The 72089-nt window shown below is 38.2% G+C and overlaps 2 protein-coding genes across 5 annotated transcripts in view; both read left to right on the plus strand.

Annotated features, from left to right (window-relative positions):
- The window catches only part of LOC132532195 (desmocollin-1-like), a 22297-nt gene extending 12859 nt beyond the window's left edge, over positions 1-9438 (plus strand). Inside the window, 6 exon segments of the mRNA XM_060170504.1 lie at positions 755-941; positions 944-1018; positions 1676-1813; positions 6990-7111; positions 7836-8090; positions 9192-9438. Of these exon segments, the coding sequence (XP_060026487.1) occupies positions 755-941; positions 944-1018; positions 1676-1813; positions 6990-7111; positions 7836-8090; positions 9192-9389 (975 nt within the window). The 3' untranslated portion in view covers positions 9390-9438.
- Positions 9439-27219: 17781 nt separating this feature from the next.
- On the plus strand, positions 27220-58086 carry LOC132503874 (desmocollin-2-like). Of its 4 annotated transcripts, XM_060120729.1 has the most exons (17): positions 27220-27516; positions 33962-34046; positions 34930-35129; positions 36241-36360; positions 37646-37801; positions 39054-39198; positions 40188-40354; positions 44492-44626; positions 44878-45063; positions 46487-46737; positions 46866-47008; positions 51714-51941; positions 54248-54481; positions 54858-54982; positions 56228-56515; positions 57073-57118; positions 57203-57336. In XM_060120729.1, the coding sequence occupies exons 1-16, from the start codon at positions 27448-27450 to the stop codon at positions 57106-57108; spliced, it is 2568 nt and encodes an 855-aa protein (XP_059976712.1). In that variant the 5' UTR covers positions 27220-27447; the 3' UTR covers positions 57109-57118; positions 57203-57336. The 4 variants fall into 4 exon arrangements, with proteins under 4 accessions (XP_059976712.1, XP_059976711.1, XP_059976709.1 ...); XM_060120728.1 differs by lacking the exon at positions 57073-57118 and having other exon boundaries at positions 27229-27516; positions 57203-58086; XM_060120726.1 differs by lacking the exon at positions 57073-57118 and having other exon boundaries at positions 27277-27516; positions 56228-56510; positions 57203-57369.
- The last annotated feature ends 14003 nt before the right edge of the window (positions 58087-72089 follow it).

Below are 72089 nucleotides of genomic sequence, written 5' to 3' on the forward strand. Positions count from 1 at the left end.
TTGTAAAGGCAAGGTGAGGGAGGGGCATCCCAGAGTATGTGATCAGCTCCTGCACAATTCTCTGATTGGTTGATGGTGAGGTAATAGGGTGGTGTCATAGGGGTTAACATTATCAGTCCTTAGGCCTGTGGGCTATGAGCTCATGGTCATCAAGTAGTTAACATCTTCCATTTGGTGGGGGCTTTTCACATCTTTAAAACAACTCAGGAAGTGTACATCAGATACTATTATCTAGGTACTACAGAAAGGAGCTAAAGCAGAGTATATGGGGGAGAATTCTGCCCTGGGAAGGCCCCATAGGGTCCTGCTTGGTTACAGTCTATCTAATTATTTTATATACTTAGCTTAGAGGGACTTTTGCTAATTTAGTTATCACTGTTATCCCATTTGATAATAATAAAATAATGAGAAATAGTCCATTTGAATTTATTTAAACACTTATTCTGTATTTCTATTAGTATTTAAACTTGTAATAAAAAAAAAAATGAAAGCAGGACCTTTCCAAAGGAAAGTGAGAAGAAAAATTTGTTGAATCTTAAAAATCAACAATTTTGCATTTGATAGTGTTTGTCACTATAGGAAGCTAATTATTCGTCGTTAATACATTAGCAACAACTTTTGGTAACATTTTATACATAAAAATGATTTTCCCTTTCGTGCTAAAACTTGGAATCATAGTTATGTCTTCTATATATATGTGTATATATATATATATATATATATATAGACTCATTTTGGTATGTTTATCGAACAGTCATTGAACTATGAAGTACATCGCCAAATGGTTTTGCAAATTGGTGTACTTAACGAAGCACAATTCTCTAAAGCAGCAAACTCACAAACTCCTACTATGTGCATTACAACTGTCACTGTTAAAGTTAAAGACCATGATGAGGGCCCCAAATGCCAACCACCAGTAAAAGTTATTAAGAGTAAAGATGGCCTCCCGTGGGCACAACACTCCTTGGATACGAAGCGGTGGATCCGGACAGCAGCACTGCTGAGGGCTTAAGGTAATGTATTTTCAAAATTTCCTTCTTTTTATTTGTGATGATAATTGATTTCAAATTTGGGAACATTCTATGTATTATTAGGATGACAGATTTTGAGATTATGTCCACTCTTTGGTTTGAGCATTTACATTTGATTTCTAAAAACTATGTATAAGAAGGTAAGCCATAAAAAGAAACGAAATTGAGCTATTTGTAATGAGGTGGATAGACCTAGAGTCTGTCATACAGAATGAAGTAAGTCAGAAAGAGAGAGACAAATACCGTATGCTAACACATATATATGGAATTTAAGAAAAAGAAAAATGTCATGAAGAACCTAGGGGTAAGACAGGAATAAAGACACAGACCTACTAGAGAATGGACTTGAGGATACAGGGAGGGGGAAGGGTGAGCTGTGACAAAGCGCAAGAGAGGCATGGACATATATACACTACCAAACATAAGGTAGATAGCTAGTGGGAAGCAGCCGCATAGCACAGGGATATCAGCTCAGTGCTTTGTGACCGCCTGGAGAGGTGGGATAGGGAGGGTGGGAGGGAGGAAGATGCAAGAGGGAAGAGATATGGGAACATATGTATATGTATAACTGATTCACTTTGTTATAAAGCAGAAACTAACACACCATTGTAAAGCAATTATACCCCAATAAAGATGTAAAAAAGAAAAAAACAGAGATGAAGATAACTGGTTTGAAATTAATGAATACACTGGTGACTTGAAAACTGTAAAAGTTCTAGATAGAAAATCAACATTTGTAAAAGACAACCAATACAATGTTTCCGTGATTGCAATGGATGCAGGTGAGTGCAATTTTCTAGAAATAAAATATAAATATAGGACATATTTTAGGAAATCTTGGAGCTAAATTTAAATTTGTTTGTTTCCAGATCAAAATTTAATGCAAAAAATGTTTGCATTATGATTGATTAATTGCTTGGAAAACACCCAGTTTAGGTCCCAGTGCATCACTAATGCAAAACTAGGAGGTGGTGAATGGGCCAAGTCCCAGTTTCGAGGTTCATATTATTTGACTTCTTCCATGGACCTAGTGGCATCATCAAGGATCCCTATTTTTCTCAGGAGTACGGATTTAGATTATTCTGATTTGAACTTGCTGGAGGGATTCAGCCCACCTTCAACAGTTGGATTCAGATAGATTTGTTCTGAGTCTCTCTTACTGGGGAATAAAACATTTATCCTATTTCCTAAATAAATGGTCAAACAATGATTTTTAACGTCTTTTGCTGAGGTTTGCAATCATTCTCCAAGGTTAATTCTAGAACCTGTTTTGTGAAGAAATGTCCTTCAAATGTCCTAATGTAGAGATCTCAAAACTCTTTTGAATATATCCTCCAAGCAGTAAATCATTTTTGAATATGAACCTTTGCAGTGTATGCCCTGTCAGTTGGCTTCTCTTTTTGTAATGCAAGTGCCTGACTTAAGCTTTGATTGATATCTCAAATAAACACATTGCTAACCACAGAACTAGATGAAAAGCCAGGCTGACCCCTACCCCATCTCCCCAGGCTCCTTTGTTTTAGAGATCTTGGTTGATTTCAGTAACTCACCATTTGGGCTGCTGGTTTTATCTCTCCCTGTGCTTTAAATTCCTGCTCTTGTGTTTTAAATTAAGAGTTAGCCTGTGAAACACAAGGCCCCAGCCTCCACCTCAATAAAAGAAGAATCCCAGGTGTCACTCCCCTTGCCCCACCCCGTCCATTCCCCACAAATTTACAATTGCTCTGTGGCCCCAAGTGTGCCATGTAATTTCCAGGACTTGTAAGTAATAAACCTTTTTTTTTTTTTTCAATGTTTCCTGATCATTATTACTTAGGGCATCTTGCAATCATAAGAGGAACCATAAGGGTCAGTTCAGCTACAACCTTGGTTATTGATAGGCTGAGACCAGTCCATAACCACTCCCATATATTTACTAGTGTGTTTATTTATATACATATACTGCTATGCTAATGTATATATCATAAAAATAGATATTAAAAGAAGATGATAAAAAATATAAATAGAAGTTACAATATGGCATTCCACCACACCAATTACACACTCACTCATTTGGGGTAAATTTCCATTGATGATAAAGGTGAATGAACTTGGGCTTTTATGACAGAGCCTATGTTCTTGACTATCTGCTTAATCCAAGATGGTTTCCATTATTTTTATGGTTAGCATATTTTTATACACTAGATGTTCAAAACAAACAAGTTGGAACAGCAATGTTGTGGTCTTTTTCTATAGAATCACTGAATTTCTTTAGAAGGAATGGGCGAGTGTATGAACAAACACATATCAAATCTCACGGAAATAAACAAAAGTTGAAAGTAAGTCATGAAATGTTTCATGTTTATTCATTTTGCCCCTTGATATTTTGATAATAAGATAAAGACAGATGTTTTCTCATATATTATACCCATACTTTTTTCTATAGCTTTACACTAAAAGTCACATCTATGAAAAAAATAGATTCTCTGATGAGAGACAAAGGTTAAGCTAATGAAGATACTGCTGCTTATGTTTTATAGAGGAAGGGCAAGCCAGTTTATCTACATGTGTCCCATTCAGGCTTTTTCCTTACTTCCTCTCTCAGCCTTGGTCTATTCCTGTTACCCTGGGATGGAAATGGTCTGTTGCACATCATAATTAGTGAGATGACCAAGCAGTTTGAAAGAACTATGCCCATAAGCCAAAAATTTTTAGGTTTCAAAACCTGAAAGAAAACCTCAATTTGAATATTATTACTTAATCATGTGCATATGATCTTCCTTTCCTCTTGATAATTCTCACACAATCTTTTAATGTAATTCTTTCAGTATAAGTAGGAAAAAAAATCTACTAAAGAATGGGGAAAACATTAACTGAGAAATATAGTTAACATTGCCACTCCTTTATAATCCTGGTGATTTGCTGCTTCTGTATAAGCAAAAGTGAAATCTGAATGGTTCAGGAACACAATTATGATGTCAAACAAGGATTTATATTTACTCACTTATTCCACAAATGTTGATTGTCTTTTAAGTTCCAAGTACTAGGCCATGAAAATTAGGATTCATAAGACAAGGTCAAATTTTCACACAATATCAGTTGAGGGATTATTATGTTCTCATAACAGATTCCCTGGTATGAAAATTTTCCCCATCAAAGAATGTATGCATATCATGAGAAGTGGAAATCAGTTAAAGAGTTGCCCACCCAGATTAAAGGATAAAGCGAGGAAACTTCACGGAAATGCAGAAGCTTGGTGATAGAAAATGAAGTACTTTTTGGAGAGAAGGAAAATATGGAAAACAGAGATATAAGAAATTAACTTGGTCTTTTGGTGACAAAAGAATGTCTTTAAATACAGTGATCATAGCACAAAGAAATGAAATGTCAAATCTAAACTTTGTGAGTCTATGTCCCAGGCCCATGGATAACCTGGATGTGCTCAAGAAGTAAAGATAAGGGTGCTATAAATGTTAATGGAAGACCATATGGTGTCATAAAGGATTTTGTTTATTTGAACTTTAATCCATTTAATATATGCTTCCAAGGGCCAAATATATAAGTAAGTACTTATATTTCCAAATGAATGTTTAGTCTTGATACTCATAAATATTTTATGATGATGATCTAGGTATTCCAGCTTTCTTAGAATCCAGTTTATTTCCTTGTATTTTTTGTGTCAATTTTTTTGTCAGTAAGGCTGGTTTCCCTGCTTTCACTCTAGAAAGCACCGTTTTATACACCTTCCACCTAGAATTAGACTGCCCCTCCTGTTTGAAATTCAGGTCCCTTTGCTTCTTCAAATGAATGGCAGCGATATCTTCTGTGGTAGCTCTCACTAGTCTTTGTTCAGTCTTCACACGGGCGTTCTCTAGTTGGCAGTGAGTGGGAGCTACTCTTTGCTGTGGTGCACGAGCTTCTCATCGCGGGGGCTTCTTTTGTTGCAGAGCACGGGCTCTAGGTGTGCGGGCTTCAGTAGTTGCGGCATGCAGGCTCAGTACTTGTGGCGCACGGGCCTAGCTGCTCCGCCGCATATGGGATCCTCCCAGACCAGGGCTCGAATCCATGTCCCCTGCACTGGCAGGCGGACTCTTAACCACTGCACCACCAGGGAAGTCCCTGTTCAGTTCTTCTATGAACACCTTTTATGCCCTCCTTCCCTGGGAATAATATCGTAATTATCACAGGTGATGTGTCTTCTCTATAAAAGGGTGCTCTCATTGTTTCTCGTGTACGTTCTTTTCCTCTAGCTAGACTCTGAACTCATTTTCATACAAGGACCCTTATCATTGCTAAATATCTTTTCTACCAAGCATCTGGCCGAGATCTTGGCATGTTTGCTTCATGTACGTACTGATATTTGTCATTCCTCTGTTGTTTGAGAGCCCTGTGAATCTCCAGGTCCAGGTTGTGAATTTCACTACCAAGAGCTTTGCAAGTTCAGGTGCATAATAGGCACCTGGAACAATTAGTTTTCATGTATTATAGAAACTTGAGTTCAAAAGTTTACAAATGCTTTGTTATATTCGGCTGTAAGAAGAATTTTCTTAAAATAAATATTTCAGGGTTGTCATGTGGAAGAGGTAAACATTTTGTGTATAGTCCAAAATAACCCATGAAAAAATTGGAAATGATTAGGAGGTGTATTATAGCTTGATAAGAAAGAACCTGAAAACTTTCTAGTGGTTAATTAAAGAGTTCTGTACATGGAGTGGGCTGATTCATAACAGTGAACTTCCAGTTCCTGGAAACTTAAATAATGGGGAACTCTGGCATTTCAGAGTCCCTATTGTTGACAAGTAAGTTTAGATTTTAGTTAACCCAAGATGTACTTTCTAGCTCCAAGATTATGACATTCCTTACTCACCTATACTTGGTATTTGCTTATGTGCTTAATTTAAAATAAGGTTTAGAAGTAGACAAACATACACACTCAATTACCTTTTCACAATCTTCAACTATTATCAGTAACTACTTATATCAGTAGCAACTATTATCAGTAACTACTTAGTCTCTCAACCAGTCACTTTCATGTAGTGAATGCACAAAAAGAGTTAGTGAAAAGAGTAGCTTCAAAATTTACTTAGATGTTTATGCTCAACGTTATTAATGTATATTAATGAAGTGATTTAGCATACATCTTAATAAGGCTCCAACGTGGGGGAAATGGTCATATGGTGAGCCACTGAGGAAAAGGATGCAAAGAATGCTAAGATTTTGCATTCTGCAAACTGGTTTTTGGAGATGCAAAAGTGATGGAAATCATTACCCAGGCTTCTCCCCTTCCTTCCTCCTTCCCTCTCTTCCTCTCTCTCTTCTTTCCTGTGTTTGCTCCTTTTCCCTTCCTTCCCCCCTTCTTTCTATTTTTAACAATCTATTTGACTACATACAGCCTATTTGCATTTACAAACTTTTCCCATAGTCTTTACTTTGTCTGTGTTCATTGATTTGTGTTTCAGGTTAAACTGGATATTCCTCTTAGCACTTGATGTACACTTTCAAAGCCAGACACTGATTTTACATAATTGCCTTTCCTGTTTGATTTATGACTAATGTTCTTTGTTTTGTGATTCTAAGATCTTTGAGTTGTTCTGTGTGGATTTTAAATACAAATAATACTAGCTTAAATTCCAATCAAATGAAGTTACTATTTCAGTGTGAGGAAATAAGGAAAGCATTTAATTCTGAACCTGGGAAGAGAGCTATTAATAAACTATGTTCACTTCATCTTTCTTCCTTTTTATTGATTTGTATCTTATTTAGCCTAATAACATAACCTCACTAAGACAGAGCTGGTCTGTATGCTAATACATTTGTTAATATTCTGTTTAAAATTTTATGACCCAAAGAGATCTCAATTTAGGAACAGATTTTTAAAAGTTCTCTGAAGAAACTTTAAAATAAATCAAATGATTCAAATGATTTAATATATACTAGCATGAAAAAATGCTATTTTACTTATATATTTTTATTTTTTAGGTATTTTGTTTACATATATCTGTGTTACTGCTAAGAGTACAGTAAAGAAATGTTTTCCAGAAGATGTAGCCAAGCAAAACTTAATTGTATCAAATACTGAAGCACCCGGAGAAGAAGTGATGGTAAATCAGATTTCACTTTGGTTTGTATGGTGGTTCAATGACGACAGTTGATCATTATGTAAAATAGTAATAATAATAACAGCTAACGCTTACTGAGCACTTATTATGCCAAGCAGAGCTCCAAGTGCCCTGCATGTATTAATTCACTTAAACTTCATAATTCTATATGTATTAGTTTCCTAGGGCTGCAATAACAAAGTGCCGCAAACTGAGTAACTTAAACAATTGAAACTTATTGTCTCACAGTTCTGAAGGCTAGAAATTAAGAGATCAAGGTATTCACAGAACCATCTCCCTCTGAAGGTGCTAGGATTCTGTTCCAGTCCTCTCTCCTAGCTTCTGATAGTTCCTTGGCTTGTGACAGCATAAATCAAGTCTTCATATGGCATTCTGTATGTGTGTGTGTCTGTGTCCAACTTTTCCCTTTTGGATTAGGGACCCACCTTAATTGAGTATGACCTTATCTTAATTTAACTAGTTACATCTATAATGACCCTATCTTCAAATAAGACCACATTCTAGGCACTGAGGGTTAGGACTTCAACATATGAATTTTGTTGGGGGGAAGGGATACAATTTAACCTATAACACCTATGATACGGGTACTATTATTATCCTGATTTCATGCATGGGGAACAGAGAGGCACAGCAGGTAAGTGATTTGCCCATGGTGGGAAATAAATGAAAGAAAATTGTTAGTTTCAATTTGATTTATTCATTTTAGGAAGCAAATATTAGACTCCCCACACAGAAATCCAACATCTGTGACACAAGAATGTCTGTTAGCACACTTGGTGGCCAGGGAGTCAAAACACATCAAAGTTTTGGGGTGGTCAAAGGCTGCTACACTCTGGACCCCATCAAAGGAGGCAGACATCAGACCTTGGAATCTGTCAAGGGTGTAGGACAAGGAGTGACGAACACCAGCAGATACACATACAATGAATGACACAGCTTCGCCCAACCTCGGCTTGGCGAAGTAAGTGCCAGTGTCTTCAAGTTCATATTACATGAAAGTAAACACTACTTATAAATCAGGATTTCCCCAAAGGTTTCCTCCTCATACATCTGGAGCTCATCACCTTTTCATGTTGAATTATCATAGAGATAGATGGATGATAGGTCCAAACCCAAAGAGAAAAACGATCTTGTAAAGTTCAATGTTTAAAATAAGGTTTACAAAACTTGATCTAGGAGTGGCATATGTAGGCATTTTATACTTTAGGACGTGGAAAAAAACTGATAGCTTCTTCCCTAAAAGTTGCCAGGAAAATCACCTAGAATGAAATATTTGTTATGGAGTACTGTGCAGATCACAAATTATAAATATTTTTAGTATGTTGAATCCTCCATGTGGTTATGAAATCCTATCGCCATCAACCAGATAGATTGTTAAGCTTTTATGAGGGGTTTTAGCTCCTTGTTTTATGCTCAGATCAATCAACATAGACTAATATTAGCCAGTTAATGTACTATATTATTAGAGGTATATAATAGTGTATAAACATAAGAATCATAGCTTATTTTGGTTTCCCCCAAATATGTGAAAAAGTTGCAGAGATACATTTCAGTTATACAATCTCATGTTTAAATGGGAAATTGTAAACTAGTTATGTGATGTATGTGGAGCTTTTGTTTTTGTCAATGTCTTCAGTAGGAGCATTTATATATTTGCTATGTTTTAATAATGAATATAATACAGACCAATCATGTGCTTTTTTTTTTTTTTTTTTTTTTTTGGCGGTACGTGGGCCTCTCACTGTTGTGGCCTCTCCTGTTGCGGAGCACAGGCTCTGGACGTGCAGGCTCAGCGGCCATGGCTCATGGGCCCAGCCGCTCCGCAGCATGTGGGATCTTCCCGGACCGGGGCACGAACCCGTGTCCCCTGCATCAGCAGGCGGACTCTCAACCACTGCGCCACCAGGGAAGCCCCCACATGCATTTTTTATATGTAGGAATCCATTAGAGGACACACTCTGATTAAAAATTAAACAGTAAAAGGTAAATCAAAGACATTATTTTTATGCTAATATGTTTAGGTGTTTTTTTAAAAATAATAAAATGTGCTTTTTCAAAACAGAAGGTGTATCTGTGAGGAAAAGACAAGGAGCATAAACATTCTGAAGACTACGTTCACTCCTATAACTATGAAAGAAAAGAGTCTGTGGCTGGCTCCGTTGGCTGCTACAGGGATCCGCAGGAAGAAGAGGGGTTTGAGTTTCTAGATCATCTGGAACCCAAATTTAGGACCCTAGCAAAGACACGTGTAAAGAAATAAGTGTGCCTTTTAATAGAGTAACATCTACGATGCATATGTAGGAGTTTATTGAATGTAAAATGACAGCAGCATCTGCTAAACTGTTTGTTTATTGGAGGTAAACTTCCAGTCATATAGATAAGGATACTATAAATACAAAGCTTCCTCTAATTCTCCTTGTCTGAGATAACTTCCATGTTCTCCAGAAATAAATGTTTCATTTGTTAATTTCCATTTATATGCATTTACATATTGCCCTTTCTAGGACTGTACTATGTGCTGTCTTGCACCTTCTATTTGAAAACTTACGTTACTTGGTATGCTCTGGAAGAGTATATGGGGAGCTAGTGAAAAGTACATTTTTATTTTAGATGAAAATTAAATATTTTCTTCACCGTCTTGGGGACAATTATGCTTTTAGAAGTATTGTCTTTGGTGCAAGAGAATTGCTTCCTCTATCTGCATGGCTCTGTGCTGAAGGATTTTTTAAACATTCTTTGATACAGTCTCCAACTGGTGAATAAGGCTCATCTCCCACTATATTTTTCACCCTCCGGAGGTGCTCCCAGCTCGATCCTGAGATCTCTGTCCATGTGGATGCATCATCAGGTTCCTACAGGTTCTAGAATTGTTGGAAAGACATGGACCAGAACAAGCTCACAGCAATTTGAGCCTCTGAGATTTTTTTTGAAGGATCACGTGAGAGGATTTCCATGAAAGAATTGCAGCCTTGATGCCCGTGGGTTGATTGAAACCCATAAATTTGTTTTGTTTGCCCACCATGATGTATTATTACTTTTTAAAAATATAAATACCTTGGCAAGGACATGCTCTCTCTAGTGTGACACGCGCCCACCATCTTCAAGCATTTGGGGAACTAGCCCAGCAGGAATTAGGCTTACAACCCTGATACACAGTGCTTAACCCTTTGAGTATGCTAAAGATTGAATGACTATCCTACCCGGAGCTTAATATTCAGGCTGCGTTGGTAATCACTTTCCGAAAATGTTAAATCAGAAGAAGTGTCTGGCATATATATGTTAAAAAATTGAAATCTATTAATGCAATTCTTACCAAACATTTTTTGAATGGTGGTGGATTAAAAAAATGAGAACATGAGTTAATAAACTATTTTGAATATATAACATTTTAATAGGACATTATATTTTATTAATTTAGAAAGAAACCATATGTTTAAATAATATTTTAATAGTGTTTTGTGCCAAACTCTATAGATTTATAAACATTAACTGTATATATCACAAGGATATTTCTCGTTCAGACAAAAATAATTTTTTTAATCTATTAGCTAGTTAACCTTTGAAACAAATGAGTATCTGATTTTCTTAAATTTTGTGATTAGTCTCCTTACTGTTAGTCACAGTTTCTAAGTAAAGGGGTTTCTTGATATGAAGTTGGATATTAGAGCAGAAAAAAAAAGTTTTAATAAGTAAGGTTATATTTTAAAAGGTGTCCATTTTTATAGCCATTGTCAGTAAAATAATTTTGGAGAGTAATGCAATTTCTGGATATCTGTTATTTGATGTACATGTTACTCTGACAATGATACCAGTTTTGAAATTTTAAAATATAATATTAAAATTTTGGAAATATATAATAATGTGTTAAGTTATATTCTTGAATGTAGATGCAGTATGTTTGCTAAGCAATTAAAACTCACTAGTCAAACATTAACTTACATGTTTATGTCTTCATATTTCTTAAATTTAAGAATAAAAGAAAATTTGTATCTGAACATAAAATACAATTAAAGGTCAAAGGCTGATTTCTCAATCAGCAAGAGAAGACACTCTAAAACTATAATCAAAATTATTAGAAGGGCTTCCCTGGTGGCGCAGTGGTTGAGAGTCTGCCTGCCGATGCAGGGTACGCGGGTTCGTGTCCCAGTCCGGGAGGATCCCGCATCCCGCGGAGCGACTGGGCCCGTGAGCCATGGCTGCTGAGCCTGCACGTTTGGAGCCTGTGCTCCACAGCGGGAGAGGCCACAGCAGTGAGAGGCCCGCGTACCGCAAAAAAAAAAAAAAAAAATTATTAGAAAGTGTAGGAAATGAATTTGTATTAAGCAGTTTCGACTATTTTAAATTTTTTTCAAAATATCATTAAAATTTATCTCACAGAGCAACTATGATGCCTTTGGGTTTATTTAGGAAATTCAAAGTCATTCTTTATTTACACTCAAAATTAAATGTTAATTGTATGATTGATGAAATTTATGAAACTCTGCTGAACTGTTTACAAATTTAGTTTGTTAATGGAACATTGTATTTGATGGATTATTTCATGTAAGTTAATTGTCTGTTAATTAATTGTCAGTAAGTTAATCATTCTGAATTGTTTTCAAGAATTAAATCTATAGCTAGGGAAAATGTACAGTTAAACTTTCCTATCTTGATCAAGATCTCAAACTATTTCATGTGAAAAAATTCCATGGAAACACCAAGACAGATGAAAATTGATATAATTGTTGTAAATGAGCTTTGTTAAATACTTCCTTAACTTTGCTGAGCTTTTAATTCCTCCTAGGTTTATTAAAAATATTTTGTAAAATTTTTTTTTTTTTTCTTTTTGCGTTGCGCGGGCCTCTCACTGTTGTGGCCTCTCCCGTTGCGGAGCACAGGCTCCGGACACGCAGGCTCAGCGGCCATGGCTCACGGGCCTAGCCTAGCTGCTCCGCGGCATGTGGGATCCTCCCGGACCAGGGCACGAATCCGTGTCCCCTGCATCGGCAGGCAGACTCTCAACCACTGCGCCACCAGGAAAGCCCTATTTTGTAAAATTTGATATCTATGCATATGTTTACTCGTAGAAAATGGAATATGCTATGTTATTTGGAAAATGTTCACAATAGATGTTCTAGAGTTGAGGATTTTTATTATCATAGAGGAAAAGCTAACTCCATTTTGGTGTGCGTTAGTTATATAAGTCCTGTGCTAGTTGAAAATCCTCAATTAGATTAGGGCAATGAAACAAATTATGTATATTGCTACATGTTTCTGGTCTCTTTTATCTGCTTTTCTAATAAATGTGAAGGAACATTGCATTTGACCAGAAACTGCCTTTGTCTTTCTACATAGTTAGGTTAAAGAAAAGAGTACTACGTATAGCAGGAGAAAGCACTACTAAGAATGGATAAAGCAACTACACGCCAATAAAAATTAAAAAAAAAAAAAAAAAAGAATGGATAGATCCTTGTATACTTTGTAAGGCCCAGTAAATTTAAGCGAGCATAGTTTTAAAAAACTCTTTGAAAGGATAGTGTTGCATAAAAAATAAAAACCACACTTGATCTCAAATCCTTGCCACTACCAATAAAATAATAACCACTTTCAAATATATAGATAGAATAATTGTGTAAGAAATGTTATGTGCAAAGTATATTTATTATATGCATTTCATGTGGATAGATCAAATTATTTTAAAATCTTTACTTAAAGTTTTTTGATTGATAGGAATAAAATGTCCTTTATAAAATCAATCTACGGAGTTAGACGTTGTTTTACTAACTTTACTAACTTTACTAACTTTAGAGAAAAAAACAATTAAAAATAAGTGTGACCTTCCTCCATATTTGGTCTGAGTGAGATACATAAGATTTCAAATTTTTAAAAATTTAGTTGTCAGAGTGCAACAATGAATACCTGTAATTGTGGAGTGTTTTTAATTGTCCATGTTTAGGGACCATTAAATGCTATAACATGGAATTATTATTAAAAGGAAATTTCAAGGCTTCCTTTGAGATACCTGAATTTTTACCTAGAATTCATACCAAAAATTCACATAGAATTATTTTCTGCCACGTATAGTTCAAGAAAAACTAAAAGGAACCCTCTAATCCAAAGTGGAAATGAAAGAATTTTCTTATTTTGACTTTGTCTCTCTTAAAATATGTAGAAAGCTTGGAATTAAGAGTGGATGACATTTATATGGTTCATTTACATAAAATTTAAAATCCAACTTCACAAAGACCTTTCGTCCATAGTAGGCGTTCTGTAAGAGAGCTAGGTTACTATTCTACATCCACCGTATTTCTCACCTTTTTGAGATCCATAATGAAATTCTAAATCAGTGGTTCTTGAAGTGTGATTCCTGGACCAGAAGCATCAGCATCACCTGGGAATGTGCCAGAAAGGCTAATTCTTGGGTCTTTTCTCAGACCCCTCTGTGGGGGAGGCCTTGCAGGTGTTCCCAGTGTACAAGTTCACCTCTGTACTAGGTCTTTGCTACTCAGTGCTGTTCATAACACCTGACAGCAGGTGAAGAAAGTGGATTCAGGCCCCACCCCAGACCTAGTGAATCAGAATCTGCACTTCAACAAGCTGTCCCAGGAGATCCCTTTGTACATGAAATTTGACAAGCACTGTATAGATGATCCCTTGGTTAGAACCTGCAAAAACTAATAGATGAACAACACAATTAGCCAATTAGAGTGAGTACGCTGGTAGTCTCAGGCAGCAGGTCTACGGCTGCCAAATGGTAAGGAAATTTGTCCCGGCTCACCTGGTGACCCCAATTCAAGGCCACATCTCTTCTGTCCACCCACACAGCAGAATCTCCCACCCTACTCTGTGTTCTTCTGTACCTGAATAACTGTAACTGACTCTCTGTATACTTTGTACCCTATGGTTGCATATATTGGAGGGTATACAGTGGCACATAGGGTAACCAAATTTAGGTACATGGCATACTCACTGCCACTTAGTGAATATATTTTGCCAACCCATAATTGAGGGAAAAAAATCACATTTTGACATTATTTTTGGTCAGGGTCTATCCAACAAATTTACTAAATTATGTTTAAAAACCAACCTGAATAACCTGGATAGTTTAAGCAACGCACTCGCAGTATCCTGAGATCATTTTGGCAAATAGATGACTTGATGTATTCTTTTCTTACTGAGCCAGTTCATCACCATGTATGTTTTTAAGCTTTTATTTTTCTGGGTGTAGCTGACTTTGAATATCATAGGTGTGGCTAGGAAGCTGTCAGAACCAGTTGTGTTTTACTGAGTAACCATATTCTGTCACGATTATTTCTTTTCATTTCAGACTGGGAAATCAGGCAGAAGGAAATGAAGACAAATTTTCAGTTATTTTAATCTTAATATTTTAATCTAATATTTATGTGTCATTAATATTAAATAGATAACAAATAATTATTAAAATCAAATATGAATTTGGTATTGATATTTTAATATTAAATATACTTGAAGTTAAATATCAAGGGGACACTTGCCACTGACAAACACATGTCCCTTGATATTTTGTGACAGTTGTGACAGAGACTTCTGGTTGTTTACCAACTATCCCCTAACCTAACTCTTTCTTAGAGATGGACCTTGATTTCATTCAGAATGGCTATGGGCCTCACTAAGAGACCAGTATTTCCCAATCCCTTGAACTAAGTGTGACGTGTCCTAGATTGTGGTCAATGAGAAGCAAGTGAATTGCTGTGTATGAAATTTCTGAGTAGGTGTTTTAAAGGAGCTGATTCAGCTGGAAGATGTTTTTAGGTTTTTTTGTTTGTTTTTATTTTGTTTTATTTTGTTTTTTGCATCTCTCAATTGAATTTCATGACTTCTAGAACACAGATGTGATGGCTGGTGCTCAAGCAGCCATATTATGATGCTTCAGATTGGAATCCATCAGCCATTTGTTGAGAATGGTGGAGCATCAAGATAGAAGGAGCCTAAATCACTTGTGACTTTGTGGAGCCTCCAAACCTGCCCTGGTCTTCCTGCCTCTGGACCTGTCCACTTGAGTGACTAAACCTTTCTGTGTTTAAGCAATGAAATTTTAGATTTTCTGTTAAATGTAGCTAGTCTAATCTGATATAGGGAGAGAACAGAGACTGGATGGAAATAATTGTTTTACTTAAGTCATGATTCAATCAACTTAATCTGCCTTGGGAACTCATTTTTTTTTTTGGCTAAGATTTCAAAAATGGTTGTTCTTGAAGATACTTCTGTGTCCTCTAAACAGTCTCAAGGCAAAATGAAGTATTAATTATTTAATGGAAGTCAAAAAGGTGTACCTTTTCTTCACTTGAAAATACTCTTTTCTGTTCTCCCTGAAGTCAGAAGCCTGACTTTGTCAGAAGGCATGGGTCTAGGAGTGAGGCAGTCTGGACTTTACTATTAACCTGTTGTATGATCTTTAACAAGTCATTGAAGCTCATTTACTTCAATCCCCTCAACTATAAAAAGGATTTTATTTGTTGGTTTTATAAGCCAAACTGACGTTCTTCAATGCAGCGATTATGTTTCAGTCATCACTGTGCTCTCCCTTACACCTGTGCTTGACAAGAGTTTTTGTTTGTTTGTTTGTTTTGTGTGTGTCAATAGTATATATATATACATGGCACTTAGTATTTAATTGATGCATTAAATTAAAAACTTCAGTGAAAACATCTTCCCTAATTTTAAAACACACCTTTTAAGATTTAGCATACTATTTCCACTGCTTCAGTCTCTGTCCCTATAAATTGTGTGATCAAATGGATGTGTTCCCTTAAGTCTGAGGGATTCAATGTTTGGTTGCATTCTAATAGCTTGAGGCATGATCTCATTTTTCAGTTAATTAATATATAGGTAAATAAAAGCAAATACAATTTATTTTCCTATAAATTAATCCAACAAATTACATCACAGTCTAAAATATTTCTTATGCCAATTCAACTAGACTTCAAAATGAGTAAAGGTGATTTTAACAAACACAGGAAGTTGAGGAGGTTTCAGCAGGTGACAAGACAATTTTATGGTTTTGCTGTATGACAAATGGTGATTCCACATGCCTATTAACTTAGTTGGAATTCTGCTCTTCCACATTAGAGGCTATATAAAAAGGTATTTTAAAAATGATCTCAGGACTTGTATTAGACTACTTGGTAACAGAAATAAAGTGGCTCATTTATTTATTTAGACATCATGAACCACCTGATCCTGCCTGCTCAGGGCACATTGTCGCCCAGTAGCCAAAGTCAGAACCCTGGGCATCACCCTTGACTCTTCCGCCTCTGCCCTCCCCCATCCAACATCCCACATAGAACTACAACCAGTTCTCTCTACCTCTTAATTATCTCTTAATGTAATCAATTTCTTGTAAAGAATCAATTTCTTATAAAGTAGTTTAAATAGGCAAAAGTTCATTTTCACTAATGTAAAACAAGTTCAGAGTCTTGGACTTACAGGGGCTTCTTTATTTTTTTTAATTTTTTATTTTTTTCGGTACGTGGGCCTTTCACTGCCGTGGCCTCTCCCGTTGCAGAGCACAGGCTCCGGATGCGCAGGCTCAGTGGCCATGGCTCACGGGCCCAGCCACTCCGCGGCATGTGGGATCCTCCCAGACCGGGACATGAACCCATGTCCCCTGCATCGGCAGGCGGACTCTCAACCACTGTGCCACCAGGGAAGCCCTACAGGGGCTTCTTAATATCATCAATGTCCCAGGAGCCTTCACTTTTTCTGCTCAACCATCCTTTGTACAAATTGCTTCACAATCACAAGATGGCTCATGCAACTCCAGCTATCACGTCTGAGTCTGAGGCAGAAAAAAAAAGGAAGGAGGAAGACTTTCTTTTTAGGGAGCGTTTCCAGAAGCCCCCTCCAACAACTCCTGCCTACATATCCTTGGGAGAACTTAGTCACTTGTCCATCCCTAGCTGCAAGAGAGAATGAGAAATGTGGTTTATCAGCTGAACAAAATCAGGGCACTGTAACTAAGGAAGACGTTTAATAATGATAGGAGGTAATCTGGGGGCAAATATGCAGGAGAAATATTGTTTCTTATTCTTAACCAGTGTTTCCTGCCCCAGGTCAGTAAGATTCTTAGCAAAATATTTATTCCTTATATAATGATTTGCAGGGCAGGAATAGAGATGCAGACATAGAGAACAGACATGTGGACGGGGGGGGGGAGGGCAGGTAGAAGGGGAGGTTGGGATGAATTGGGAGATTAGGATTGACATATATACACTACCATGTGTAAAATAAATAGCCAGTGGGAACCTGCTGTATCGCACAGGGAGTCAGCTCAGTGCTCTGTGATGACATAGATGGGTGAGATGGGGGTGGGAGGGAGGCCTAAGAGGGAAGAGATATATGTGTACATATAGCTGATTCACTTCGCTGTACAGCAGAAACTAACACAACATTCTAAAGCAACTACACTCCAATAAAAAAAAATAGTTAGTGGACTATGTAGTAGTTTGAGTGGCTCACACTCTTTCACATGCCAAGTTTTACAAAATACTGCAGAGCTAAAGCTTATTTTAAAAGTGACATAAATAAAACCTCAGTTTTTTTCAGAGATTTAAACCTGATTACTTCCTTAAACCATATGTAGTCTGCAAATTTTGGGGGGTTTGGAGGGAGGAGAGGAGAAGATTTTACAGTTGAAAAAATTATAAATAAACTGCTATATTAAAAATCAGGATATTTCACCCCAAATGCAAATTTGTGACTTTGCTTGAAAAATTGGCGGGTCTGGCAACACGGAGTCCATATTCCCAAAGACCACCAATTGCTTGGAAGTGACAAGTGACTTTCCCAGGGTCTCTGCCAGTGCCAGAGCCCTAGGAGGCTTGCCATTTATGTCTCAGATAAGAAGGCTGTCAATTGCCATTTGTCATGACACTTGTACCATTGTTTTCTGAAGGTAGATGTAGGAAGGAAAAGAGATGTATTTTTTGTGCTCTTATCTTCACAAAAGCAGAATAATAAAAAGGGCTGCTCTTTTCAACCAACCTAACTTATTTATTTTGATTACTTTCCTGGACCCTGCAGGTGTTAAAGGCTATGACTACTTACACTACATGAATTTTCAATATAAAATGGATTATGTTGCCATTTGGTGTACAATATAATTTGTTTCTTCATTATGTTCATTGTTTTCTCTCCCCTCCCCACATCTGAGTGTAAGCTCCATGAGGGCAGAGATCTTTGTGCTTAAAACAGTGCCTGGAACATGGAGGAAACTCAGTAAATGCTTGTTGAAGACATTTACTGAGCACCTACTATGTGCAAGCATTACAGGATACTATCACAAATGTTATCTCATTGAAAATATTAATAACATACTTCCAAGTTTAGGTGTTTATTATTCCTTTTCCCAGAAAGAAAACTGAGGCTGGGAGAGGTTAGGTGACTTAAACAAGATCAGACTGCTAGGTTTTCATAGGGCAAGGATTTAAAGGTAAGGCTGACCAGTGATTACCCCCTGAACATTTCTCCTGAAATGGTCTTCTCAGGTCCATACTACAATGGAAAGTGTTTTTAGCTTATCAATCCTAAAAGAAAAAATACTTCCTATGAATCTGTGTTAAATATTTTACATACATCCTTCTACAATGTAAATTTCAATCTTCAGCTGGTACATTTCTGTGGGAAGGTGGAAGACACACAGTCTTCCTCACATTAGAGCCATTCTCTCCACAGCAGAATCAATGGGTGAAACAGATAGATGGCTTTCATTTGGAGTTGCCCTAACTATTCATATCCTGATAATGATCAAGTTTGCGTCTTCAGATTGGATGTCTCTTTTGAATTCCACATCCATATTGCTTACTAATTATTCCAGCCTGATGACTCACAGAAATCTCAAACTCAGTACCTTCAAAAGCAAATTATTTAACTCCTGCGCAAACTAGCGCTTTCTTGCTGTTCCTACCTTTGTTACTAACAATACTGTACACTCTTTGTCCAAACATAAATCAAGCCCAGAATTCTGCAATTATTTGAGTATATAAAGAATAGAAGGTTAATGCACTCCAGAGGAGACAGATTTATAAATGAAATAATTACAACACTTTGGTCAGATAACCAATTACAGAGGCAGATATGAAAGCTGCAGAAGACTCAAAGTGCTTCCCCTCCATGGGGAAGTAGGGAAGGCTCCCTGAGCAAAGCAGAAGACATTCTAGATGGAGTGGAAGTAAGGCTTCCCAGGCCAAACAAAGCCAAAACAACCAACCAAAAGCAAAACGAAATAAGCAAAAAACAAGATCTACTAAAGTTCCAAACACCACAAATTTAAAACCACTCTTAGGGAGGTTGGATTGGAGGGGTTGTAGAGCTGGAAGACCAGTGAAGGTGGTCCAGATGAGAGATGAGGGATTAAACACAGCAATGAAGCTGGAGACTGATGTGATGTGAAGGTTTATTTTATTTATGTGGCGATGGTTGTTGCTGTTGAGGAGTAGAAAGTGAGAAGTAGGAAAAAGGTACTTTTAAATTTTCGGGAAACAGCAGCAAACTGTATAAAGGGCACTCAGAATGTTAGCCATGGGACGAAAGCATTTTTAAGAAAGTTACTAGGTATTAAGAATACCCCCTGAAAAGGCTAGCATCAGGGAGAAGGCAATTTCCACTTCACCCTCTTGAGTTCTTGTGCCAGACTAATAACAAAATTGACACATGGGGCTTCCCTGGTGGCGCAGTGGTTGAGAGTCCGCCTGCCAATGCAGGGGACGCGGGTTCGTGCCCCGGTCCGGGAGGATCCCACATGCCGTGGAGTGGCTGGGCCCGTGAGCCATGGCCGCTGAGCCTGCGCGTCCGGAGCCTGTGCTCCGCAACGGGAGAGGCCACAACAGTGAGAGGCCCGCGTACAGCAAAAAAAAAAAAAAAAAAAAAAAAAATGACACATGACAGATTAACAGGAGAAAGAGAAACATATTTCAATTTGTATGCACAAAAGTGTCATAGAAATGGACCTAAGCAGTGGCCAAAGCAGGCAGCTTTTATACTTTTTAGGCAAAGAAACAATAAATTTGTGAGGAATTGACAGGACAAAGAAACTTCGGTTTTGGGTGCTTAATGAGTAAAGAAACTAAACAGAATTTGGGCTTGGGTGGTAAATTAAGAAGTAGCAAGGTTGGTTTATACAGGATCTCAGCCCGAATTCCCTGTCTCTGGAGATAGGGGTGTCCTTCTACCTCCAGATGCAGGAGGGCACCTTTCACAGGAGATTTATTTCCTGCTTTCAGGGAGACAGAAAGGAGGGTTAGAGTGTCCCTCTCGCATTGGCCAGTTCTTCAATAACTTTAACTCAAAATAATCACTACGCCATGGTGGCATATTTGGGAATGGCCTGCCTTGAGCCTCAACACTGGAAAAGGTTTGAAGTACTTGAACAGGTTTTCTTTATTTTGGACTGTGTTTCCTAGAAAGCCCACTCTGCTGGGACTGGACCCGGGGCTAGCGTAGGCTAAGAACACGAACATGGTAGCTGGCCAGGTAAATGTTTGGGGAATGACTGGATTTGTTTTTGTTTTCAGTTTTATTGAGGTATTATTGACAAAACTGGTGTGCATAAAGTGTACAATGTGATGATTTAATATCTGTATATTTTATGACATGATTATTAGAATTAAGTTAATTGACACATCCGTCAACTCATATACTTAAGTAGGCTTGCACCCTTTGACCAGATTTCCCTATTTCCCTACCTCCCAGGCCCCCTGGTAACCACATTTTAATCTTCATCAAGATATCTATATAGATCTATAGCTCTATGTATCTATCATCTATCTATCTCTATATCTATATTTTTTAGCTGGCTTCCCCAAATCGAATAGATGAAAAAATTACCCACATTTAAATAAATTACTATTACTTTCCTTGCTATTATTTTCTTTGGAGTGAGTTACATAGAATTGTCTCTATGAACTGCAATTACATTTCCATGTCTGTAATTAAAAATCAATGTTGTAATTAGGAATTTGTTTTGTTTATATACACTTGGGGAAGATAGAGATGGATTAAATGATGACATAGGAGAGAAGGAACAGAATTGCTAGAGCAATGTTCTCAAGGAGGTGGGAGGAGATGGGAATTAATGCCCAAGTGTACAAGCTGACCTTAGCCATGAACAGAGGCAGTTCTTCTACAGTATAGAAGAAAAGCCCATATATAATAAATATGGCACAGATGCAGACAGGTGGGTAGGTGTGGGGAAGCTTGTAGTATTCCTTGATATTTTGTATGTGAAATTGAAAGCTATTTTGTATGTGAAATTGAAAGCTATTTTGTATGTGAAATTGAAAGCTAAGTCAGTAAAGGAAACTAAGGATAAAGGAGGGTGTTTGGGAGGTTTGAGTAGCAGTTGGGAGGGTAGAGAGTTAGATTTAATCAGGGAGTCACTTTGACAAGGAAGCATCAGCTTCCTAATTTTTGTCAGTCCAACAGGTGTAAAGGATATTTTATGATTTTAAAATGCACTTCTCTGGTTTCTTAAAATATGCATTGTAGGCTTTGGGATTCCTTTATTGTAAAATGCCTGGTCACACCCTTTGCCCATTTTTTTCTATTGTGGTTCCTGTCATGTGTAAGAATTCTTTGCACATTCTAGATATTATTCCCTTGTCTGTTTTAGTCATAACTAATGTATTCTCCTAATCTATCACCTATTATCTTTATTCATGGTGTCCTTTGTTGAATAGAAAGCCTGAATTTTAATGTAATCAAATGTATCTTTTAAAATTTTCTTTATGGTATATGCTTTTTGGGCATTATTTTAAAAATCTTTCTCTACCCCGGGTCATATAGATGTTCTATATTGTCTTCCATTAACTTATATCTTTGTCACCACAGGAAGTTTATCCCATCTGGAGTCCACTCTGTACATGATGGTAAGTAGGGAATCGGTTCTGTTTTTCTCTAGTAAAGAATCAGTTTTCCTAACGACACCACTAAATAATTTCTTCTTTTTTCAGTGGTGTGTGCTGTCCACACTTTTATCATATATTAAGTTCCTATTTCTGCACTGGTCTCTTTCTGAATTTTAAAACTCTTTAGCCTATTTGTCTGTTCTTGTGCAAAAACCGTACTAGAAATTCTTGGTAGGCCCAGCTCACATTTTAACAAATATACTAATACATGTCCATTATGTTTGAGACCAGATTAGGAACACTCACCCTGCTAAATTTGACTCAAGACATCATTTTAGCAGGCCAAAAAACATTAAAATTAGAAAAACAAAGAATTACTTACCAAAAAAACCTCCCAGGAGTCATTCATTCATTTATTCATTTACTCACTCATTCAACAATTATTTATTAGGCATCTACGATGTGCCAGGATTCATGCTGGTTAGTGCCAGGGATACAGGGAGAACCAAAAAAGGTCAAGTGCAGTCATGAAAATGTATGGTCTTTGGTGAAAAACAAATATTAATCAAATAATTACTCAAATTTAACATTGTAATTGTGACAAGTGCTCTAAAGAACAGGTAGTTGGTTTTTTTTTTTGTTTTTTTGCAGTACGCGGGCCTCTCACTGTTGTGGCTTCTCCCGTTGCAGAGCACAGGCTCCAGACGCACAGGCTCAGCAGCCATGGCTCACGGGCCTAGCCGCTCTGCGGCATGTGGGTTCTTCCCGGACCGGTGCACGAACCCGTGTCCCCTGCATGGGCAGGCGGACTCTCAACCACTGCGCCACCAGGGAAGCCCCAGGCAGTTTTTTAATGAGGAAGATTTGACCTGATCAGAGAGGGATTTGACCTGGTGGGAGAGAAAATAAAAGTTGCTATTTATTGGCTGGGCCAGGCCAGAGACAGAAGAAAGTTCCAGGTAAGGGAAGAGCATATACAAAACACCCATGGTAGAAGGAGCCTCTCGAGTACAGATCTGAAAAAGTGCAAATGTGTCTGTGTGTGGCAATATTTAGAAGTCAGGTCGAGCAGAGGAATCCAGGCGAGGAGAATGCACAGACCCAGCCAGCAAGGGAAGGAGAAAGCAGGAAAAACAGGAGACGTGACTGTCAAAGAAGCCAAGAGCAAATATGTTCTAAGTGAAGTGATCTCACAAAACAGTGAGTTTCCTGTCCCTAGGTCCGTTTCAGAATTGAACACATGAATTTTAGTTGGTGATTTTTCATCCTTATAGAACACTCTTTATATATCATTTTGCACTTAACTTGAGATTAGTCTTTTCTTTCACAAAAGAGTCCGCATGAGGTGAATAGCAGGTGGAGAGTACTTGTTCAGCCCAATTGTACTTCCTTAGGCGTTTCCTTCCAGCACATGCCCTTTCTGTTTTGCTCACCACAGCATTCCCAGGGCTGAGAAAGTGCCTGAGACATAGTTGGTACTGAATAAATACTTGTCAAACTAGTTAGTTAGTAAAGCAAATAATTGAAAATTCTGTGGTTTTAAGGATATATTTGCTCACAGCACTCCAGAGTGGCACATGTCAATGGCATTCTATTAAAGGCAAGAGCAGACACGGTCATGTTCAACACAACTGCCTCAGAATTCATTCATTGGCTTGTTTTTTAATTGAGGGTCTTTTAAGTGAAAGTACTTCGATAAGAACGGACTGATTGTTTATTTCACACTCTACCCCTTATTTATTTCAAAAATATATTTTGAAAGGTAATGGAAGTTGAATTTGATTAGTACACTCTTTTATTGAGGATAATTTTGAAGAGAACTTCAAAGAAATATGGCAGCATTAAAAAATAAATATTTTATTTATCGAACAAGGCAGCACTTAAAAAGCTTTTCTCCCATCATATAAGAATTCTGATGGTCCTTGCCCTAAGAAGCTCACAGTGTAAAATGAGAAATAGAAAAAGTGAACAGAATTTCTATTCAGTATGTTAACTGCAATACTAGGAATGCATGCCAAGAGGGCTATGGGAATACAGGGTAGACATTCAATAAATGTTTGTTAAATGTTGAAAGCAAATTGGTTCCAATTTTCAGTAAGTACAAAACCAGCGCGAGCTGCGGCATCTCATTTTGGTATTGCATCGTTAATCCTTCTGAATCAGATGAGGTCTGGGGGTCGTGTTGGGGGGACAGAGCCTGAAGGATTTGGGAGTGGTGAGTGAATTAACACTGGGGTTCAGCCCTAGACCAGTACCTGAGCAAAGACGAAGAACAGGAACTAGGGAACTGTCATGAGCATGAAGCCTGGTGGGCGATGAGTGGGTTGTAAAGGTATGGTAGCAGTGGGCAGGAGAGGGATACCCATATTAACCAACATTCATGGAGCTCTTAGAATATGCTAGGTTTTATTCTGCATTTAATCTTGTAACAACTCTGAGAGGTAAATAGTCTAATTGTGCTCATTTTATTATGGTTATCTGATGTTTTCCTCTTCACTTTCACCTGTAAAGTAACTAGACAATGTTCTTCAACCTCATTTTTCCCCCCTTAGGTCTGTTTCCTTTGCTTTGAGGTTCCATTCTGTGTCATTGGCCACGCCAAGATAGAGGCACCCTAAAGATCACGTGTCCACATGGACCCTTCTCCCCAGGCTTCAACAGTGGAATCACGCAGCTCAAAGAGAGCTGTCCCTGTGTACATATCAGTAAGTGGTATTTTTTTGTTGCCATTAATATGTTCAGTTTCCGGTTTCTGAAATTAGAAAACTGTGAAGCTAGGTTGCAGAGATGTGCCCCAAGTGCCTTGCTGTTTGTTCAGTTTTTTAAGGACAACTCTGGTTCTGACTTTCTACTTGGAAAGGAACACCTATTTCCAGCCAACTTCTCAAAAATAAGCCACAAGGAGTCTAAGTAGTTTAACTTTAGATGTGGAAGGTGCCATAGACAGCATCTAGTATTACTTTAATTATCTTACTTAACAAACAGGCGTGCTGAGCGCTAAGGTTACATGAGTGGCCCAAGACACAAAGGAACTTGGTCCTAACTTTTGGTCCGGTGCTCTCTTTACTATAGCAGAATGGAAAACCAGTTCAAGTCAGCAAAATCATCTTCACAGCCAAAAGACATACTTAAAAATTTCATCTTCCCATATTTCATTGTCTCTTCAAATTTATACCTGTTGTTTCAAGATTGTAGTATAGAAGAATCTATTTCAGAAGCCATATAGTCTAATTTAAATCTATTAAATTAATTGGGCCCCTTGTTTAGAGTTTATAATTCATTTCTTTGTTTAAAGAATCATAATGAAACAAACAAATCACCATCTTAGTAGCCTCAATCAGTTACATAATGTGAAAGATGAAAATAAATATCTAAGGTGAATTCTTTTCAAATTGCTCTTCTCCCCTTTTCTGGAATGTGGAAAAACATGAGCTACCCTTAGGCATTAAAGGTTGAGGGGTAGGCAAGAGTTTGGAAATGTCCTATTGTCAAGGGGTATGATGACAGCCTGAGTAGATTTCTTTTTTTTTTTTTTCCTGCTGTACGCGGGCCTCTCACTGTTGTGGCCTCTCCCTTTGCGGAGCACAGGCTCCAGACGCGCAGGCTCAGAGGCCATGGCTCACGCGCCCAGCCGCTCCGCAGCATGTGGGATCCTCCCAGACCGGGGCACGAACCCGTGTCCCCTGCATCGGCAGGCGGACTCTCAACCACTGCGCCACCAGGGAAGCCCCCTGAGTAGATTTCTTAAACCTGAAACTAGCTTGCTTCTCTTCCTCTGGAAAGTTTCACGCTAGAGATCATGATATCTTCATTAATAGGATGAGGTGTGTTTATGAAAGCATTGCTGGAAAAAACATGAGGGTTAAAAAATTATGGAAACAGAACGATGTCAACCATAGTCTCGTGCTGATGACCCAGGCTTATTTTACAAGCAAAGATTCAATGATAAATTTTATATACATGGAGATAACAGAACAGCTCGTTATGTGTCATTCAGTAATAAAATAGAGCATGGGACTAATACATAGAATGTAACGCGGGTACTGTTTGACAATACTTTTGAATTTAAGTATATGGTCAATATTATAATAATTTTGGCTCTGTGTATAATGGTATTAGGACTGTACATGTTTTCAAGAGCTGAAATGTATCACGGCTGGCTTTTCAAACAAGTTTTCTCCACACATCCCTGTGGAGACAAACCAAATGAAATGGAACAGACAAGTTTCTCCTTTGTGGTCAGAATTCCCTGGTTTAAGCTATAATTGAAAAGAGGTGCAGGAGATTCAGAATGCCCTGTCATTGCTTTCTGAAGAGCTGCAAGCATACCTCTTTTATATTTTAATCTTCCAGGTTAAGTACTCCTATAATTCATCTAGTTTAAGTATACTTGAAACCAAAACATAGATTTTATCCTATTCTTTTTCTTTTCTTACCACGAACTCTGGTTTTTAAGGTGGGAAGGGAAGAGAGAAATCTCAGACGTCCAGGAGTCCAATTTAGGAGGTAAGTTACAAGAAGGTCAGTGGTTGGCTTTAACTGTGACAAAGGAAGGTCTTGGATGAAATCAGTAGGCCCACATTTAACCAACGTCTACAAGATGTATTTTCAGTAGTAACTCACCCTTGATGCCTGGATTCCCTTATTTTAATTGATTAATTATTGTAATTTCCTTGTATCATTGCTATACTGGCCAGGACATTTCTGTTAAAAAAAAAAAAGACCAACAACAACCAAACAAGACCCCAAGAAAGGTGTGCCACAGATGAAACCTCTGTCTGAATTGCACTTGGATGTCTGCAGTAAATTAACTCCAGCAAAGAGTGTATAAAACAGTCTACCTGGGGTCAACCCTCTAATAGGCGGGCCTTAGTTAGCTGTGACACAAAACGCGACCTCTCCAGCACCCAGGCGGCCTTTGCGGGTCTGAAACTGGCCGCTGCGCACGGGGCGGAGTCGGGGCCGGGAGCGCGCTCCCTCCTGCGGCAGGACGCGCTCGGGGACCGAGTCTCTGTACAGTCAGGACTTCTGCTGGGCAGGGCCAGCTGTTAATCCTCAAGGCGGATACCGGGGCGGTGGGGAGATGGGGCATATGGGTGGTGTCCGTCGGTGAGAAACACCTAGCACAGAAAAAGGGTGGCGGCGAGAGGGAGTTCCCACCTGTTGGCGTTCTTCCAGAAATAAAGACTTGAGAAAATACCAAGGAGGGGCCGATCGGTGTGTTTCGGACGCGCCTGGAACCCCACCCTCGGTCAGAGGAAAAGCTCCTGGGGTGAGACGCAGAAGCTTCAGAAAAACCGAGAAGAAAAGCAGCTCCCTCCGCGCGCCACGTTCTCTGCCTCGCACTCCTGCGCGGCCGGCCCAGCCTGCGCCTGGCCCGCGGCCCTTCGCCCGGCTGCGCCTTCCCACCCCGGCCTTCCGGGTGCCTCGGCCGGCGACCTGCCTCCGAGTCCTCCCATGGCGGCAGCGCGACCCACAGGCTCCGCGAGCGGAGCCCTTTGCTGGCAACTCCTGCTGACCCTCGCGGTGAGTGGCTGCCCGGACCCCGGTCCCGAGTGGGCGCACGGACCCATGGGGGAGGGAGGGGAAACTTTGGGGGCGGGGGTCGGTGGTGGCGGCGGCCCATGCGGGGGTTCTTGGGCCTGGGGCTGGCTGAAAAAAGTGCCGTAGGCTGGGGGAGGGGGGAGGACAGACAGAGGAGAGCGAGCTGGGCGCAGCGATCCCGCAGGGGAGGAGAAGGTTGTCTCCGGTAGATGTGATCAGCGCAGGCAGATGAGCGGCTGCAAACGCCCGTCCCAAACCGTGGCCTCTGGGTACAAGCCGGCGAGCGCTGCGCGCCCCGCGCTGCTCCTCTGCGCCTCGCGCACCTCCCCGGGCGGGGCAGTCCATTCGACCTCAGTGCCGAGCTCCGGCCGCAGACGAGGGGAGCCGCTGGGGATCGAAATCGCAGGTCCTTGGGTGAAAGAACTAGGCGCCTTTTGATCTTAGTGTGTGAGTGAAGGGGGGAGGGAAGAGCTGGGGCTGGGGCGGTCTCCACCTTCTGCGCCTAAAGATAGTAGATGGGCCGGCCCTCGGTGGTCCTTGGTACGGTTTCCATTGTTTGTCAGCACGTGAGATTTCATCCCCCTTGAACTTCGGGGAAGTGGCTTTCCCGATCTCTCGCCTCGGAGGCATACAGATTCTCCCCGCTCCCCCATCCCCCGCCAAGCCCTCCAGCTCTAGTTTCCTTCCCGCTTTAAAGAACCCAATAGCAAAGACCCCAAAGCTGGGAGGGAAAAAGGAGGTGGCCTTATTCGGAAGGGATAGCCCCCCTCCCTGGCAGGAAAGACCGAGGTCTCTTTGGGGGACCTCAAGGCATAGGAATCCAGTGCGGGGAGAGCAGCCCCTGGGAGACTGTGGGATCAGAGGTTCCCCAGTCAGGGCTTCCTGGGTCCCCTGGAAGGACAAAATTTACATAGACCAAGTACAGAGGTCAAAGCGCATAGTGTCCTTTCACGTTGAGCCGCAGGCGTTAGGGCTCCAGTCCCTAACCCTGAAGGACAAGGGGACGAACCTGGAGAACAGACAGAGGGAGGATTCCTTCTGGGAGGGGTGCAACTGGCGGCGGGAAATATCCGTGTAATTTCCCTTACTCTACCGCTCTCGTTTTACAACGAAGTCCTGAAGTTTTTAACTCATGAAATTGTAGTTGTTACTATTATTAGAATGCCTTTCCCATGGAACTCCAGGGACTTCAAACTCTTAACTAAATTACCGGGGCACATTAATAACATACACAGGGCCGGGTGCACAGCAAGTAATAGTTCACAGCTGAGGAAATCAAGAAGGGAGTAAATAACGGTCGTAAGATATGTCTTTGATGACAAGAGGAACGGATTTTGCTTAGATTCTTAATAAAGTTAACACTTTTTTTTTTTGGACACTTCTTTTTAAACATTGCCCTTGAAGGAAAAGGCATGATTAGGCACGGGTACTAAAAGGCGCAGGCCATAGCTTTGATCTTATATACTGACACACATAACTTTCCGTGTGTTCTCACTTCCTTTTTAGAAGAAAGCACATATAAGGGAATAATAATAAAGTTGAATAATAAAGTTGAATAATCCTCGTTCTTTGGCCTTCCTTAGCTTCAAAGCTGGATAGGCCAGAAGTGGGGTGGCTGTGGCTACCCCCCTCATCCTACTGCATTCTGGCTGGAAGGCTTGGTGGGTCTTAAGCTGTTCTGATGCTCATGTGCATGTCTGTGCAAAGTCCTGCTAGCCTCAGATGCTTGTTGTGGTTGTGAGCCTCATATGTGATAGACGTGTTAAAGAAAAGTAGGAACATTACTAAATAAAAATGGCTTGGGGGACACCCCTTACATTTCCCTTCCATCACCCTTCTGTGAATCAGCTTCTCCCAACTTCCTCATCTTGCCTCATCTCACACATTTAGTAACCACTTGAACGCTGCCTCTACCTAAACGCCTAATGAAGTTTCTGTCTCTCTAAGGTCATCAGGGATCTCCACTGCTAAATCGAAATCATTCCTTATACAATTCCATCTTGTGGTTGGAGCTCTTCTAAATCAAGAAGTCCAGCATGAACATGGACCTGAAAAACCATAAAGTAATAAAAATGTCCCATAAAATATTTCAGCCTTACTTATAGTAAGGAAAGATGAATTTAAAACTACATTGGTTGTAAAGCAATTATACTCTAATAAAGATGTTAAAGGAAAAAAGAAAAAAAAGGTCTATATCAAAAAACATCTTTAAAAAAACAAATAAATAATTTAAAAATGGTATTACAAAAAAAGAGAAAGAAATACATTGAAATATCATTTCTCATTTGGCAAACATCCAGAAGTTTGACAACAGGCTCTGTAGGCAAGAATGTGGAGAAATAGAAACTCATAAATGGCTAGTGAGTGTTAACAAAAAGTTACAACCCCTATGGTCTATATACAATTGTAACAAATGTAAATAGAAACTTTTACTTCTTCCTTTCCAATTTATATGCATCTACTCTCTTTCTGTCTATTCATATACCAAATACTGCATTGTTTTAATTATTGAGACTTCATAAGACCTTTCAGTATCTGCTAAAGCTAATATCCTTTCATTGCTTTTCTTTTTCATAATGTTTCTATCTTTAATTGTTTATTTTTCCTTATTACATTTTATATCAGCTTGTCTAGTTCCAGAAAAAATATTGATGGGATTTTTTTTTTTTTTTTTTTGCGGTACGCGGGCCTCTCACTGTTGTGGCCTCTCCCATTGCGGAGCACAGGCTCCAGATGCGCAGGCTCAGCGGCCATGGCTCACGGGCCCAGCCGCTCCGCGGCATGTGGGATCTTCCCGGACCCGGCACGAACCCGTGTCCCCTGCATCGGCAGGCAGACTCTTAACCACTGTGCCACCTGGGAAGCCCAATGGGATTTTTATTGGGATCATAAACTTTATAATTTAACTTAGTGTAAATTGATATACGTACGTTGTTGATTTTTTACTATCCAAAATAATAATATATATTTCTTTTGTTCAAGTCTGCTTTTGTGTCCTTCAGAAATAGTTTCACGTTTTTCTCAAATAAACTTTACATGTTTCTTGTTAAGTTTACTTTTTGGTATTCTAACTTTTTATCACTTTTGAAAATGATTTCTTCTTTTCCATTATATTGTTTAACAGATTTTGTTTATGTGTATGATGACTAATGATTTCTGTATTTTAATAGCTGTTTCTGCTCCCTTATGAAATTTTCTTATTGTTTTGTGGTTAATTTCCTTGGGTTTTCCAGATAGTCATATCAAATGCAAATAGTGGTTCTTTTTAACCTCTTTCTTTTCAATTCATATGCCATCTAATATCATTCTCTTGCCTAATATACTTTAATGTAATGTTAGCTGTAGATGATGACCCTTGGGAAGTCTACCTTGTTTCTGAGTTTAGTGAGGCTACTGCTAATGCTTTTCCATTGATGATGTCATTATAATATAATTCTTTTGAAGTAGCACTTATCAATTCTTATTGGGGGCACTTTTTTTAAAAATTTAACAATGGTTATTGACTTGGTCAAATGGTTTTCATCACCTATGGTGCTGATCACATGCCAGGGCTTCTTTAAACTAATTAGCGGCTTGTGTTTCCTAGAACAAATGAGTGATGTGAATGTGGATCACAAATCCATGTGAGGACCAGTTTACTACTAGCTTACTCTTACAATGAAGGTTTCGCATTTGGGGATCCAGATTAACGTGGACAGATCTTCTCTTAGATCTTAGGCAGGTCTGTGCTTTGATTTCACTCCCCTCTCTTGAGGCCAAAAAGCCAGAATCTAATCTTTTCAGATTAGAAGTTGTTTCTGGTTACTACTGTGTTCCAGCTTTATCCTCAGTTTTTGCCTAGCTGGATGGTTTTAGGATGGTTTAAAAACATGTATCCATCATTGTTAGTTTTGGCCTGGGGGTTGGACTGAATGCCCTAAGTCCCATTATTGGAAATGAAAATTGTTCCCCTAATTCATTCGTCACACTGGTCAGAGTTAACCTTATTCAAATAGAAAGCTGCTATGTAATTTATCTGCTTAAAACAAATCTTTGGTTTCTTATTATCTTTAGGAAGAAAAATCTATATGTGTACTTTGTTAAGGCTGTTCAGAACCTGTCCCACACCTACTTCTGTGAATCCATTTTAAACTCCTGTCCCTCTTGTGCTATATGCATCAACCATTGCAAATTGCATTTTCAAGTCTGTGTCATCTCTGGGCCTTTGCATATGCAGTTCCTATGTTTGCAGCATACAAGCTCTGCCTCCCTGTGACATGGCTAACTTGTTGCCCCTCTTCACCTGGCTCTTAGAGGAGGCTGGTTCCTAGTGCTCTCCCAACGCATCCTGTACTTCCCTGTCATAGCTTTTATCCTCCATTATTGAAATTACAAATAAGTCTTATCCTTGAATTGAATGTTTCATGAGAATCCCTTTTACTGCTCTGTGTCTAGTACATATTAGAACATTCAGTAAGTATTTGTTGAATGCATGAATGACTGGATGTCCAGGATACTGTTATCTGAAATATTGTCTTAATTCGGCCACTTCTCACCTTTTCCATCGTTTTTCCCTTAGTCCAAGTCACCACCTCTCCTCTCAGATAGATTCCTCCCAATGGGTCTCCTTGCTTCCACTCTGTCTTCCCCATAGTCTGTTCTCACATGGCCACCGGAATGAGTCTGTGTAAATGCTCACCACGTGACACCACTCCACAGTGTCTAAACCTACTGTGCTTCTCTTTGCCCTCAGAATAAAATCTGCACTCCTTATTGTGGCCTTTTAGACCCTACATGATATGCCTATGATTGTCTCTTCAATATCATGTCCTCTCACTCTTCCCTCACTGTGTTTACTGCTACACCCTTCTTTTTGTTCCTTCAACGCACCAGGTGAAGTCCCCTCCCAGGGCCTTTGGCCTGGCTTTTCGCTCCACCTGGAAGACTCTTCCCCAGTTAGTGAATTGGTTTGCATCCTGCTTTCACTCAAGTTTCTGGTCTTTATCACCCTCTCTTCCTGTTTTATTTTTCTCGTAACACTTACTCTTGGCATTGTGTGACCTTTGTGCATTTGTGTATTTACTTTTTGTCTTTTAGTGTAAAATAATCTCTGTGAGGTCGAGTTCTCTTTGTTCACCCTAGTAGCCTTTGAACATTTCCTGGCACCTAGGCAGAAACCAAGAAATGTTGGTTGAATGAATCAGTGGGTGTATGCCTTCTGTCACCTTGAGCTGGACTCTTCACATGTCTGATTCTACTCCTATTCTCTCTGGGCTATGCAACCAAGGAAGATTCTTTTCATCTTTTTATTTCTAATTCAAGTACAGTCTCTTTGTCATGTCCATCTCTGAGTTCCAAATGAAATGTAATCTCTGCCATGCTTGGCCCTTCATACATAATTTAAATTAGATACTTAAAGGGTCTTTAGTGTATTTTGGAAATAAAAATTTTCATCCAAATTTTGATGATTTTAATTTATGTTTATAGACTTTTAAGTAACAGTGTAGGGACTTCCCTGGCGGTCCAGCGGTTAAGACTCTGAGCTTCCACTGCAGGGAGTATGGGTTCGATCCCTGGTGGAGGAACTAAGATCCTGCAGGCCGTGCGGTAAGGCCCAAAAAAATAAAAGTTTAAATAACAGTGTAAATGCTGGTTGGCTGTTTTGCTTTTCGTCAAAAACCTTTGCAAAAAACTGTGAAACTTTCAGAAGCATCCATTATAAAGTTTTAGAGAGAACAGAATTTATTTTCAGTGTGCTCAAATATGTATTGTATTGGAATTGGTTCAGCATAAAACACTAAATCATTTAAATTTTTTAAGTGAAATACTTTTAACACTGACCTTAATTCTCATTATTGAGAACTTCAAAATAAGTTCATATTTCAAAGTCGTGTGCTTATATGCATGGGGTCCCATGTAAATACGTTTTAAGTCACTCCGTGGCAATGAGTCAGTGCTTCGCTTTAAAAGCATTGGAATTTTCTTTAGGATATTTTTGATTTGATAACAAAACTCATAGACAGTTGACAGTTAATTGAAACAACTTGCTGGCTCATTAAATTTGTTTTTGTTTCTCTTTCCTTTTACATACCTGTGCTGCCTTCCTAATAGTTTCCAGTGCTTTCCCACAAAAGGGTGTCATTGGTTTCTCAGTATATCCACTAAGTTAGTGAAATTATTATTAACTTCATTTTACAGACTAGGAAACAAAGCCCAAGAGGATAAGCAATTCTCTGAGTTTACATGCTTTGTGAGGGAGGGATCCATGGCTCTTATTCTGTTGTTTTTATTCTTCTCTTCTATGCAGTTTTTTTCTGAATTCTTAATCCAGTGTATGCTTTTTATTTTATTTTGCTAATTATATAAACAGATTTATAATTATACAAATTTCTATAAACTATGTACACATGAAAAGGCTCTTTTTAATGTATAATACTGATTTTTTTAGATCTTAACATTTGCCTGTGATGCCTGCAAAACAGTGACACTACATGTTCCCTCCAAACTAGATGCTGTAAAATATATTGGTAGAGGTAAGAAACTGCCAGAATATGTAATAAATCCTAATTTGGTTATCTTGTAAAATTCGTGTAATCTTCAGGAGGATAACTCTATTGGAACTAATAGTTAAAACTAATATAGTACATTCCAATACTTTTTAAAAAATATATATGGTGTCAATCCAATGAACGGAATATTGTACTTTATTGAAAAACATGATTATATAAAGTAGTTAAAATTGTTTAGTTTGAGTAATTACTAATATTTACGTTAGACGAAGGATATGGTATAACACATCTATGAAATTGAGAAATAGTATTGAAACTATTTCTTGAGTTTAAAGGTGTTGTTTTTGGATTTTTATCCTAAAATATTTTGGCATATTACAACATTTACTTCCACATATTTTTTTTTCAATTATTTTTTTTCGTATAACTCAAATGTATACCAAAAGATCAGACCAATGAAGACACAGAATACGATGACTATTTAACAACAGATGCAAAGAGTTCAGTAATAATTTAATGTAATAACTACCAGTTTTAATCTCTAGATTCTGTTTAACTTGTTTTAAGTGTTCTCATGTATTGCTCTGTGGCTAGTTTCAGTTAATAAAGAAAAACTTTTTCGGTGTGAGTTTAATATTCAGACTGTAGAGTTCACATGCTTTGATTTCAGAACAAATGTCTCTTCTTTAAAAGGCTGTGAAGTAGGTATCAGAAGTGATGGATACGTTTAGTTTAGCACAACTGAATTAACCGTATAGTTTCATATATCCTTTTTAAAATGCAAAACTTACAAGTGTCAGTGTAATTAAAGTTTTTGACTGCCCCACCTCAAATGCATAGCTTACTGTTAAAGCTGTATATTGCTTTGTTTTACCTTACAAATGATTCCTCTGTACATTTTCTACAGTTAACCTGAAGGAGTGCTTTAAATCTGCAAATCTAATTCATTCAAGTGATCCTGATTTCCAAATTTTAGAAGATGGTTCAGTCTATGCAACAAATGCCATTCTTTTGTCCTCAGCGAAGAGATCTTTTACCGTATTACTTTCCAACACAGAGACCCAAGAAGAGAAGAAAATACTTGTCCTTTTAGAGCAACAAACAAAGGTATACCAAAGTATAAAAATGAAGTATGACGAACTGTTTTCTTCAGGTGGAACTAACATGACCAGGGAAGATGTGAATCAAAAAAGATACGGGATAATTTAGCTTGAAGAAGAATAAAAGCCATGACTCAAGTTAACATTTTTGAAATGGAAAAGGGTTGTTCAACATATGTTATCACAGATTATAATTTCTTTTTATTTGGGACATAAAAGGAGAAATTGGGATATGGGACAGCATGAGAACTTGAGATTAGACACAGAGAAGCATTTCTTGATCTTCATTGTGGAATAGGTTTCCAAAACAAGAAACATTATTGTTTAAGATATTTGTATATAACTTGGACTTTGTAGCTTTTAATTATTCAAGAACTCATATGGCATGTTAATGACTTAGGATGGTGTCCTACTCTGGGCAGCAGTATAGCGTCATGACATGGTTAATTACTCTGAGGTACATGAGGCATCCAGAGATAGGTCTCATGTATCTTAGCATAATTTTTAGTCTTAGAAAATGGAGGACTATTTTAGGTTAAGGTTTGGACTTCACACATACTTATGACTTTTTGACATCCAAGATCAAAATGACTTCATTCAACCACTGGCCATTACTCATGACAGCTGTTTGAGAGTTGTCACCATGTTTCTCTCCTCGTTCTGACACAGATCTCTCTGTTGGTCCCCTGGCTCTTCCTAGTTGCCGGTGAGTGGAAGATGCTTATGCTAAATTTAGAAGGGCACCTGTCTACTTACATTCTTTGCATATCTCTCCTCCCATGTTTTTGCATGGCAGTGTGGCAACCGTACAGTGTTTTTTTTTTCAGTTTTGCTTCTAGGCTTCCAATTTCATCTCTCTCTCTTCCATGTTCCCACCAAGTTATTTTCTCAATAGGATTGCTGTGATAACAGTTAGGGCAGGGATTTCTTGGTTATTTTTTTTTCTAGTATTGACATTTCGTTTGGTTTTCAAGCACTACCATGGTCTTACGCCTCCCCAGCTAATCCTCATGAGAGGAGAAAGATGTATCAGAGTTTTAAAGTTTGAAAATAAAGTAGTCGTTGGCTTTTAAATAAATAATATTTATTATTAATATTTTTTTGTCTTCTAAATTGAGGTACTGAGGAAAAGGCGTTCTCAAGAAAAAGTTCTAATACGTGCCAAGAGAAGATGGGCTCCTATTCCTTGTTCAGTGTCTGAGAATTCCTTGGGTCCTTTCCCACTCTTTCTTCAACAGGTATAATTTACTTTCCTTCCACTGTGAGAGTCTATGGTTTCCATTTTTGTAAAAAATTTAGACAATGTGTATGCAGTTATTTAAAAAGTATGTGTGTATGAATGTATGGGTGAGTATGTCTATCATATGTTTCAATATATGGTATAAATGCATCTCTCTATAACTATGTATACTTTTTTTTTTGCAGTTTTAGTCATGCAAAAGCCATTTATAAAACTGTAAAACCCATATAGCACTGTCAAACGCATGCTTCCTTAATGAATTTTCATATCATCAAGGGTATCTCAGAGCCTGGGCATAGTCTAGAAAATCCCAAAACATCTTCCATAACAAAGGATGAAATTGTTGATAACAGGTCAAATGCCATGAAGGGGAAAGACACATACACCTTTCCATGGTTTCTTCCCAGGTCCACTGCTTAAATCAGACTGGATCCACATTTTCTCTCCCCTGTTTCATTTTTAGTGGAAACCCCAGCAAATCTTCTTTCCTTCCTCCCTTATCAGTGGTCACTACCATTCAGTCTAGCTCTTAGGTTTCTTTTCCCCCAGTTCTTGAAATGGTGAGAGAGAATCCTTGTTTATATCCCATCAACAAATTCAATGCAGCTGAGAAAAGAGCATTTTAAAGTTGAGAAAGAAATTGTTAGAAAATAATTGTTAGTCATCCTAATAGATAAGGATCCTACTAAGAGGATGAAAACAATTTGGAAAAAAATTTTCTTTTTGAATCAAATACCAAAGTAGCACACTTGCCAGGATATTACGTCATTTCCATTCTCACTCATTTTCATCCTCCCATTTAGCCCCTATAATAGAGAAGATGCTGAGAAATAACAAAAACTAATTAAGGAAACCACTTTCCAGATGTTTGCCTGCCGACAGTATACTTTAAACCCAGTGTCTCAAATATTATGTTATATATACTAAAACTTGAGGTGTAAAACTTTGACAGAAGGATGACTTTTCATGCTCAGAATACTTTGTTATCTAAGACAGGGAAAGTCCAAAATGCTTGATCCATGTAGTTACACGTAGCCTTTAAGGTACTTCTTAGTTATTCTGGAAAGCTAAGATGCTATTACATTATTTTCCTCATGCCTTGCTCTTGAATTTCACAATTATTAGTCTTCCTTATTCTATTGCTGCTTTTTATTCAGACATAATAATAAATTAAAGAGGGCAATTACTTATTGTAAAATGTCAGTATGATTGCATAAGTATATAAATGAAAGTTTTGCTGAAATACAAATTTGTCTTTTATGTATATGATGTCTACTTTCTAGATTCAATCTGATACAGCACAAAACTACACTATTTACTATTCCATAAGTGGGCCTGGAGTTGACAAAGAACCTCTAAATTTATTTTATGTAGAGAGAGATACTGGAAACCTGTTTTGTACTCGTCCTGTAGATCGTGAAATGTATCCATCTTTTGAGGTAAAGTCTAAAGTTTACATATTGTATTAGTAAAATTAAACGTGGCTATTTCGTCTCCCTTCCTCAATTCATTTACTCTTGACTGTTTTCTGACTTTTGGCATCCGTGCTCTGGGTACATCTGATAGTACAGACCTGACTGGCAGCAAAAAGAATTTTATAGAATAAATAGCCTTCGATTCTATTAGATTGTTCTGGGAATTACAGTTTACTATTTTTCTTTTCAAAAGAAAAAAAGAGTACCACTTTGAACAGTAGTTATTTATTTGGCAGAAAAGATCTGTGAACCTCTTTATGGTACTGAGAGTGATACCATAGGAGGTAAGTCAAGTTCAGAAGTTAAGCCTTGGTACCTTTGCAATGAGAGAAAGTTAACTTGTGGTGAGCAAGTAAGGAGTGTGGACAGTGCTTAACTAGGATAACTAGGTCTTTTCATCATCTGGGCAACCTCCTGTGGTGGGATGAGCGTTAATATATAAGAATTTAACCTAATGTTGTGTTGATTTTCCAACAGGAGCTGGTCATTTTGCTTAACTTAGTTTTAATTATTTTATATCTATTTTGGATGATGTAATTACTTAGCTTTAGAATTACTACAACATGACCTTCTAAGTACCTGTGATGGTCTGTTCTTTCTATGATAGCTGTTATGAGAAAAATTGGAATTGAAATTCATATTATAAAATCAAAAGAATAAATCGCATTCTAGACCCAATTTATAACCACTCATTTGGTCCATTTCTGACTCCCCCCTTTTTAAATTAAAAAATTCTTATGAAGAAAGTTATCTAAACACAATCATCTATATGCCTAAAATTCTAATTAGAAAATAAAATAATATCTCAGTTAACTGCACCTGGGGAATTTGGAATCCTAAGAATTCAAAGTTATAAAAGATCCAGAAAAGTGTATTTAAAATTCATGCACCTGAAACTTTCAAACAAAGCAAAATAGTTCTCAAGACACTTTCGGGAAAATAATAATAAAAACCCTTACACTCATGAACAACAATACAGCAATGGTGAGGTAACCAAATTTAGCTATGTTATTATATTAGATAAATTTAAACATAAAATGCTATAGTGCATCATGAAATTAACCATCTCTTCTGGCATTAAGGTTATGTTCACATCCCAAAACAGTAACAAATGGTGAAATCCACACTGTGATGCTGAACAGTCTCCAAATGAAAGCCAAAGCGAAAGCAAGTTTGAACCGTAGCTTTTTTTTTTTCCATTTTACTCTCTTCACAGCTAGTTGCCTTTGCAACAACTAAGGATGGATATACTCCAGAATATCCACTGACCCTACTAATCAGAATCGAGGATGAGAATGATAACTTCCCAATTTTTACAGAAACAACTTACATTTTTAATGTTACTGAAAACTGCAGAGTTGGTGAGTACCCACCGTGGCAATACACGGCAACTTAATGTTTAAATTCATTAGCTGAGTTTCACTCTGGCCACTGGGAGGTGGCACATCCTGCTGCCAAGAACAAGGGACTTGCCAGACGGGCGGCTGTAGGTGGCATTTTACTCTGCCTTTTGCTAGCTGTCTGACATGACCCTGGGCAAGTTTCCTAATCTTGACAAGCCTTGGTTTCCTCATCTGTAAAATGGGATATTAATATACAAGTTTGTTTTGAAGGTTAAATGAAGCACAATATACCTTGAAGGCCAAGTACAGTGCCTGAAAAATAGGAGTGACTCAATGTTACTTTGCCTTCCTGTGTGAGGTAAAATAAATACTTTTAAGAGACCATATTTTCTAAATATTCTAAGAATATTTTTAGAATATTCTTTTCTAAAAAAGAGTAAGTCTTTGAGCAACGGATGTCTTGGCCTTGAAGAGAGCTGGCTGATGTTCTATAGTGATTAAATGATAGTATTCTGAGCATTATCATAAAGGTCATGGAGAATAATATATTTTCTCAATCTTTTGAAAATTGACCATTTCAACTAGGAGTCGGAATGCAGATTTTGAGTCTTCCCTTAGAAAAATCTAACTAAACCAAGAATTTTCAGAGCAAACTGACCCATATGATCAATTTAAGTGTAGGCTTACAAATAGAAAAAGGTTAAAGAATAATTGGAATTCTTTAGTCTAGGAATACAAAGGCCGTGGAGGGATATTATCAACATTTATAAATTTATACAATAAATACAGTAAATACAAATATGGTTACCAAATTCCAAAATGTTGGAACGCTGGGATATTTAAAAGTAAGTGCTATTTTATATAGAAGTCTGAAAATGTATAAAACCTATTACTATTATCAATTATGTGGTCCAAAACTTTTTTGTGGTAGATGGAGAGGAGTCAAATAAAGGGAAAGTTGAAACTGTAAAAGTTTTTGAAATTAAAGAGGATTTTTCTATATGTAGGTACTACCGTGGGACAGGTTTGTGCAACTGACAAAGATGAGCCTGACACACTGCACACGCGTCTAATGTACTCCATCATCGAGCAGTTACCAGCATCACCCACCCTCTTTTTTATGCAGCCAGCTACAGGTGTGATCACCACAACGTCATCTCGGCTAGACAGAGAGGTAACATAAATATTAACATATAAAGCCTGATTATCACATGGCTACTTAGCAGTACCTGCATATCTCTGTATACCACCTGCAGATGTGCTTTTGAAAAGCATGTTGTGAATCTAATTTAACAAAAATTATTTTAGGTAGGTTGATGGAGGTCATTGACCTTGCAGTGCTCTGAATTTGAACCGCTAATTCATTCTCTCCTGAATTGTATGTTTTATAAAATCAAATTTCCTAATATAAACATATTTATAGTTGTAAAAAACAAGAAATGTCATATATGAAAAGTAAAACTTTCAGAATTTTCTTATCTACAGATAACAATGCTTCTTTTTCTATCTGTGTCATTTCTTCATCAACAATCTCATCTACACTCTTTCCCCTTACATAGATTAAATGAAAGTTTATCTGTCTCTGATCTCTGGTTTAACATTTTCAGTTGACTGCTAGAAATCCTTATTTGAACATTTCACAAGTACCTAAGATTCAGTACATCTAGAAATGAATTCTTCTTTCCTTCTAAACATGCTCTCCTTCCCATGTTCTCTAGTTAAAATGCCATTAGTACCTTCTTTTCCGTCACACATTTTTTCTAATGTCACCTTGGATTCATGTTCTCAAAATTGTATTTGATGTCTCCTCTTGCAGATCAAATTACTTTCCAAAGCATTTGATATTGACTCCAAAGTGATCGTAACATTCACATTCTGTCCATTTCTACTGCAACTACCCCAGTTTAGTAATTGTTCATTTTGTTATTAAACTATTACCTCCTCCACCAAACCTTTATTCTGGCCTACTTCCTACGTTTATAATCCTTAATATTAAAATATAGTAATATGTGTTTGTCACGTTTTTCTTTGATTCCTAAATCTCATATCGATTCATTTCCTCTCCCTCTCGCATGGATTAGAGAAGTGGTCTGCAACTTTTCTGGTCTCAGACCCCTTTACAGTCTTAAATATTATTGGAAATTCCAAAGATCTTTTGTTTATGTGGGTTATATTTATCACTATTTAATCTGTAAGTGTTTAAAACTATAAAAGTTTAAACTATGTATTTATTTACCCAATTAAAATAATATATTACATGTTAATGTAAATAATATTTTTATAAGAAATGATTACATTTCTAAAACAATAAGTAATTTAGTGAGAAGAGTGGCATTATTATGCATTTTCTAAATCTCTTCAATACCTGACTTAGTATAAGACCAATGGATTCTCACATCTCCTGCATTCAGTCTGTTATATAGTTTTAGTCGAAGTATGTAAAGAAAATCCAACATGATATGAAGTTAGAAAAGAGTATGTTAACAGTAATTTCAGATCATTGTGGATAGTCTTCTGTGATACACCAAATCTTGACAGGTGGTAGTGTCATAAATGGGTTTTGCAATGTGCACTCTGAAGAAGGCTTGTCCATGAACTTTCCTACTTTGTTACATCAAAATACATTGGTCTTTCTTCTGCTATGAGTGGATAGTTTACCATGTGTGATTTTGTAACATCGTGCATTAGTCATATGGGAAATATTGACTCACTGAGTTATGTAGATCCTCCAAATACTGACACATCTAATTAAACAGTATTGGAAAAAATCACCTCCTCATCTCCATTAATATCACGATGGTTCGTAAAAGTTTTCCGGAATCCTCATTTTGGCTTGAAAACTCCAATTGACCATTGGCAACAAATAGCTGTTTTCCTTGAAATGACATATTCACCTTACCTATGACAAAATGTCTTCCAAATATACCAGTCTGAATAACCATAGGTGTCTTTCATGTAAAAATGGTATTCTATGAAAAAAAACCCGATAACTAGTTCAGCTTATAAATCAATCACACAAGTACTTTTCCATGAAAAGAACATCATACTATGCTATGCAGAAGTGCTTTATATATACCTCCCATTTCTTTAGATAGACTATGGGTTGAAATCTAATAAAATTTATTAAAATTAATCATTTTTACTGCATTTACAAGGACATTCCTAGGTAAATTTTTAATTTTAATTCAATTTTATAATTTATAATTTATTTATTTTTACCATGAGTACGTGCCAGTGAAGAATGCAATTTCGTTTGTTGAATGAATGAATTGCTGTCACAGCTCTACAAATTATACAGATTCTTCATGGAATTTATGTGCTCAGAAAGAGCAGATTATAGACCAAATTCTCTTTTATCATCAAGCCTTGAATAGATCCTTCTGATAAATCAGTGGAAAACATTTGACTAATGAAGGAGTCTTGGAGTGCTTTTACCCAAGAGAGCTCTGGACTCACTTTCTGATCCCAGGTTTCCAATTTTTTTTATTGTTGGCTTTCAGCCCTTTAAGCTCTTTAAACATCAGAATTTTTCTTCCATCTGAAGATATCACAAGTTAATATTTAGGTCCCAAACTTGATTTCTTTCTTTGTTTTATCAGCCAGTTGATCATTCCCAATAAATCATAGTTTATTACAAACAGAATACATATTCCCTCCCATACGTAATACTAGTATGAGCTTTTAAAATTTTTTTAATGAAATAAGGCCATGAATTTTTAACTCTCATGTGACTGATTATGAGAGAAGAATAAATTGGGAAAAATTGGGTTTGTAAAAAGCATAGTGATCGAGAGAAATATTAGTTTTATTTTAGGTAATACATGAGGGCTAGAAAATTTAAGAGATCTAAAGGGAAGAAGGTGGCTTTTTTTAAAAAATTAATTAATTTTATTTTTGGCTGCTTTGGGTCTTCATAGCTGCACGAGGGCTTTCTCTAGTTGCGATAAGTGGGAGCTACTCTGTTGCGGTGCGCGGGCTTCTCATTGCAGTGGTTTCTTTTGTTGCGGAGCACGGGCTCTAGGCACGCGGGCTTCAGTAGTTGCGGCACGCAGGCTCAGTAGTTGTGGCTCGCGGGCTCTAGAGCGCAGGCTCAGTAGCTGTGGCACACGGGCTTAGTTGCTCCGCGGCATGTGGGATCTTCCCGGACAAGGGCTCGAACCCGTGTCCCCTGCATTGGCAGGTGGATTCTTAACCACTGCGCCATCAGGGAAGCCCAAAGAAGGTGGCTTTTTAAGAGAAGGGTGAATATTCTAGGTGGACAGTTAGGATAGTTTTTTACATATAATTTAGTCTTATGAAAAGAGGTGAATTATAAAGGAAGCTGTTGTTATAATTTTATAGAAGAGGAAAGCTAGGGAAAAATACGTTTCCAACTGCCCAAGAGTACATTTGTTATTTTTGAACTTGGAAGTAGAACCCAAGCCTCCTAATGTTCAGTCCAGAGACATTATTATTAGTGTTGTTGTTAATCCTTCCATATCTCAACACTTGTGACAAATGAAACCATTATGAGGAGATACACTTTTTTTTTTTTTTTTGCGGTACGCAGGGCTCTCACTGTTGTGGCCTCTCCCGCCGCGGAGCACAGGCTCTGGACGCGCAGGCTTAGCGGCCATGGCTCACGGGCCCAGCCGCTCCGCGGCACGTGAGATCTTCCCAGACTGGGGCACGAACCCGTGTCCCCTGCATCGGCAGGCGGACTCTCAACCACTGCGCCACCAGGGAAGCCCGGAGATACACATTTTTTAAAACCAGTGATGAGCCTTCTGCAATCTCTGAAGAACGGAAAACGCTTAAGAACCAGAATCTATTTTCCATGAAGAAGAAAAAATTACATAGTTCCAGAACTTTGTTTTCATGCTAATTTAATGATCTTTTAGTAAATGTAAAGTAAATATTTAAAATCCACCTTTTTTTACAGGAGGATACCTTTATTGCTTCATTACGAGACTGGTATAGAGTCACTGTTGTGTATTTTTGAATATAAGAATGTACTTTGCATAGGAGATAACGATTTTGATTAATTACTAGGCAATTTAAAATGTACTATGACTGTATCTTCTCTTTCTGTTAAGTAATGCTAAAACCAGTTACTTCCATGAGTAGCACTTTCAATTTGAGAAACTACTCTATTTTTGTAAATTATTTGAAAATTACTAGTGTGAGGAAATTGTTCTTCTGCCAGTACATGAAAACTATGAAATCTAATAGTGTACCTCTTAAATTTTGAATGCTAGGGAAATTATAGAGTGTAAATTAAGATTTCATTTACAATGTTGCTTTCACTCAGTAATTAATACTTACTTTTCAGGTAACTGATAAATACCAATTGAAAATAAAAGTACAAGACATGGATGGTCAATATTTTGGTTTGCAGACAACTGCAACTTGCATCATTAATATTGGAGATGTGAATGACAACTTGCCAACATTCAACCGTTTATCTGTAAGTGTGTGATATTAATAAAAGAAAAATGTACAATGTAGTGTTAGTTGCTACATATGTGCACCTCCACCCATGCCCCATGATTTCAAAGGAAGTATTCCCAGCCACGTGTCAGTAGTTTGGACTTGGGGTTTAAAGTCATGTTAACATAGTACTTTAGAAATTAGAAGAACTGGGCTGGCTTTACCTGGTGTTTTGTTTTTGTGAGAGTTACTAATTAAACTTTTTTTTGTTGTTTTTTATTATTTTAGTATGAGGTATCAGTGGAGGAAAATAGAGTTGATGTGGAAATCTTACGTGTTGCCGTTACAGATAAGGATTTAATTAATACTGCTAATTGGAGAGCTAATTATACCATTTTAAAGGGCAATGAAAATGGAAATTTTAAAATTGTAACAGATCCCAAAACCAATGAAGGAGTTCTGTGTGTGGTTAAGGTAAGAATAACTTAGGAAATTAGTTATTTGTAGCTTATAATGTCACAGATTAGCATACTAGAGCTTAATGAAAAGAAAGGAATTATGGTAAAGGTAGGAATAAAATAGATATTTAGGTAAATATAAACACTATGTTTTTCATATATATAGTGGGATGAATATACAAATTTTGGAGAACATTTTTTTTATAAAGGCATGATAGTTTAAAATGATTATATATGCATGTTCAATTAATACGATATAGTACCCACTTTGTAACCAGTATCTCTTAACAATTAAAAAACTAGCACAGCTTTGACACCAGTGGGACACTGCCAAACTTTCCTAGTCCATTCTATCTATAGCTGTGTCCAGGAGCCTCTACTTAATTACTGAATTTCCCAGATGATGAGTTATTCCTGGTCAGACCCATAGGGAAGCTGTTTATAGATCAGTTCATCTGTATCCAGTGTACATTACATTCTTAGCTTCCTGGTTCAAAATGGGAATCCTCACCCATTTGAAGATGTAAATACTTCTAAAACCTCTTTCTAATAATATTCTACAATTATCTCAGAAGACATCACTGCCAATTCAGGAGGCAGAGTTAGCCCATAAAGTGATCTGAGCTCTGGCTTTGGACAAAACCATGGGCTTATTTCTGCTGCCTCTAACTAAAACATGATTCTATCCTGGGTCTCTGTAGCTTCCCTGCTGTACATATTCACAAGGAGAATGGATCAAACATGATGAATTCTTTTTTTCTTACAATGATGAAAATTAGCTGCAGTTTGTGGGTTAATTTCTGTTTCAAAACAGCAAAGGGATTGTCCCTTAAATCTTATCTCTTTCTTTAGATATCAGGCAAAATAAAATGAAAACCTTCCATTAAACTTGGTACTACCCATGTTTTAGAGAGTAACTGGGATAAAAGAGATTAAAAAGGAAAGTGTAAAGCCCATAAGCTTTCTATTTTCTTGTCTCTCTTATCTTGAATACATTTCATAAAATTTGACCCACGTTTTCTACCCCAAACCAGGTACGAATAATTGTACTCATCTCAGAAGGGTAGGAAAAGTGGTTCCAAAATTAATGGACTAGTAAATTACTGTTGATTAGGGTATGGAGTCCCTAAAGTAATATTTCAAATGTATTTCATTAAATACTATCTGAAATCGCCATCGGGACCTATAATATTATTTTGTTAAATTTGCAGTTGAGGAATTTTTTTTTTTTTTTTTTTTTGCTGGCTCCACCCAAATGCTCAATCAGTTGAAGGATTTCCCTCCTTCCACCACCATCATATTTGTGGGTATATGTTTAATATTTTCATGACTGTTCCCGACACAGCACTTACATATTTCCACAGCTAACTAGTTACACACTAGTTCACATTGCCAAGTACTATTTCTTGATCTGATTTCCAACACGCTTGCTTTTGTAGCCACTGAATTACGAAGAAAAACAAGAGATGACCCTACAAATCAGTGTAGTTAATGAAGCTCCAAATTTTGCTAGTTCGAGATCAACCGGGAGCATGGCGACAGTCACTGTTCGTGTAAAAAATCAGGATGAAGGCCCTGAGTGTCGCCCTGCAGTGCAAATTGTTCGTATTAAAGAAAATGTACCAGTGAGCACAAAGGACATTGGATATAAAGCACATGACCCGGAAACAAATAGTAGCAGTGGCATAAGGTACTTGTAATTCTATTTTAGTTGATTTCAAATTTACCATGTTTTTAAAATGTATAACTTATTGTGATACCAGTATTGTAATTTGGCTTACGATCCATTTTGCTATTTTAATTCATCATTACTTACAGGTATGAGAAATTAAGTGATCCAGAAGGATGGGTCAGTGTTGATGAAAACTCAGGATCAATCACAATTTTAAGAAGCCTGGATAGAGAGGCAAAGACCATCAGAAATGGTATATATAATATCACAATCCTTGCCTCAGACGAAGGTGAGAACTTTGTGTTTAAGCCAGCTGTATACACCCCCAACTCCAGACATCCTCAGTTTTTAAACAACATACATTTTTAAGTCAGCTGCATACATTCTCAAAATTTATTTCACCCCAGATGACAAATAGAGTAATTGAGAGGTTTGCTATAATTTATTAACTCATGTCTGCTTTCTAATAGTACCCTCAGTTTTGTATGTAATTACGGTATAAAATAATTTAGTCATAGAAAATACTTGAGACTATAATTTATTAAAATTAAATAATCATTAAAAATTGAGAAAATTACTTTAGAAAAATTAGCTTCAATTTACTTAGTCATATCTCTTAAAATATTCACTTTGACAGGAAAATTTATTACAGAGAGAACATACTTACTGCCTCATAGGTCAGTACTCAAAAAGTTATATCTTTCTACAGGAAACTGACAATATACTTGGGGGTTAGTATTCTGATATTATAAAATTAGAAGAATTCTGTGAATCCACAAAATCACATAAAATGGAAAATCATTTTCTATGAGCCCTGTAAAATTGGAATGTGAGCACAATGATTGGGAATGAGATCCTTTTACTGCATAAAATATAATTTTACCGTAATATACATTTGAACTTTTTGCCTCTGTAAAATAAAAATGTTAACTACAGTAAACATAAATTATTATACTATAGCTTGCAAAATTAGAATTTAGAAGTGATTTTGGAAGATGTTTTAGATATTTCAACTTTTTCTAAATTAAAGAGAAATGGCTCATATCCATTGATTGAATTGGTAAAGTTGTAATCATTGTTAATTTAACTTCAACCAATTAAAGACTGCCCTTTGAGGCCTCAACTTCCTTTGTCCCTTTGTCAAAACATGCTTTTTGGTCAAAGCAAGTGAAAAGAAGAGAAATAATATGAAAATCAAATCCATTATTTTTACATTTTTAATTGCACTTGGCAAATCGTTTTTATCAATGAGATAAAAATTACTGTCTGGAATGAGAGATTTTGGATGTAATTTTATTCTACATTTTCCTCTGTTGAACAAATGTTTTTATGGCATTTAGAAGAGAGGCACAGTTAATCATCATTGTGGTCGAGAATAAATGTGTAACAGGGCCTTTTCCATTAATTTCTTTTGAAGCTGGTGGGGGATAAATAACTCCACATCTTTTTATTTTCTGAACTGAGATCATACTAAAGTATGTTTTTTATTTGTTTTTGTCTTTTACCTTTTTAAAAATCTATCCTGGCTCATTCCCTTTGAGCCCTCCCAGCTGCTGCTTCCGTACAAGAAATGTTCTCTCCTGTGAGCGCTGACCTCTGAGCCTGTGCTCACTCCCTCTCCTACTTTCCTACAGCGCTTGTTTCCTCTTTTTAAAACTCTCCCTCAAGGATTCTATGTCTCAACTTTTCCACACATTTCTCTCTTATCTACATGCATTCTAGTTTTACTTCCTTCTCCTCTTCTAAACAGAGCTCGCTCTTAAGCTGTAAGTTCAATTTCTCTTCTCTTCTCAATCTAACCTCAGTTGGCAGTTTCGCCCAGGTGTTTCCTCTGTATAGCTGAGTTTTAGGTTTCTACTTTTGTTGTAAGATTCTAACTTTGGGGAGGAGGAGTGTGCTTTCAAACTTTTAAAAAACATTTATCAGAAGAGTGCCATGCACATAAATCATGGACCCATAGGTAACTCACCTTCCAAGACTTCATTTTAGGAATTGATATTTACCCGTATAGAATTATATTAATATTAGAAGGTGAGCATTGCATGCATACGTTCCAGTGAATAAAAGAATATTATTTATTAACAGATGAAAAGCAGAGCTGTGAAACACTGAGTTAGATGTCTAAAATCTTTGGTTGAAATATTGTCCACTACTCATCACAATGTGCAAAAACAATGGAGTTTATTGAACAACTCTAAATATTTCATGGAAGGGAAATTCAAGCATTTAGCACCGTGGTAGCACAGCAAACACTGTAGAGGTCAATTTTTTTTTTAATTAATTTATTTATTTTTGGCTGCATTGGGTCTCCGTTGCTGCGCGCGGTCTTTCTCTAGTTGTGGTGGGTGGGGGCTACTCTTTGTTGTGGTGCGCGGGCTTCTCATTGCAGTGGCTTGTCTTTGTTGCAGACAGCGGGCTCTAGGCGCCCGGGCTCTAGGGCACAGGCTCAGTAGTTGTGGTGCACAGGCTTAGTTGCTGCGCAGCATGTGGGATCTTCCCAGACCAGGGATCGAACCCGTGTTCCCTGCGTTGGCAGGTGGATTCTTAACCACTGTGCCACCAGGGAAGTCCCGAGGTCAATTTTTAAAGACTTTATAATTAACCAGATTTAATCAGTAAGACATGTGTTTTCAACACCGTGTGTGGCCTCAAATGGAAAGAAATGGTCAAGACATCTTGCAATCCAATTTTCAGAGAGAGCAAGAAAATACCACATGGCATAAGAACGAGAGAATTTGAGAGACGAGATTATTCTGTCCTAATAAAAAAGGTTGTCAGATGGATGAAATACATGTCTCCATGTCTCCCTGCTTCCTTTGTGTCTCTGTCTTTTCTTTAAAAGTTGTCCAGGGCTTCCCTGGTGGTGCAGTGGTTGAGAGTCCGCCTGCCGATGCCGGGGACACGGGTTCGTGCCCTGGTCTGGGAAGATCCCACATGCCGCGGAGCGGTTAGGCCTGTGAGCCATGGCCGCTGAGCCTGCGCGTCCGGAGCCTGTGCTCCGCAACGGGAGAGGCCACAACAGTGAGAGGCCCGCGTACCGCAAAAAATTAATAAATAAATAAATGAAAGTTATCCAAAGTGAGAGATAGTTGCATTGTTTCTTGTATCTCATTTCTTCTCTCCTAGTTCCCTTTTCTTCCTGCTCAACTATATCCTTTACTAGTTCCTTCAATGGTGCATTGTGGGTGATAAACGCTGTCAGTTTTATTGTTCTGAAAAATATTTTAATATTGTTCTCATGCTTGATTTGATCATTTGACTTGGTTTAGAATTTTGAGTTAACCCCTTCTTTCCCTCAGTACCCTGCAAGTGGTACTCCATCATCTTTTGGCATTACTTGTTGCTCATGCATATTCTACTCTCTGTTTAATTATTGTCTCTTTATAGGTGATGCATCCAGATAACTTTTATAGTTCCCTAGGTTGTGTTCTATATATAGTTTTAATTCAGTCTTATGCTGAGAATTTATTTTTATTTACCCAGCACTACAGTCAGAATATATTTTAGAAGATCCATTTTTTTTCTTTAATTCTGGGATATTCTCAGCAAGTATTTCTTTGAGTATTACTTCCCTACCATTCTATTTATCCTTTTTTTCTAGAGTCCCTGTTAGATGAATGTTATTTCTACTGGAATTTCAGTGTCATTTTCATGCTTATTTAAACAGTTAACCTTCTTTATGCTTTTGAAGATAGTAAATATACATGTTTCGAAGATATCTTGCATAGAGTGAATTAATCTTCTGATTGTTGATTTTGTTGGTTTTCCTTTAAGCATTAATCTTGCTCATTCAGGAATTTTAATTTGCAAGCTTACATTAAATGGGAGGTATTGGTTTGCCTCTGCTTTTGACTCTTTTCTTTCTTCCACTTTACCTCATAGTGGTCTTGTAGTTGCCTCCACCATGTTCTTTTCTGTGGCCCACATTTCAGAACCCCTTCTTAACTTGGTGGGCTATGGCTCCTGGCCCATGATGACCCTGGGAATATCACAGGTTCTTTTGCTGGGTCGAGGCTGTGACTGCACGCCAGTGCCTGGTCTTCCCGCTTTCCTACGTGGGCAGCTTCGTATAAGGCATAGCCCCAGATCGCGGGTGGCACAGGTTTTTTTCATCCTCTTCTCCACCCCTGATGTTCAAGGCCTTCTTATTAAATGGAAAGAATAAACGATTTAGAGACACAAGTCCTGGATTTATGTTCAACTCCAGACTTCACAACCGTGTTACTAATTTGTGGCCGGGACCCATGACCACTTCATTTTTGAATCTCCAGATTTTCCACTGCAGTGCCCTGTACAAAGTAGCTATTCAGTAAGTTTTTATTGAATATGTAGATAGATGAATTCCTTAGGCTACACCTCAGAGTGATTATTCTGGTTTGAAAGTGTTTTTCCACTTCTGGAGTCTTTCATGCTTTGAACAATTCCGTGTGCTAGTTTTCTTCTAATCTCCCAAATACATGCCTTCTGTCTTTCACTTTTCCTGCCCCCAAATCTTAAGTGTTTTCTAAATGCGTATTAAACTCCAAGCTCCCTACATTGGCTTTCAAGGACCCTTGGTTCTTCTTTCCAGCGTTAGCTCCCACCAGTGTGCCTTCCCCTTCATTATGTCCAGAACATAGGTGTGTGTATGTGCTTTCCCACCTCCTTAAATCTCTTTGTGCTTTTAAATATACCAGAAATATCCTTGTTGGTCCCCTCTTCCTTCCTCTTTTTAAAAATCTGTCAAAGCTCACCTCCATAAAAGTTCCCATGTCTATTGCAGCTCTTTAGTGAATGAATGACAAATCTAAACAGCAGTTATTTTCTGTACAACCCATTTGAAATTGATAATGTCTTTCTCTTAACTTACCTTAAGGACATAGCCTGGGACTGTGCTTGTCACTCTCATTTACATGGTACAAGTGCCTAATAAGTAATAAATTTTTTGCAATGTGTAATGTCCCAGTGAAAACTCAAAACATTAAAAAATTGTATTTTCATATCCAATTTTCTAGGTAAGAGAACATGTACTGGGACACTAGGGATTATACTTGAAGACGTGAATGATAACGGCCCATTCATACCTGAAAGGACAGTGATAATGTGTAAAACTGTCATGTCATCGGCGGAGATTGTGGCTGTGGATCCCGATGAACCCACACACGGCCCACCCTTTGACTTCAGTTTGGAAGGTGTTTCTGATTCAGAAGTACTTAGAATGTGGAGACTGACAAAAATGAACGGTATGTGTTTTTAAACATTACTTTGTCCTTCTCAGCATCAGGATATCTAAAATTTTTTTTTTCTTGTTGGAGTAGAAGAATAATTCACTGAATGGTAACCGCCAACAAAAGAACATGAGTTTCTCAGTGTTGATGTGGTGGGAAGTGCTGGTCTCTGATCAGTCCTGTGCCGGGATTCCCTTTGGTGTTGGGTGAATTCTCATTCGTACTCCACCACCCCCCCCCACCCCAGACTAGGTCTGATGTAACCACTTCCTGACTTGTGTACCTCCCACCTACACAGAGTCTTCCTATGACAGTGGTCTCCTAAGTCATAAGGGAATCCCCATCCCTTGCAGGTATGCTACCCAGGAAGCAGACTCTGAGACAGTCTTTCCAGGCTGAATGTTTATCAAGGAGTTTTCTTGGCATTAATATGTGTGAAAGGAAGGGAAGCAGGATTTAGCAAAAAGAGAAATCAAGCTGTAGCTCAGGCCAAAGGACAGCCTCGGCTGACTCACGGGGAGTCTGAACTAAATGGCCCTTCATTCTGTTCTGTGCTTTTACATTGCTTCATCAGTGGGTTGGGCTGCCCGCAGGGATGTGACCTTTGGCACAGTCACTGATGGTGCTGATAGCCTCCCAAGCAGCTGGGACAATACATCCCTGATTACAGGGGATCTGGGTATGCATCACAGTATCCACTGTAGCATCCCTTCTTTCTGCACTGCATTGACTTGTGACCATTTCTTGTCTACTGTTTTCTATGTGGGATTCTTCCCCCACTTGGTACCAGTCTGGACTTCTGACTTTACCCATGTTAGAATCTATGGTGACAAGAATGGCAAAGACAAATGGAACCTCCCTTTGTCCCACCATTGCCTCATTCTCTACGTCAGCTCTTTTAACTTTCCAGCACATTCTGTGTCTCCTGACCGCACTACAGTACCTGTGCATCATGATGTCATGTCACTCCAGCTTTCACGACTCAAGATCCACTGTAAGCTGAGTGGGGGGTGCCCTTGAAAGGTTTTCATTCCCATGCTTTCAATGAGTATTCCTTGACTTCCTATTATGACAAGTTGCTCTGTGAACTGACAACATTTTCAGTGTCTGTAACAGCATTCTAACGTGTGCGTGCTTGAGAACTAACCTTATATTTAGATGTCCTTTCTACTTATTTGGTGTCATAATATTTCTTTTTACATAATGTTAAAGGAGGTGGTAATTTTAAAAAATATTCCTACTTAGTACAATGAAACGTTGTCAGGATTATGTTGGTCAAAACTTTGTTAGTTTAAAGTTTTACTGGGCTGTGAAAGAGCCCAAAAGCCTGGGAAATGCCAAGTTAAGAAGAACGTGTCCTAAAGAGGCTTTAGGTCTCGCCATGCTATTTATTCTTCTTGGGCATCAATTTACTCATGTGTAAAATGGGATTCTTGGGGGAAGTAAACAAGATAGTCAATGCAATAGACCATGGCATGTTTTGAATCATAAATTGTGGTTTTGTTAGTCTTATGATTTCTTACACATACATAGACTCACTGGGTTAACCATGCTTTCTCTTAAAATTGACTTGATTCAGTGATTTTTTTTTTTTACCCAAATATCCAAGTTTATATTTAGAGCTTCAAATTATGAAATAATGAAAATGTCACACTGAGCCAGTTAAGTGGGGAGGATTATTCTTGGGCATGGGCATGTGTCATCTACATGTAGAGTAGTATATTTTTGGCGTTCCCAAGACTAGGATTTTGACCTGGATATTTTCTACTATTGACCTAAGATAACATACATCGAAACCAAAAAAAATACAGTTGGTCCCAGTGTCTTGTAGGACCATGAGAAGAAGTTCCAGCAGCATGACTCATGCCTTGAAAATATGTTCAAGGTGTGGCACAATGTATAGAAAACAAAGTAAGGGGAAACATCCAGAATTTTAGTCTATGAAATTCTCTGATGAATCATGCATAAAAGAAAATATACACTGACTGGTATTTTAAAAATTTTTAAATTTTAAAGATGTGATAAAAATCAGTCTCTAAACAAGTCTGTTATTTGTGATAGGAAGGATTTGTTTATCCACAGATAAAATATATTATTACAAAAGCCAAAAGAAAGACCTTTCTAAAAAGAGGCAGTGTAGACAAGCTTTTATATGATTAGAAAGACTTCGTCCATTCACGCTTACAATCGTGTAGCACTTGTGCCATTCCCATCAGGAATATCCAGTTGTAGGGAAATATGAATATTCTGTCACTAGTTACTTATTTATGCTCAGGAGAAATCAATGACATTCTATAATGCTTGGTTTTATTTCCTTTCAGATACAGCAGCACGTCTTTCCTATCTGAATGACCCCCAGTTTGGACGATATACAGTACCTGTCAGAGTTGCAGATAGGCTTGGCCAATCACTTGTCACTCAGTTAGACGTGATGTTATGTGACTGTGTTACCCGAAGTGACTGCAAGATTCCCTCATCTGTGAGGACTCCCAAAGGACTGATGCTTGGAAAGTGGGCCATCCTTGCAATATTGTTGGGCATAGCATTGCTATTTTGTAAGTCCTTTCATGAATTCAAATGATAGCTTTTAAAATAACTTTCAGTACACATTCTTAGGATCAGCACTGTTATCTATGGCTGCTCATTTGTATATAGCTACATTTCTATTTAACACACATATTTAATTTATTTATTGAAAGTGCATTTAGGTATCATTTTAGTGCTATCCTAATTAGCATAGACATAAAATTCAACACAAATACAGCACTTAGCATTGTGTGTGGCATATCTGGTTAGGGCAGACTTTTCTACTGGATGCTACTTTGACACAAGCAATAATGTTTATGTTTTCTGGAAAGTTGTTTTCATATTTGTCATCATAAATTCATAACATTGTTTTACGATAAACTGAACATCTCTCTCATCCTCCAGGTGTCCTATTTACCTTAGTCTGTGGGGCTACTGGGGCAGCCAAAAAGCCAAAAGTATTTCCCGATGATTTAGCCCAGCAGAACCTCATTGTATCAAACACTGAAGCTCCCGGCGATGACAAAGTGGTAAATTGTTTGTCCTTTCAAAATACATACAGACGATAAATTGGCCTAACCAACAATAATGACCTTTTCTGGGCAAAGTTCTTTTCAAATCTGGTAACTTACAATATATAAAATGTCATCAGTCCCAGGAGACAGATAAAATGACATTGATCCTATGGTGATATATGGCATTTCAATTCGGCCATATAGTGTCACTTAATAGTAAAAATCCTTCGGCATGTCATTATTATTTTCTATTTCAAGGGTGTCATGGCTTCAACTTCAGACCCAGTCTTTTTTATATGTTGAAGCTGCTGGTTGTGTGTAAAAATGTTTCATTTAGTTATTCACAGATCATCAGCATATGGTTTTAATTTTTTTTCTGGCAATAGCGATAAAATGACTACAGGCTTTGATCATCGTGGGAAGAACTTTAATGGAGGCTTTCAGGCTCTAATAGGTTAGAAAGGAGCCTGAAGTCAACTATATGAAGCAGTAATGCTAACAGGTGATTACACTGCTTCCGCTTTGTTTTCCAGCCTAATATGTGGTTGAGGAACAAGTAAATTCCCTACAAAAAGCATAATTGGTGATTAGAGCAGGAAGGATTTAGAAAACAAAAGGATGCTGACATCTAGGAAGGTATTTGAAAAAATAAAACTTAGAGTTTCCTACAGAAACGTAACGTGGAAAATTAGTGGCCAGAGCTTTGGTGTTCTTATTTTCTCTGCTGATTTATTTGTATTTAATAAGATCACACGGATTTAGTATTGCTGCTAAGATTTTTACAGCAACTTTTATTTCTACTGATTTTGTTTCAGTTGAAGGGAACTCAGTTAGACACTAAATAAAAATACTGATTATTATTTCTGTTTCTGTTCTAGTCAGGTGAAGGGAATCAAGGGTCAATCCATGTGAGACAATAGTGTACAATCCTGATCTTGAGATGTGAGATGCTGGAAGGATTTCACAAATGAAGTTGTACAGTAGTCTAAGATGTTTTTGAAGGAGTATACATCAAGCTTTCTGACTTGTCTCAAGGCTCAGACCACTTGGCATCTATAGTTTGCTTCTTGTATTGGACGCTACGTGAAGTACTGGGGTTACGGTAGTTAGGTACTTGGGATTGCCAGGACAGATGGAGTTCCTGCCCTCAGAATGCTTACCTTATAGCATGAAAAGTCACAGCATTATCTGCATGATTTGCTCTTTTTCTCATTTTTTGTTCTCCTCCGTATTTTCCCAATGCCAACTGTTTTGTTTCAGTATTCCACCAACGGCTTCACAACCCTTACTGCGGGAGGCTTCACTCAGGGAATTTGCAGCACCCCGGGATCCGGAGTGAAAAACGGAGGGCAGGAGACCATTGAAATGGTGAAAGGAGGGCAGACCATTGAGTCCTGCCAGGAGGCCGGGCATCATCACACCCTGGGATCGTGTAAGGGAGGTGGACAGCACACCCTGGATTCCTGCAGAGGAGGACAAGTAGAGGCAGACAACTGCAGATACGCGTACTCCGATTGGTACACCTACACTCAGCCCCGCCTTGGTGAAGTGGGTTTCCCTAAGTGACCTACAAATCTATTTTGCTTCCTTTGCAACTTTCTAAATGATTACAGTTTAGTGGCCTGATCTTTATTTTCAATTAGTGATTAACCTACTAATAAGAAATTTGATTTTCCTTAATTTTGATTTAGTTATGTTCAGATGTTAAGTGGATATTGACTTTTCCTCATATTTTGTTTGCTTTTTAATTGCTTCTGAAATCATATGATATTCAAATTCTTTTTCTCATGACTTTGTGTTGCCAGTTCTCTGATGCCATTGTCATCAGACAAGTCATGTCTTAAAGGCCAAAAGTGGGGTCCAAGGCAATTCCAGCCTGCACAGCCACTATGCCTATCTGGAAAGCTCTGAGCCCACATTCATTCAGGTTCAGTGTAAGGGATGCATTTCACATTAGCCATAATCTTGAAAGAGAAAGCAGTGATTACTTAAAACGAACACTTGTATACTTGCTGCCACATGTGTGACTTTTAGAAACATGCTATGTAGTGAATTGATGGTATGATTGATGATATAGACCAATCATGGGTATTTTTTATATGTAGGAATCCATTAGAGGACACACTCTGATTAAAAATTAAACAATGAAAGGTAAATCAAAGCAATTATTTTTATGCTAGTAAGTTTCGGTGTTTAAAATAGTAATAAAATATGCTGTATTTTTCCTCTTGGCAGAAGGTCCAGCAGTGTAATCAGGATAACAGTCATACGCATGCACAAGACTACGTCCGGACGTATAACTATGAAGGAAAAGGATCGGCGGCTGGTTCTGTGGGTTGTTGCAGTGAACGACAAGAAGAAGATGGGCTTGAATTTTTGGATCATTTGGAACCCAAATTTAGGACACTAGCAGAAGCATGCATGAAGAGATGAGTGTGTTCTATTTAGTCTACAAAAGCCAGTGGCTTTAATTGTCTCTTTTAAATTATTATTACAAGCCAGGATTTTTTTAAAAATAGAAGATGCTGTTTTGGGGGGCTTTTCCCCTTTATTTTGTTGAGATCTCTTTAGCCAAATGTGCTTTTACAGAGGGATGCTGTGAACAACTACACAAATTTCCTGATTTCTCCGTAGTTTTTAAATACTTGTCTTCCACCTAAGGACACCTGCAGATAGACAAGTTGAGAAAGTCTGCGTTACTGTTTACATTTGGGTATAGTGACAGCAGCCAATTTATAGTGCAATAATATGTAATTAACTCAAGTCTATATCATAGACTACTTGGAGTATAACCGAATGGAAAGTTGAAGAGGTCTTGCTCTAACATTATCTTCAGTTACCTAAATTAATTGTTTGTGTGGTGCTTGAAGACTGTTGTTCTCCTAAACATTCTAAAGTGTATACACTGCATTCTTGCTATTGTTTTAGTCTTGTAACATGACCTTGCCTCATAAAGCAAAGGGAGATTCCCAACTAAGCATTGACTGTTACTATAATTCCACTTTGGTGGACTTCAGTTTTTGTGTTGTATTCTCTGTGAAATCCGGCACTGAATCTACATTTCCTCTGTTACCCACCTTCTCCGCAAAATTTAAATTAAAAAAGTGCTGAAGAATGTATTTTTTACTCCTGCAAGGTTTTGGTCTTTGGTCCCCGCCACTCCCCGCCACCCCTTCTGTCTGCCTCTCACCCTCTCTCTTCCCTCTTTCCCCCTCTCCCTCTCTTTTTCCCTCTATCTCTCTCTTTCTCTTCTTTTTTGTTCTTAAAATTCCGACTTGGGTTGGAGAATCTAAATATGTTTAAAAGCCGCCTCTTTTTTCCTCGCTTATAAAGTGACTTATTCTGTGTTTCTGTTTTACGTAAGCACCTGTATTCTTGGCTTTTCTTAAAATCAATGTAATGTCGATTTTTTTGTTTCAACTATTTTGGTGATTGCTTCATTATCTCCTCAACAAAGACCCTTTACTTTTGCCATTCAACTGTAGAAGTATGTCATGCTTTTATTTGATGCAAAATTCTATGTTAACAAAAGGAATAGTGTAATTAAAATTGGTTTAGTATAAGATAGTATATTTACAGTTCATTATTGCAAGGATACAGTTTATAAATGCAAAATAATGATGTTTTTTGAAATAAGCTTTGCAATACAGGGAGTGTGAAATCTCTAGGAATAACTTTTATAGCTTTTTAGATGAGGTGGCTAGTTATAGCTATGTGTTTGTAAAGTTTTTTTTTTTAAATATTTTGAGATTACAGTTTTTTAGCAAATGTCGAACTGGTTCAAACTATTTAAATTTTGAAATAATAAGACAAAATTAAACTTAATAGCCAACCAAATTCCAGGCTACATTTCACAGCTGATTTCAGTCAATGAATTTTCTATCCGTGCTAACCATATGGACATTTTTAAAGTATTTCTGATATTTAGGATTGTTAATAATATGCCTATTTTGAATTCACAGGATTGGCTTATAACAATTATTTTTAAAAATTAACACTGGGTAATTTATTCAATAATCAGTTTATCTTTTCAATAGTTTCATCACTACTCAGTCAAAAATACTATTTCTCAAAGTTATTTTTAATACATTATGTATAAAATTATTGTATATTACTAGTTATGATAAAGTAAATCAAGTAATTTTTAAAAATCAGTGTGTTTGTTAATCATGTGTCTGACATGAGCTTATGGGATTGTATTTTTCTTACTTAGAGAAGTGAGTCTCTTTTTTAGAATCCTGTTCTACATTTTTTAGAATTTTAGAGTTTGATTTGGAGAGGAAATTGGTCCATTGTTACTTTTATCTAATTTTACTATTCTAAAGACTATGATGCTATGGGATGTTGGTTAAGTTGCACAATTTCGCTGTGTCTGGTTTTCTTCATCTAAAATGGGGAATAATAATAGAACTCCTTTCCTAGGGTTCTATTAGGGTGGCTGTAAGACATTTGAATAAAAAATGGTTTTTAAACATGAAAGTCAGAGTGGTCCACCTAAAAGGCACTCCTAATAAAACCAAATAATTTTAAATAAGTCACATATACAAACCATTTCATATTAACAAAAATCAATTAAGAAAACAGGATAATGAAAAGGTTGGGTTTGGGGGGGGATTATTTTTATTTTTCATTTTTGAATGTTTGTCAATTGAGCATATGTTTCTCCATAATGATCATCTGATGACTGGGTCTTATATTTCCAGTGGTTCAGAACATACATTGCAAAGATTGCTGAAGTATCTGCAAAGGATTGCTTTGTTTGAAATACTGTGAAACTACTCTATTCAAATTGGCTGGAAAGAGGAACATCCGCTTCTTAAAAAGGGCACTAATTCTAAAGCTCTTTGAAAATTACTTGTGCTTAAGATTCCTCCTGTCAAGCCCATCCTTAGCTGCTCTGCTAGCTTGTTCTGCTAAAGAATGGTTTGCCTCCGAGGCAAGCAGTTGCTTGCCTGGGAGTTTAAGACTCTTGGCAGTCACCATGGTAATCTAAATGCAAAAACTCAAGAACTCCAGAGAGACTACCTTGATGCAAACTCCCAGCTCCACCCTTATTAGCTGTGGGTTTTGAGAAGTCACTCAAGCTTTGAGTCTGGTTTCCTCACTTGTATGACACCTATTGAGGGGGTTGGAGGAGTCTACTTCATAGTTTTGTTGTCAGTTAAAAGAGTTAATTCATGAAAAGACTTGGTACTGGGTTAGCCCTCAATATATGTGTCAGCTGCTGCTATTATCATAGGAGCAGAGGATGCCATAGCTGGGAAGAATCATAGCTCCTGTATCCACTTCTCTACAGCTGACAACTTGCCATCATGTTCCCGTTCATTTTCCCCAGAAGCTCGATCAGTGTTTTTACCTGTGATGGCCTTTAGGAACTTCATGGCTAATAATAATTTCCAGGTCTCTGATTCTTGGTAGTCAGGAAGCTACATCATACCCATAGCCCACAGATCAGTGTGTGATCAGTCTTAAGACTTAAATGAAAAGCAGATAAAATTCCTAATAAGCCATACATTGCCTCAGGAAGCAAAAAGGAGGCAAAACTCTTAGAGATTTCCCCTACAAAATGTTGCTTCAACAGAGGAAGCCAACGGGGATCTGCCGTTAGTTCAGTGCAATCTGCTTTTGCGATCTCTGTATAATCATTTTATGCTTTATTGGATTCCCTGTTTTAAGACAGGGCTTTATCTTCGTTCCTTTTCTTTCTTTTTTTTTTTTAAGTGCAAAATCTGACTTTGACCACAAACTTTCCCTTTAGTCTCTACCTCCAGCCTTTTCCTGGGCTCAAGATTGAAATCTCGACCCCAGATTTTGCCCTGGTCGACCCCTTAGGCAGTAACGTCCTGAGGACAAAATGCTTTTCCTTCTATGTACCTAGAACCATCCTTTTTTTTACCTCCTTGAATAATGAAGCTGTAAGAGGTTACATGGTATCTGTGTAGAGCTACAGCTCTTATCCAGTTCTTCTTTAAGACCTCTTTTATCCTATTATTTACTTTTAGGTCAAGACCTCTGTTAGGCTAGTACTTTTAACTCATTATGCATAAAGACAAACAGCCCCATCCAATCAGGCCTTCCTGAGTTTCCTGTATAAATAGTGTCCTCCTTCTTATTACTTAGGCTTGAAGCTGAGAAGCCTTAACTTCTCTTTCTTGTCTGCATAGCACATCCAATTCGTTGCCCCAAACTGCCAAATTTTCTGAGAATTTTAAACACAATTTCATTCATTCATTTTTTTGCATACAGTCATTTAATGCGCTCCCATTTACAGCCATGTAAGGCCTTCCTAATACAGACTGTTTGTGCTCATATGAGAAGGAACAAGCTGAATCAGCTCCTCTTGCACAGGACAAGGCATGGTGTAGTTGTCCCTTACATCCCTACAGGAAACCTGCGCAGAGCTAAGAGGTTAGAGCTGTGGAATTTCTGCTAGTTGCCTGTTTGCTTTTATTTATGTTAGGATACAGGAAGGAGGATGGAGCAAAATGCTGGTTCTTTCACAGTAGACAAATAGTAGGGTGACCTTGCTGAAATATTTGCTTGCACTATTTTTTAGAGTGTGGTTCACCGATCATCTACCTCAGAATCAGCCATTGTGTTTGTTAAAATAAAGATCCCTTTGGGACTTCTCTGATGGTCCAGAGGTTAAGACTCCGTGCTTCCACTGCAGGGGGTGCAGGTTTGATCCCTGGTCAGGGAAGTAAGATCCCACAGGCAAAGTGGCCCAAAAAAAAAAAAAAAATCCCTTGAATCAGAATCACAGGGATGACAGGTTATTGGGAAGAAGTATGGAAGGCCACACTTTTTAATAAGTTTGCTAGGTCACTTTTACACCCTTTAAATTTTGAGAACCATGAATAGGGATTAGTATCTTGATTTAGGTGATTATTTGGAAGTTTATGAAACTGAAGTATTTAAAGTTTGTTTCTTCATATCAGATACATTACACAAAATGCTAGAAATGTACCAAAGAGCTGAAACACATTAGTTTGTAAAATTCCACAATTTCAGTTGATTAACCATTTCAGAATGAACTCTGCTCCGTGATTCCTGCCAACCACATGGAAGGGAAGTGGAGGCATGGTCTTAAGGTAGAATCATGGGATGAAGACAATCAGTAAGCACTAAAAAAAATGAGCTAATTTTGCCACATAAATGCTGCTAACCAATAACATGCATGCAAATTATGTTGCATCTCTTCCCAAAACAAATCAGGTTGTCAAATCTCCAGAGACAAATGGGGCAAGGAGGGTCAGCACCAGGTGCAACAGGTGACTCTGTCCATGAAGTGGCAGATACTTGGCAGTGCTATGCTGTCATGTGGAAGCCGTGTCGGGCAGGGTGACAGGCAGTGCTCACTGGGTAACCATGATGGCTAGGACCTTCAGAGGGTTTTATGAAACAGTTTCCAGTGGTGGAAGAGTCAAGACTTGAAGCTTAAAGAGTGTTCCCATGGGAAGTGGTCCAATTGGAAATTTTCTAAGAACCAAGGACATGAGGTGAACCTACAGGGAATGAGATGTTCTGAAAGCCATCGTTGAAAGGAGAGGGGCAGGGTCAACCTACAGAATTCTGATGCAAAATTACCAGTAAATCAGGTAAAAGGAATTTATCCTGAAAAGGTAGGATAATGGTGCAAAGATTCCACACACATGCAAGGATGTTTATCTCAGTAGTATGAAATATGTGGATAATTGGAAATAAGCTAAACGTCCCATGATAGGAAAGTAAATGGTTTATAATACATTACTGTGATACAAGTTACCATAAATGAGGATAACGGATGTAGTGACCATGGGCACTGACTTTGTAGTCTGAAAGACATGAATCCAAATTGCAACTTTGTTATCACTAACTGAGGAACCTTGGTAAATCATGGGAGCATCAGATTTGTTACATATAAAATGGGGACAAAATAGGAATAAATGACGTAATACATGTAAAGATCCTATCTTTTTAAAAAATTTGTTTATTTGTTTTTGGTTGCCTCGGGTCTTAGTTGCAGCACGCGGGGTCTTCATTGAGGCATGCGGGATATTTTCATTGCTGTGTGGACTCTTCGTTGTGGCACGTGGGCTTCTCTCTAGTTGTGGCATGCGGGCTTAGTTGCCCTGTGGCATGTGGGATCTTAGTTCCCGGACCAGGGCTCGAACCCGTGTCCCTTGCGTTGGAAGGCGGATTCTTTACCACTGGACCACGAGGGACGTCCCAAGGATCCTATCTTAGTGCTTGACTCATCAATGAATTAATAAAGATAGCTATTGCTACTATTGTTATGATGATAATGGAATATCATGCAATTATTTTATTTTGAAGGCTATTTAATTAAGAAAAGACAAAATACAGTATTAATGAAAAAGTAGGACAATTCTCTAGTATAATTCCAAATTCATATAAATGTAAGATTCTATGTAATATACTAAAATATTGAGTGGTAATCTGCAGATGAAATATTTCTTTATTGTGTTTTTGTGTTTCCATTTTACAATGAGCATTTATTATAAAATTGGGGGAAATAATAAATGAAATAACAAGAAAAGTTCATAGGTTTTAGATTTTTGGAGATTTATAGACCTGTGAGAAAAAAACCTTTAAATCTTAGCCTTACAACATCAAGGCTACAAGGAACATGTTACATTCACAGTAAATGACTGAATTGAAGAAAAAACAATATTTTATCATCTCATAAGAATTGAGTGCACTCGTGTTTTTCGTCTAAAAATTTTGCATTAGCACACAAATTTTATGATCAGTAAATTTTCATGTGCTGGCTAGACTAAGAAAAAGTAACCAATTTACTAGACGTACCAAATGAAATATTTCAAACAGTATTTGCATGAGTGCAAGGGCGAACCAAATAAATTGTTCATTTTGTAGCAAGCCTAGATTTCCCTCTTCCTCCTGCCATAGAAACAAAGTTAATCTCTGCACAAAGAAGACCTATGGTGAGGACTTCCCTGGTGGCACAGTGGTTAAGACTCTGCCTGCCAATGTAGGAGATGCCGGTTGGAGCCCTGGTCCACGAAGATTCCACATGCTGTGGAGCATCTAAGCCAGTGTGCCACAACTACTGAGCCTGCGCTCTAGAGTCCACGAGCCACAGCTACTGAAGCCCGCGTGCCTAGAACCCAAGCTTCGCAACAAGAGAAGCCACCACAAGGAGAAGCCTGTGTTCCACAACAAAGAGTAGCCCCCGCTCGCCACAACTAGAGAAAATCCACGCGCAGCAGCGAAGACCCAACGCAGCCAAAAATAAATAAATAAAATAAAATTTAAAAAGATTGCTGAGTCTTCATTACATTTTAAACATTGTAACATTGTGGTCTGGTCTGGAGTCTGTACTTTATATATATATATATAAATTTATTTCTGGCTGCGTTGGGTCTTCGTTGCTGGGAGCGGGCTTTTCTCTGGTTGCAGCCAACGGGGGCTACTCTTTGTTGCAGTGTGTGGGCTTCTCATTGCGGTGGTTTCTCTCCTTGCAGAGCATGGGCTCTAAGCACACAGGTTGTGGCACGTGGGCTCAGTAGTTGTGGCTCGCGGGTTCCAGAGTGCAGGCTCAGTAGCTGTGGTGCACTGGCTTAGTTGCTCCAGGGCATGTGGGATCTTCCACGACCAGGGATTGAACCTGTGTTCCCTGCATAGGCAGGCAGATTCTTAACCACTAAGCCACCAGGGAAGTCCCTGGAATCTGTACTTTCTTTTTTTAATTGAAAAATAGGAGTCATTTTCTAATTATTTTAATGTCTCCTTTATGCAAAATTTTCATATAAACATCAGTAATTTAAATTCTTCCTTTTTGCATAATGCATATAGAAATCTTAGAGAATAAATATCATTTAAAAACTTCTAATTAATAAAATTATTTCTAAAACTCTTTATATGGTTCATTGATTGTTCACAGTAAAAGAATTTGGATAGTTTCCTAGAACAGGATTTAACTTGCAGACACAGTTTTGTTTCTTATGGTTATAATTGGGTGCTGTTTCTTCCAACAATAATAATAATTTAAAACCTGCCAATACATCTTAGGTTTAAGCAGGAAAGAAAAAAACAACATTATGGGTTTCAACCATTTTTGGTTTTAACAGATTAATTTATCTCCATAAAGATTTTTTAAGAGAGGGTATATGGGTCCAAAATTCTGAATTTTTATCTCAACATTCTAAAAACTCATCTGCATCTTTAGGAAAATCACATAACTCCTTCTTTGGGTGTATGTTTCTTCAATAAACTGAGGAGTTAAACCAGGTTAAATATCTAGTCACTTTGTTATAATTTTCTATGATTCCATGTTAATCAAATATAAGTGAAGTGGTAATTCAGTCTTAGTATATCATTGATTTCCAAACGTCCTCCAAGTCAAAGAGATTGTATTGCAATGGCTGTGGTGTGTGGGGATGTATGTCAAGGACAGGGCAAAGATAGTTGGATTAGTTTGATGTTAACTCCATGCCAACATGAAGCTGGTAAGCAGCCCTGATAAAATGTCTTTAACAGATAAATGCACACGTCTATCCCAGAACTCTTCTGATGCTTTGATTTATATAGTTTGTCTGGATATGTGCCTGAAACTCAATTACGTAGGGAAGTTCCCTTTTTCTTTTTTTTTTTGGCTGCGTTTCTTTAGGAAATCTTCCAATAACATCTTTGGCAATTTTCAGTCTCTTGCAAAACCCTACCACTTTTTCATTGTTTCATTGATCTCATCATTTCCTTCCTTTCTCAACTTCAATTTATTCATTGCTTTAATCTATTCCACTATAACTTTAACTTCTTTTCCTTTCTCTTCTTTTGCTGAGTAATTACTCAGCAAAACCCTATCACTGGATTTGCCAGCTCTTTCATGAATTTTACATGAACCCTGGAACATGGCTCAAGAAAAAACATTTAACCATGTTGTCAGTGCTGACCCACAATTCTGCCCTGTTACCTAAGTTCAGGGTTTTTCAAACAGTGAGATACAGCCAATTGGTTGAAACACAGCCAATTAACTCGAGGGATGGCCACCTGCATTATTAATAAATTAGAAGGCAATGAACAGAAATGGTCAGTGTGTGTTACACATGGGAACAGTAAGTGTTATTCATGAAATTTAAGTTCCAGATTACATGTATGAGCTATGTACCAGTTCACAACATAAAAAATATTTCTTACTATGAATTAGAGTCAACAATTCAAAAGACTGGTCTAGTCAATTTCCTGTTTTACACCTACTCTCTGCTTAAGTCTCTAGACTACCTTCCTTGCTTAACATAACTTTGCAACTGATTTTAATGACAAAATAGAAACAGAACTCTCTCATCTTTCCACCACCAACTCTACCAGACTACCAACAACTATACCATGTACTTTGACCTCCATCCTTTATAATGGATGACTTGCTCTGCTCGTATTTAAGGCAACCTCTCCATTAATACACTGGTTCCCATGACCTTTTCCTTCCTCAAGATCTTTGTTCATGAAATTAACCTCTCCTACATCGTCCATAATCTGCTCTTGCCTGGATCATCTCCAATAATAAACAGAAATGCTTAATAGAAATAATAGTTAACATGGATATAGTAGTTTTCTTGTGCCATATTGTAAAAACTTTGCATATGTTAATTCTTTTTATGCTCATTCAAGTTAAGAACTGTTATTATTCCCACTTTATAGATGAGGAAACTGAGACACAGAAATGTTAAATGACTAGCTCAGGGTAGTGGTACTAGGATATGATAGAATCAGTATCTGACTAGGCAATCTGACCCCAGAATCTACGCTCTTAGCCACCCTGCAATTTGCTTCTGTCATGTGCATAAAACTTGTTTACCTCAAGTTGTCCTTCAGCGTTTGCCTCATTTTCTCCGTCCCCTTTCATAGAAAAACCTACATAACAGAGACCCAAATGATGCTGTTGCAGAAGGCTTTGAGTCCCATAGGACAACCCTTCGACACCCAATTTTAACATAGCTGAGGCTGACAGCTCCACACACCTGCCAGTGTCCACCGGGAGCACCTGCTTCAGCATCTCTCAGTCTTGTGTGTAGATGGAGCCCAGAAAGTCAGAGGAGTGACTGCTCCTCAGGGCCCACCCTCACCGTAAAGGGAAGAGAAGTCAGTGGACATGTGCTCCAGATTCCTGTTTGTTAAGGTGACCCTCCAACGGTTCCTTGCCTTTTGGTGTCCATGATTTTGAGTAATCTCCTCCTCTGGAATGAGGGCCGGGCCTCATTGACTAGAAGGCAGGGCAGGGCTTCTATTGACTAGAAGCAAGTCTATTGACTAGACTTGCTTCTAGTCAATAGAACACGGCAAAGGTAATGGGATGAGACTTCACCCACATAGCGTATGATTATGCTATATAACATCCCATTTTAGTGGACCGGGGAAAGAGCTTCTTCTTGCTGACTTGCAATAAGCAGCCGTATTAAGCAAGCCTATGTGACAAAGAACTGGCGTGAACTCTAGAAACTGCTGGTGGCTTGTAGGACTTAATGCTGCCCACCATCCATCCAACAGCCACAAAAAGCAGGCCATTTGTTACACAGCCATAAGGAAACCTGCCGAGAATCAGCATGAGCTTGAAAGTGGATCCTTCCCCACCTGAGCCTCTGGATGAAAATGCAGCCCAGCCGACACCTCGGCTGCAGCCTGGTGAGAATAAAGCAGAGCACCCAGCTAAGCCATGTCCAAATATTTGACACACAAAAACTATGGATAATACGTGTGTGTTGTTTTAAGCCTCTAAGTTTGTGGTAGCTTAGAATTGCCCGGTCACGTACTCTCTTTCCAGAATACAGCTCTGAAGTGCAGTAGACCTCCTTTCTCAGAGTGCGACAAATGGGACTGAGCCCACAGCATTAATCAAGTCAATAACACAAATTTTAGTGACTTTTATATTTTCCCAGTCTCTGATTCTGCCTCCAGGATTATCTCCCAGTAGACTGGCTTCTCTCACATCTGTGTTTCAGGCTTTGTTTTCAGGTGGACCAAAGTGTGACAGGTGCAAGGAAGCGAAGATCTGAGAGTCGCTTTTGTCTCTATTTCCTCATCACCTCGCCTAGTCCATGTGCAGCTCTGCAATCGTACCTTCGTCACCACCACTCCAAGGAAACTCACTTTCCTGTCATCACCAATGGCTTAGTCATGTCCAATCCAATGACTTGTTTTTAGCCTTAATTTTACTTGACTTTTCAAAAGCTTATGTCACAGTTAATTACTTCCTTCTTGGTGACAAACTGTCTTCCCTTGGCTTATGGAACACCATGTTCACAGATCATTCCATTCCTCCTTAGTCTCTGGCCACTCCTCCTTAGTCTAGGAGAAGCTGTTTCCTTTTTCCTTCCTGACTCTTGGAGTAACTAAGGGATCTATCTTCACTCATTCCCTAGATTTTCTTTCACTCTCAAAGTTTTAAATAATACATCTTAGCTTGGGTATGTAATAGATATCTCAAACTTTACATGTCCAAATAAAACCCTTCATGTCTTAAGCCAAACCAGTTCCTCTCCCAATTTCCTTCCTTCATTCAGTCATTGTGTTCACACTGCTGCTTAGTACAAAGCCCTTGGTAGGCACCCTTGAATCTTCTCTTTCTCTCACATCCCATCTCCAATCTATCAACCAGTCCTATGAGGTTTAACTTCAAGTTATACCACAAATCCAAACTCCATCACTAGTTGCGTCACTGACTTTCATAGGTCAAACCATCATCACCTTCGGCCTGAACTGCTACATCTGCCAGTGTTGTCCTCTATAATCTCTTTTCTTGCAGCAGCCATAAGTGATTAATAAAATATATACATCAGATCACGCCTTCCTCCCCCACCACCACCCAAAAGCCTTTCTATGCCTTTTTATGAGCAGATGAAATTAAAATAAAACCTAAACTCATTAACGGGGCCCATGAGTTTTTTTAAATCTCTGTTGCTTCTTTTTATTGCTTTATATGCTAGTAGCCTTCACTCCACTCCAGCACTTGTTGGCTTCTCTCTGTTCTCTGAACAGACAAGCTTGTTCTTGATTTCCAGGGCTTTTATACTTGGTATTCTCTCAGGCTGGCATGCTTTCCCTCCAGATCATTTGTCTCCTCTATCATTCAGATCTCCAAGTTCACACCTCAGTACATCTTTCCAGATGACCCCTATAAAATACCCATTTCTCAGGATATTTAAACTAGCTTGGGTGTCAGGACTGTTTGGTTTTCCTAAAAGAGGTGTGGCAGAAAACTTGTGGTTTCAGGAAGCATGCCTTCACCACTGTCAATTATATGTGTCTTGAGAACATTTTTATTGTCCCAGTTGAGAGTGTGGAATGGAAAGATGAAAAAGTAGGTAAAGCATGAGCTAAAGGAAGAGATTTTTAAAAACCAAAATGAAAAACAAGACCCATAACATCTAGGTAGAGATGAACAGAGCTATCTCAAAGGGAAGCGTGATTTTGTTTCAAGACTGACATTAGTCCCTGAGTAATAAGATATTGTATTTCAGTACTTAGTATGAAGGCAATGGAAACACCAATCTCTGTCCTGTGTTTACTGTGTCATGATGCTAAAAGTCTTACATGATAGCTTTGGTTATCTAAGTGGAAAGAACACCAAAACAATACCTGATTTTTTTTTCCTTTTTGCCAATAGCTGTGGGCATCAAAATAAATCGTGAGAATTGTGTCAATTGTAAGCAGAGGGAAGTCTTAATAATATAGACAGTTTATCTGGAAACCATTTAAAAGACCCAGACCCAAGAGTTACAATAAATATTCTTGCACTTGAGATAGGAAAGTGGAACCATTAGAATCTTTTTAGCCATTAATATTTCACCGAGGATAGGAAACATCTAGACCTAAATGGGTGCGTGGAAGAAATACTTCCTTGATATATATTTCTCCTGTAATTTACTGAAATCTAGGGAAAGACTTTGAAAGTAAGAATAAACGAATACAGGTAACAACAGTCCAGGTAATAAACGAACTGGAAACCACAGTACATTTCATCATGCCCACCATGAAAGGACTTGATGAAGTACACAAAAGCAGACCTAAGCCTTTCTTGTAAAGTATTGATTAGATAGATTATATAAATGCTACAAAGAGGGCTAAAAAATGGGAAAAGGAGATTTACATCTAAATCAAAATGAAACATTTAAAAAAAATTTAAGAATCTGCATCTTATAAAAACCCAAAGGCCTGAATTCTTCCAACGTCAATTTCATCATTTCCTGGGTTTTGTATCTGTCATATTTCAGAGTGAGTAAAGAACTTCCACATTCCTAGTGGTGCTTGTGCTACTGGTTAAACAACCACATTTTGAGAACTGCTCATCTAGAGCAAGAATCTCATTTCTGATCTGTACAGTAGAATACTCTGGGAAACTTTTAAATAAAACACTTAAGAGAGCCCCTCCTTCGGAGAATCCGATGTAATTGATCTGAGGGGGGGCCTGAATGTTGGTGTTTATTAAAAGCTCCCCGGGAGATATCAATACGCAGTGAGAGTTACGAACTACTGCTCCTGGTGGTGATATTCCTAAATTTGTAGTCAGTCCTGGACCCACTGCAGCCTTCCCAAACTTTTTTTGTTTTGTTTTGTTTTGTTTTGTTGCGGTACGCGGACCTCTCACTGTGTGGCCTCTCCCGTTGCGGAGCACAGGCTCCGGACGCGCAGGCTCAGCGCCCATGGCTCACGGGCCCAGCCGCTCCGCGGCATGTGGGATCTTCCCGGACCAGGGCACGAACCCGTGTCCCCTGCATCGGCAGGCGGACTCTCAACCACTGCGCCACCAGGGAAGCGCCCTTCCCAAACTTTTGAGTCAATTACAGAACTGGGACATTCTCCTCCATAACTATAAATTTTACCTTGGCATCCAAAGAGAAATTTAAAAAATGTTTTGTGGTCCAAAAGCTTAGACAATAACGTTTTCTAGAAGATACCCTTGCCTCCATCTTCCTACTTGTAAATCCAACCTGTGAAACACAGGATTTTAACAGCTCCTGTGACTCTGGAAACACTTTTGTAATGAACATTAGCCAATATAAAGATGAAAAGGAAGAGGAGGAAGAGGAAGGAGGAGGACTTGAATTACATTTTCAACAAATAAAATTCTATTTAAAGTGTACAAAATTTGAATTTATATTTAAATAATTTGTATATTTATTACACATAAATAATTTAATTTTAAAAATATGTAGTAAATATTGTCACAAAACAGTAATGAGGAGACAGACGATGCAATTGTACTTAACATGGCCAATAAGCACTTGAAAATTTGCTCAACATCATTAGTCATCAGGGGAAAGCAAATTTAAAACATAAGATATCACTTCATCAGAGAAATGTAAATGAAAACCACAATGAGACACCCATAGTGGTAAAATTATAAGACTGACAAAAATGTGTTGGCAAGGGGGCTTCCCTGGTGGCGCAGTGGTTGAGAGTCAGCCTGCCGATGCAGGGGACACGGGTTCGTGCCCCGGTCCGGGAGGATCCCACATGCCGTGGAGCGGCTGGGCCCGTGAGCCATGGGCGCTGAGCCTGCGCGTCCGGAGCCTGTGCTCCACAGCGGGAGAGGCCACAACAGTGAGAGGCCCGTGTACCGCAAACAAACAAACAAACAAAAAATGTGTTGGCAAGGATGTAGAACAACTGGAACTCATATATATTGATATATGCTGGTGGGGAATTGGTCAGGCAGTTTGAATGAAAGTGAAGTATAGCCTTATCCTATGCCCTATGTCCTAGTTATTCTACTACTAGGGATATATGGGGGAGAAATGAAACTCTATGTGCACAAAAAGACTTGCACATGTTCATAGCAGCTTTATTCATAACAGCTAAAATGTGGAAACAACACAAAAGAGAAGAATTAAACACACAGTGGTGTACAGACAATGCAATAGTACTCAGTAATAAAAGGGACAAGGTACTGATACACTCAACAACAATGTTGAATGAAAGACATCGGACACAAAAGCATACATTCTGGGGGGCTGTCAGCCTCTAAGATGGTGTCCAACGATCTCTGCCTTTTGGTGTTCGTGCCCTTGTGTAATCGCCATCCCTTGACTTTGGAGTGTTTCTAGTGACTTACTTCTAGCCAACAGAATTAGGCAGAGGTGACAGAATCTCACTTCTGATGTTGTGT

This window comes from Lagenorhynchus albirostris, chromosome 14 (assembly GCF_949774975.1).
Source record: "Lagenorhynchus albirostris chromosome 14, mLagAlb1.1, whole genome shotgun sequence".
Taxonomy (NCBI): domain Eukaryota; kingdom Metazoa; phylum Chordata; class Mammalia; order Artiodactyla; family Delphinidae; genus Lagenorhynchus; species Lagenorhynchus albirostris.

Excerpts from the sequence above, each read along its gene's own strand:
- LOC132503874 (XM_060120728.1), top strand. The coding sequence starts at position 27,448 with ATGGCGGCAGCGCGACCCACAGGCTCCGCGAGCGGAGCCCTTTGCTGG. Across the intron at positions 39,199-40,187 it reads TACTGAAAACTGCAGAGTTG|GTACTACCGTGGGACAGGTT; the intron begins GTGAGTACCCAC and ends TTCTATATGTAG. Across the intron at positions 45,064-46,486 it reads GAGTTCTGTGTGTGGTTAAG|CCACTGAATTACGAAGAAAA; the intron begins GTAAGAATAACT and ends TTGCTTTTGTAG.